The sequence below is a fragment of the Pelodiscus sinensis genome, chromosome 1 (assembly GCF_052426305.1).
Source record: "Pelodiscus sinensis isolate ZL-2025 chromosome 1, ASM5242630v1, whole genome shotgun sequence".
Lineage (NCBI taxonomy): Eukaryota > Metazoa > Chordata > Testudines > Trionychidae > Pelodiscus > Pelodiscus sinensis.
The window spans coordinates 184658934-184719881 of NC_143052.1; the positions used below are offsets into that span (position 1 = coordinate 184658934).

The 60948-nt window shown below is 42.1% G+C and overlaps 1 protein-coding gene across 1 annotated transcript; it reads right to left on the reverse strand.

Annotated features, from left to right (window-relative positions):
* Positions 1-32024: 32024 nt before the first annotated feature.
* On the reverse strand, positions 32025-40442 carry ADAMTS1 (ADAM metallopeptidase with thrombospondin type 1 motif 1). Its single transcript, XM_006128871.4, has 9 exons — positions 39416-40442; positions 38169-38515; positions 37333-37465; positions 36807-36974; positions 36198-36484; positions 35840-36026; positions 35539-35714; positions 34509-34684; positions 32025-34132 (listed from the first exon to the last, which is right to left on the reverse strand). The coding sequence occupies exons 1-9, from the start codon at positions 39981-39983 to the stop codon at positions 33391-33393; spliced, it is 2784 nt and encodes a 927-aa protein (XP_006128933.3). The 5' UTR covers positions 39984-40442; the 3' UTR covers positions 32025-33390.
* Positions 40443-60948: the final 20506 nt, after the last annotated feature.

A 60948-nucleotide genomic window follows, 5' to 3' on the forward strand; every position in this document is an offset into this window, starting at 1 on the left:
AACAAACATTATATTAGATCTTTTAGGTTTAGCATTTATGCAGAATGCAATATAAATGTTTGTGGGTAAAATGGTAAATATTATGCTTTGCACTCATCATGGGAGTCTCTAAAGTGCTGAACATATCTAAAAGTAGCAGTAGTGGTTATGGTAAACTAAGAATTTGTCTATTTATTCCTAGCTAGTGGATAATGGCCCATATAGAAATTATAATGAATGGGAGAGGAAACTAACAAGAGAATAGTACAGTCTAAGACCTTGATCTTGAAAGGGTGGATCCTTTTGCATAAGTAGGACCAAACCCAAATGGATTAAAAAGTGTAATACAATATTTCCCCTGCATGCGTGTTTATATATAACAACTATAAGGATTTCAAAATTATTCACATAAAAGACAATAGGAAGGCTGGGAAGTGGTGGCCAGATGAAGCTACTTCCATAGAAAATTACTCAAAAAATAGTTTTCTATTGCTTAATTTTACATCATTGCTTTCCCTTTGGTGATAGATAGAGAGAGAGAGTGCAAAACACCAAGAGTTGGTCACTTAAACTCTTAATCATGCCAAGTAATACCTTACTACAGGCTAAATCCTGTTCACTTTTTCATTAAGAGTTTCAGCAAAGGCAACTGGATTACTTACGTAAAACAAACAGGATTTGGCATTCCATCAGCAATTATACCAAAGTCAAAGAGTAAGGTGCTGTTCAAGATGCTTAATGGTATAATAATCTGTCCATAAACTAATTAATTATGTTAAATCTGTGGACTTCCATAGATGATCATATTACAAAACAATGTCCCAAGCAAAATTTCAGGATGGACAAATATCATATAAAATACCTTGACAACCAAGCACATTTACTGATTTATATTCTTTCAACTTCATCTGATATTGTTGGTGTCCTTTTTGTTCCACTCTATTCAAAAGAGTGCCTCCACAGGGTAAGTATGGTAATTATAGAAAATGGTGGGGAAAGAAGAGGAAGAATTTGTTCAGTTCATTCTTAGACAGGAATGTTTCAGGTCTAAAATGCTCCTCAGATTCTGACAAAAATATATCTATATATTTGAAATGTAAAATAGGATGAATTTTAATATTTCTAAAATAGTTCATGTTTCAGAGTTAGTACTCTGACAATAGACCGACAAGTATTCTAGCATTAATACATTTCTCTCCCCTCCTTCCTTCCTTGAAATGCTTTTTTACATTTTGCTCACAATTTGAAACATCTGTTAAATGACTTTTGTTTTCCTGATCCAGAGCAGACGGCATGCTTGGATAATCTACTTTTGTTTGGAAAATGTTCCTTTCTATAGACTTCCCCTCCTCACCCCCACATTTTTACTATTTTGTGTATTCTGAAAATAAAGTTAGTCTGAATGCAACATAACAGATTAGTCTATCAACAGAGCCAGGATGAATGAAACAATAAATTACATCAGATACACTCTTTATTACTGAAACAAAGTTAATGAGATGGGGTCCTTAAGAAGTATGTATGGGTCTCAAGACAGAGTGAATTTAGATATCAGTGCTACTGCTGTACAGACTCTTCTCTTAGCTTATTTGGGATTCATTGGCTCTTTTGTGAGCAGTTATGTAATTTGACAGGTGGCACGACATATTCTCTGGCTTTTATTATTCAGGAAATGTAGTTGCATGCCATTTACTTTTTAAATATGTGCCCTTGAGACTTTTGTCATCCTTTCCTCCCCCAATCCCTACCTTCTTCTAGGATGAAACAATGAGCAAAATTTGAAAGTTTTTAGTTAGAAGTAAAATTTTCCCTTTTCTTAAGGTCACCTACCATCCATAGTGTTTTGACAATAATGCCACCAGCCTTGCCGTGATCAAGACAGAGCATAATTAGAGGAAACATCCGACTTTTCTGATAGCTGTCACAAATTAAGTCCACTATGCTGAACTATTCTAGAACTATTACCCTCCTACTTTTGACAAGCTGAAACACCTTGGCCCTTAGTGATATTGCAAGAAGCAAATATTTCCAAATGAGCAATATATTTGCATATCTAGTAAAACACCTTATCATTCACATCTTTCCCATCAGTCTCACGAGCTTCCAAAATACAGTAATTTGTTTATATTTTCTTATGCTTTTTAGTTAATGTGGGACCTCAAATTTCAATTATGCTTCTAGCAGCTGAATGGGTGCAGTCACAGTGTCAAAACACTGTTTGGCTAAAAAGCAGTTGGAACCAAATCCTGCTCACTTTATTGAAACAGTTTTATTGGGACAAATTGATGCCTTTGATAACTCCCTTGGTTTCTGTGGAGTTATTTTGGAGATAAATTTGGCTGAAGGTCCCTGCATAAATAGGACACCTTTTGAAACTGATAGTTTAGTGCACCTCTAACTTGCAGGGGTGACCAGTAAGACTGCGTAATTTGAGTCATGGACATTTACCTCATGGAAAAAAATAAAGCTTTGCTCTTTATAAGTCCATGGATCAGTATTTCTGGGATCAATTCATGTCAAGAATATTTTAATCCATTATTTCTTCAAAACAGCACATGAATTAACTACATAAACCCAAAAGAAAGTGCAAAAGAGAAGAGAGTTTGATATGAATAGGGCAGCCAAAATAAGTACTCCACAGAAAAATGCTAATTATTCCTTATCTTGAAAATCATTTGGAAAACTTCCTGAAAATAAAGCACAAAGAGCTACAGACCCCCGCTCCATTGTTTGTTTGTTTTTGAAGGTAATGAGTAATAACCACAACAATTCTCACATTATATCTGAAAATACAAACATATGTTCAGAACTAAGCCTGGACATTAAAGGGAAGTGGTGAGGTTACTGAAAGGTAACAGGAAGAGGGCCAAAGAATTTCTTGCTCCATGGACAATCAGAAAGATCTGGTCCCTGTTATACTAAATAAATGGAATTTTTGCCAGCTAGCCAGATTTCTAGACAAACAATCATTATTCCCAACAAACTGGTAAAAAATACCATAGAAAACCAGAATTTGCTATGCTATGAAATGACCTGTTTAAGAATAAATTGTTTCCTGAGGCCTATCGAATCTGCAAGAGCTTAAGCTGCTCCAAAACTCTTCACATAGATTTTTTTTTAAGATGAAAAAATATAATTTTAAAATTATACTCTTGAACTGTAGTTCTCCCAAAATTGAGGGAAGCAGAACAACAGGGAGCTGGTGAACTGGAAGGTGAGTAGTGGGAGGCTGTTTAATCTTAAAAAAAAATACATCAGGAAAGCATGATACATTCACAATTCCTACTTCTGGGATCCAGCTTCTACTCTTTCGGGGGCAATGCTTCTGGACTATTGTTAGCAAAAGGAAGCATAAAATGTTGGATACAGGTAAGATGAGGATTTAAATGAGGTAATGTCCCCATGTCTGTGCATGTCATAATTGAGAATTACATAGCATCAGCACTCCCATATCTCAGATATCTGCTACTTCCCTAACCATTGATAAACTGCACATAAATTGTTCTCTGGTGAAGGCAAATCAGTGGGATTGTGAAATTTGGGACATAAGGTAGATTGTCTATTTGTAAATTGTCCCCCTTGCTGCAGACCATTATGTTTTATCTGCTTTGTTACCATCTAGAAATAATACTTACACTTAATTTTTAATAGCAATTTAAATGCTCACATTCTTGTACAGACATTAGTCTCCTCGTGAGACAAGCGGAAAACTGATTCTTGGAATCTGCTACACAAGAAAAACAAAAACAAAAATCTGGGCTCACAATATTGTAACAAACCCAGACAGCTGAGGGAAAATGGTGCTTTAAGTGAACTTGTATTTTCATGCACTTGTCCTCCACAAGCATTCCCCATTGCTCCATGCCCCCATAGTCTTTGGGCCCCACTGCTTCTCTGAGTGCTAATTTTTTTTAAAAGGTGCCAGCACAAATTAAGAACTCACTGGGTGGCTGGAGAACTGGCCCAGCACCCAGTTCTGAAGGCAAAGCTACTGCCAACAGTAGCGCAGAAACCAGGGTGGCATACTATATGGTGTATTGCCACCCTAACTTGTATGATGTTTCTATGGCTCATGGTGTCTGGCGCTCAGCCTATGGGTCAAGGCAGACTCCACGTTGTTGCTCAGGGATTCCATCTTGGCTCACCATTGATGCCATTTCAGATTTTGGAGGGAAGGGGGGAAACATTAACCATGATTCCAGGGGCAACTTAGATGGGGAAAGGAGCAGAACTCCCAGCCTTGCCACCTCAACCTTGTCCTGTTGCAATACCATTGACATGCGGGAAGATACCTTGACATCACATCCTCCCATGCAATGCACAGCAGACTGGAGGCAGACTTCTGAGCAGCTTGGCCAGGGGTGTCTTCATGGTGAGGGGGAAAGGGCAGGAGCAGTGGCAGCTACAGATGGCAGTGGAGTGAGGAGGGGCACTCCTGCTCTGGAGGAGTTCCCTGCGTAGTCATCCAGCTGCCCCTGCAGCTCAGCTATAGAGCTCCCAGCTGCACAGTGCCCTGAGCAGAGGCCTCCACTGTAAGTGCAGGATCTCAGGATGCCATAGGGTGCTGTCACGCTACTTGTCTTGAAGTGGTTTTCATCATATACAAGTTTACAGTTTGGGGCAGTGACTCAGAATCCCCACTAAGCAAATTATTCCAGCATCATTTCCCCCTACCCTTAAGGTCGACCCTGCACCTAGAACATCTCACCACAGCTAGGACAGAACTCAGAGCCTCCTGTTCTAGAGAAGCAGAGGTTTTAATATTTGTGCTAAAGAGAGATTTCCTCAGCAGTGTAGGGTGTAGGACAAAAAGTCGAGCAGTTCTGATACCATTCAGTAGTCGGTATACATACTAGCTCATTAATGACCATTTATTCCCATTTGTTTCACTACAATAACACATGAGGAATTTTGTCTTTTTCCAATAGCATTTAGACTGAAGCAACTACCAAGAGGTGAGCCAATTCAAACACCGTGGCAATAACATGCAAAGCAATGGAATTATTCAGAAGGAAATAATGTCCCAAGTAAGGACATGTTAAGGATTGAGTATTTCACTAATTGAATATTTGATGCATTTTTGCATCAACTATTTGATTAATTGATAGGGTGGTGCTGCCCCTTTGAAACGCCACCACAGCATTTCAAAAGGGCAGTTCTGCACTGCTGATCCTGGGCTTAGCACTGCACAAAGCCCGAGGTCAGCTGGGGACTCTAGCTGATCCCAGGCTCCCTGTGGTGCTGCCTCTTTGAAACGCTGCGGCGGCGTTTCAAAGGGGCAGCACTGCACAGCTGATCCCTGGCTCCCTGTGGTGCTGCCGCTTTGAAGTACCCCCGTCTTCCTCCCCTTGCTACCTCTATCTGATATCCTGTCAACTATCCGATAAGCATTTGCTTATCAGATAGTCGACTAGTCCTTAACATTCCTAGTCCCAAGCTGCTTAAACAAGTTTTGGTCATCAAAACATCTGCAATTGAAAGACCAAGCTAGGGCTCTTCGATTCAAATGTTATTTACTTTAGTACATGATTATGAAAACAGGCAATACACCAAAGGTAGACAGATAGACATACATCTAAATGTCTTTGAAAGCAAATGCCTCAGGAAAACTATTAGGTGTTGAATGAAATGAATTTATAACCAATGCTGAGATTTGTCGGAGTTCCACAAACCCTTATCTTCAAAGTCATCAAGCAAAGAAGATGGAAACATCTGGGCCATGTGTTAAACTGAAGCCAGAGGGTCTATCCCAGAAGACAAACTGTTGGGCAGCTGGAGAAACATGTAAAAAGGGACTGATGGAAAGAATCCCTAACAATACTTAGAGATGGAAAACTTCTGGACTTGACTCACCAGAGAACATTAAAAAATGGTCCAGGATAGACAGAGACGTCAGAGCTTTGTTCGTGCCCTAAGCAAAATCTAACAACATGGAAGGATTCAGAATAATAAGCTGTAACAATGCCTACATCTGCGTACAAGCCACACAGTATGTCCCAAAGAAGCAAAATACTGTGAAGTATGTACACAATTATCTAAAATCAAAACCAGTTACATGGTTAACTTATTGTTCTGCACGTTGCAGCTTTAGGACATACTTCAAATGGAGATGATTCATTTCCAGTTACGTGCTTTATCTTACTGAGTAAAATTTTAATAAATAAACATTGTGACCCTGGCCTTTCCTGATCCTTCCTACAGATTCTAAGTACTTTGATATACTGTGTGGAAACAAGTTTAATTGAAACTGAATGCACTGGCAAACTATTGAATATGATGTGATGAAGAAAATGGCTAGAATTTCTTTTAGGCATCAGCAAAGGGAAAATTACGTAACTATCCCCTTTGCAAACCTTTGTAACTGGAAATGTTGATACCTTTTAAGGAGACAATACCATGAACTGCAAGTCAAAAGATTTTATAAGACCCATTAAAGAGCTTTTCCATCTGTCTTCATTTGCGTGCAGTTTCCTTCAAATTTCATGAAATATAGCTAAATCTAAAAATACAGAGACAGAACTCCTTAAATCAAGCCAACACACAAATAATATTACCCAGGATCATAAGTCCGATATCTAGATTTCTATTTCATTTCATTATTCCTTTTCACACAGATTAATATATTTTCTCTATGAATTTTCATCCTATTATTCTAGATTAAAAAATTACAAATTGGAACATCTCTTTCCAACTAGTGACAAACGGTGTCATGCACACTCTATAACATTAAAATAGTTCAAAAGTTTCAGAGGAGTAGCCAAGTTAGTCTGTAACAGGAAAAACTTAAAAAACAACCAATAGCGAAGAAGCACCTTAAAGACTAACAAAACATGTAGATGGTATCATGAGCTTTTTTGGGCACAGCCCACTTCTTCAGATATTATCAGGATTCCGTTTGGCTTGTTTGATTCAGGTAATTCTGAACCAGACCCTTAACTGGTATAAATCATCAATGGACTCTTATACTAGATAAGGACGTGGCAGTGAATTTAGGGTGTGGCATTTTTCTTTGGAAAGGAACCTCCCAAGTATATTAGCTTTGTTTAACTTTTTACTGAGGGAGCAGAAGTAGGGAAGAAGCACTGAAGACACTAGTGAAGGGCTCTGTTCCTAACAGCTATTTTGCTTTGCTGAATTTCTTTGTTCTTATGCCTGGTAGTACCCCTTCTGCAACATGGACAAAATTAACCCTACATGCTGAGAATATTCAGTTCTCCTGCACTCCCTCTGAATTTCAAGAACCTCCTAATCAAATGAATTTTTTCAGGTGGTGTGCATACCTTTTATCTGCTCTCTACACATAGGCCCCTCTTTTCATGTCTCATTACATTTCTGTTAATCAGATTTTAAATGAGGTCTGACACGTGTCATAAGATTTGGGCCTATCTCACTATTACTCTGTACCTTCTACAAATCCTTTGTACTAATGTAAAGGTGATGTTAAGTACTACCTAATCAGAATGGTAACACTTTACATAAAAGACCCCTTCAACATACAGGTTGTAGTGAATTCAGCCCTTCGTCCTGATACTGTTACTGATGATGATTGATTTGTACTGTGGTATGATCTATGAGCTCCAGTCATGGACTCTGATCCCACTAGGTTAGTCACCGTAAAAACAACAACAAAGAGGATCTCTGCATCCATAATTTAAGGGTCAGCTATGAGATTCATGATTTAAAAAGTTCACTTCTCAACTAGTATCTGCTGAATAGCAATGAATCATGCTGTTATCATACTACCAGGCTACGTCTAGTCTGGCATAATTTTCCGCAAATGCTTTTAATGGAAAAGCGCGTCTAGATTGGCATGGACGCTTTTCCACAAAAGCACTTTTGCGCAAAAGCATCCATGGCCAATCTAGACGCGCTTTTGCGCAAAACAAATCTGAGCTGTCTACACTGGCCCTTTTGTGCAAAAGCTTTGCACAAAAGAACTTTTGCCCGAACAGGAGCAGCATAGTATTTCCTCAAGAAGCACTGATTTCAGACAGTAGAAAGTCAGTGTTTTTGCGGAAATTCAAGCGGACAGTGTAGACAGCTGGCAAGTTTTTCCGCAAAAGCATCTGCTTTTGTGGAAAAACTTGCCAGTCTAGACACAGCCCCAAGGTTTCTTATTTTCTGATCCAACACAGCATTTAATTTGTGATCCAGTGATGACATGCATTTTTATCACGATGGACAAAAGTGTTACACACAACAAGCTAATACACCAGTGATCCAGGAGAAATGATGGAACTGCAAACCATTGCAGTTTCTTGTTAGAGGCTTAAAGTGAAATCATAAATAAGTGCATATCACAGGAAGTGCTTACCAGGTAATTGGAACCATATAGGTGAACTTGCAAGAACTCTGACACATGATGAACCCTCAGCCTCTGGAGATTGAAAACAGAATGAAAAAAGGAGAACACATTTACAATCAGCAAAGTATTTTCCTTAAAGCTAATGTTTGTAACAAAAAAATAAAGTAATTAAATAGAAATTAAACAGAAAACTTTCCAATTTAGGGATAAATCCAGTCCTATAACTCTAAGGCTGTGTCTAGACTACATGCCTCTGTCGGCAGAGGCATGTAGATTAGACACATAGGCAAAGGCAAATGAAGCTGTGATTGAAATGATCGCGGCTTCATTTACATTTACATGGCTGCCGCGCTGAGCCGACAAACAGCTGATCAGCTGTTTGTCAGCTCGCGCACGAGTCTGGACATTCCCCCTGTCGACATCAAAGCCCTTTGTCAGCAGCCCCGTTATTCCTTGTGGAATGAGGTTTACCGGGGCTGCCGACAAAGGGCTTTGATGTCAACAGGGGGAACGTCCAGACTAGCGCGCGAGCCGACAAACAGCTGATCAGCTGTTTGTCGACTCAGCGCGGCAGCCATGTAAATGTAAATGAAGCCGCGATCATTTAAATCGCGGCTTCATTTGCCTTTGCTGAACAAACAAATCTACATGCCTCTGCCGACAGAGGCATGTAGTTTAGACGTACCCTCTATGTGTAGACTAATCTTCTCTGCCTCCCCATCAGGTATGTATTTAGATCTTTCCCTTAACACCTGTGCTGTGGGAGGGAAGTGTTAGTTGAGGTTAACTACTTGTTTACTAAGGGCTGCATTGTGCCTTGAAACCTGTTATGAAATACTTCATCCAGCAGAGGCTTTGCAACCCTTTCCCCGACATTCTACCCAAATATATCTTCCAATATGGAAGATGACTCCTTCTCCTGCTTCTTAAAACATTCTGAGATTTTTAATATATCATGCTAAGAAAGTAGAGTCCTTTGCACACAAAAATTGGAAGAAGACAATTAGGGGAAGGACTCAGAGAGAGAGGGAGAGAGAGAGAGAAAGTCTGATATGAAACTATAGGGTGAAGATGAAAATGACTACTGTTTCTCTGTCCCTGATCTATGATTCTGACGGACAATAAGAGAATACTTCTACATAAGAGTAACTATTTTCTACTCCTTATTAAAGCATGAATAACTTGCAATTAACAAGTAGATTCGTTTTCTTTAAACACTATTGCTAATCCCTGGAGTTTAATAATAATGGGATGGGTCCAAAATGTAGGAGGTTGGTTTAAAAATTGTGAGATTTCAAAATATTATTTATAAATGTTGGGCTCTTTGTATTTATCTTGTGCGTTTTAAGCTTCATACGGTGCTTTCACTTCACATTCCTCTTGTTTTTTCTCGTCAGAGAGCTTGAAATTGATTTAAAAAAAATACTGCTGAGATTTTCATTTTGAGTCCAGCAGTTAGGTCTTTAAAAACCACCATCATGAGAGGTAGCTATACTGCAAACATTATATAACACAGCAATGAAAGACTGCTGTAAACTTCAGTATTGTAGAGTAATGAGCATGACACTTCAGTATATTATAGTATGGAGAATCAGTCTGTGAAGACACCCCACACTGTTACACATAACGATAGCTAGACTACATTAACTAAGGCCCCAAAAGTGCAAACATTTATGCATATAGTTTAAATTACATCCACAGATTTCATTAGGACTTCTCCCAAACAAATAAAATGAAGTTCTTCACACAGTGCATAATCAACTTGTGGAACTCCTTGTCTGAGGAGGTTGTAAAGACTAGGACTATAACAGAGTTTAAAAGAGAACTAGATAAATTCATGGAGGTTAAGTCCATTAACGGCTGTTAGCCAGGATGGGTAAAGAATGGTGTCCCTAGCCTCTGTTTGTCAGAGGATGGAGATGGATGGCAGGACAGAGATTGCTGGTTCGGTTCACTCCCTCTGGGGCACCTGGCACTGGCCACTGTCGTCAGACAGGAGACTGGGCTGGATGGACCTTTGGTCTGACTCAGTATGACCGTACTTATGTTCTATGCATAAAGTTAAATGCATGCATAAGTCTTTTTAGTACTGACCTTATTACAAGTTATTTCATATGGAGAATAAAGGAGTTATTTGTTTGATTTTTAAGAATATAATGTGCGCTTCACTTTACTGGCTTGGCTAAATGCAGTTAAACCAAAAAAGGCAATTTTGGAAGAAACATAGAGGAAATAAAACAATGAGAGATAAGTTACTGTCAGCAAGAATGCCAAGATTCCTCAAGGAAGCAATGGGGGAGCTGTTAATTGGAAAATATGCACCTGCTTGGCTCCAGCTTGGTTATTTCGTTAATTTTTTCCCAAACCCATGACTAGGATCAAGGGGCTATTAAAGACTCCATTCTAGAGAGGAAGGGGAGGTGAGTGAACAACATTTAAAACTGACAGAAAGACACTGAGACAATGTGGCAGGGACTTATTATCTCACCCTGGCCAAGTGTAGGGGTGTCTGGGCTGAGTAGAATGTATCTAAATCTTGTAAGGAAAATAAAAGTTTAGACCAAGGCATGTGGCATTCTATTGTTTTATCTTTTTTTTTCTTTGAGCCTTTAGGTAAATAAATAAACAGAGTCCCTCCCCCCCCCCCCCAGTAATTCCATCATGTGGAACCCTACTGATCCCCATATTGCTCATCAGCAGGGTTAGAAACTATACTCAACACCTACGCCTCTGCCACCTGAGTGAACAGAATAAAAGATAATAATGGAATGTTATAATCTTCTGTGGCCCAGCCAGTGAAAGGGAAAAAGGAACACTCTTTCCCAGCATGTTCACTGTACATGCATACAGCCAAGAAATGGTGAGACTCAAGAATATTGGCTTGTGATATTTTAAGGGAAGTGTTCTCTAGTGGTCATAGACCTTTCTGTCTCTGTCCCCTTCAGCATGTCCCCATCCTTACCCTGTCTCTTTCTCCAGGCCCAGTCAGCCCCAATGGTCAGTCCCGGACTCATTGTCCAAATAACTTTCATCCCTAGTTCCTATAGCCTCTCCCTGTCTTTTAGCTTTGTTCTGAGTCCAAGTTCTTCCACCCCATCTTCCATTCCTAATCTCCTGGGTTTCTTCTCTTGGTCACAATCTCCTTGTCCAGCCTGTCTCTTTCCCCTGCTCAGGGTATCTCTTCCTAAAAAAGCTTCTTCCAAAAGAAGCCTGCAGTCTAGACGTAGCCTCACTCTTGGACTTCTCATCCAATCTCAGTCTTCCCATCCATCCCCAACTTCAGCGTTTCCTTGTTTAAACTATCCCAGTCTCCCACCTTGAGCTCTGAGTCAAGTTCCAGTCTTCACCCTGATCTGGGTCCCAGTCACATTCTGAGTTTCGCCCTGGGGCTCCTTGACCAATTCCAATCTATCTTGTTCACCAGGCTCCTTACCCGATCTCAGTTTTTTCCCTCCACCAAAGCTCCAAGTCTATTCCTTGTATTCCCTATATAGAATCATAGAATCATAGAATAATAGGACTGGAAGGGACCTCGAGAGGTCATCGAGTCCAGCCCCCCGCCCTCAAGGCAGGACCAAGCTCCGTCTACACCATCCCTGACAGATGTCTATCTAACCTGTTCTTAAATATCTCCAGAGAGGGAGATTCCACTAACTCCCTTGGCAATTTATTCCAATATTTGACCACCCTGACAGTTAGGAATTTTTTCCTAATGTCCAATCTAAACCTCCCCTGCTGCACTTTAAGCCCATTACTCCTTGTCCTGTCCTTAGAAACCAAGAGGAACAAATTTTCTCCTTCCTCCTTGTGACACCCTTTTAGATATTTGAAAATCGCTATCATGTCCCCCCTTAATCTTCTTTTTTCCAAACTAAACAAGCCCAGTTCATGAAGCCTGGCTTCATAGGTCATGTTCTCTAAACCTTTAATCATTCTTGTTGCTCTTCTCTGTACCCTTTCCAATTTCTCCACATCTTTCTTGAAATGTGGCGCCCAGAACTGGACACAGTACTCCAGCTGAGGCCTAACCAGTGCAGAGTAGAGCGGCAGAATGACTTCACGAGTTTTGCTTACAACACACCTGTTGATACAACCTAGAATCATATTTGCTTTTTTTGCAACAGCATCACACTCTTGACTCATATTCAACTTGTGGTCCACTATGACCCCTAGATCCCTTTCCGCCATGCTCCTTCCTAGACAGTCGCTTCCCATCTTGTTTGTATGGAACTGATTGTTCCTTCCTAAGTGGAGGACTTTGCATTTCTCTTTATTAAACCTCATCCTGTTTACCTCTGACCATTTCTCTAACTTGCTAAGGTCATTTTGAATTATGTCCCTATCCTCCAAAGAAGTTGCAACCCCACCCAGTTTGGTATCATCTGCAAACTTAATAAGCGTACTCTCTATCCCAATATCTACATCATTGATGAAGATATTGAACAGTACGGGTCCCAAAACAGACCCTTGAGGAACTCCACTTGTTATCCCTTTCCAGCAGGATTTAGCACCGTTAACAACAACTCTCTGACTACGGTTATCCAGCCAATTATGCACCAACCTTATCGTGGCCCTATCTAAGTTATATTTGCCTAGTTTATCAATAAGAATATCATGCGAGACCGTAACAAATGCCTTACTAAAGTCTAGGTATATGACATCCACCACTTCTCCCTTATCCACAAGGCTCATTATCCTATCAAAGAAAGCTATCAGATTAGTTTGGCATGACTTGTTCTTCACAAACCCATGCTGGCTATTCCCTATCACTTTTTTACCTTCCAAGTGTTTGCATATGATTTCCTTAATTACCTGCTCCATTATCTTCCCTGGGACAGACGTTAAACTGACCGGTCTGTAGTTTCCTGGGTTGTTCTTATTCCCCTTTTTATAGATGGGCACAATATTTGCCCTTTTCCATTCTTCTGGAATCTCCCCTGTCTGCCATGATTTTTCAAAGATCATAGCTAAAGGCTCAGATACCTCCTCTATCAGCTCCTTGAGTATCCTGGGATGCATTTCATCAAGACCTGGTGACTTGCTGACATCTAACTTTCCTAAGTGATTTTTAACTTGTTCTTTGTGTATCCTATCTTCTAAACTTACCCTCTCTCTGCTTGTATTCACTACGTTAGGCACACCTCCAGACTTCTCGGTGAAGACCGAAACAAAGAAGTCATTGAGCATCTCCGCCATTTCCAAGTTTCCTGCTACTGCTTCTACCTCCTCACTAAGCAGTGGGCCTAACCTGTCCTTGGTCTTCCTCTTGCTTTTAATGTATTTATAAAAGGTCTTCTTGTTTCCTTTTATGCCTGTAGCTAGTTTGATCTCATTTTGTGCCTTTGCCTTTCTAATCTTGCCCCTGCATTCCCGTGTTGCTTGCCTATATTCATCCTTTGTTATTTGTCCTAGATTCCATTTTTTATATGACTCCTTTTTTATTTTGAGATCATGCAAGATCTCCTTGTTAAGCCAAGCTGGTCTTTTTCCATATTTTCTATCTTTCCTACACAGTGGAATTGTTTGCTTTTGGGCCTTTAACAACGTCCCTTTGAAATACTTCCAACTCTCCACAGTTGTTTTTCCCTTCAGTCTTGCTTCCCATGGGACCTTACCTACAAGTTCTCTGAGCTTATCAAAATCTGCCTTCCTGAAATCCATTACCTCAATTGTGCTGGTCTCCCTTCTACCTTTCCTTAAGATCATGAACTCTATTATTTCATGATCACTGTCCCCTATACTGTCTTCCACTTTCAAGTTCTCAACTAGTTCCTCCCTATTTGTTAAAACCAAATCCAGAACAGCTTCTCCTCTGGTAGCTTTTTCAACCTTCTGAAACAGAAAGTTGTCTCCAATGCAGTCCAGAAACTTATGTCTGGATAGTTGAAGTCCCCCATCACCACCAAATCTTGGGCTTTGGATAGTTTTGTTAATTGTTTAAAAAAGGCCTCATCCACCTGGCTAGGTGGCCTGTAGTAGACTCCTAGCATGATATCACCCTCATTTTTTACCCCTTTTAGCTTAACCCAGAGACTCTCTACACAGCTATCTCCTACGTTCATCTCCACTTCAGTCCAAGTGTGTACATTTTTAATATACAAGGCAACCCCTCCTCCCTTTTTTCCCTGTCTGTCCTTCCTGAGCAAGCCGTACCCTTCCATACCAACATTCCAATCATGTGTCCCATCCCACCAGGTTTCTGTAATACCAATGATATCATAGTTGTATTTATTTGTTAGCAATTCCAGTTCTTCCTGCTTATTACCCATACTTCTCGCATTTGTATATAGGCATCTAAGATACTGATTTGATCTTGCCTCCCTGTTGTGCCCTGACCCTCCTTTCTCCTTGCCATTATAGGCCGTAGTCCCCCCCATTTCCAACCAATCTCCCAGTCCCACACATTCAGCACTTACCTGTGGGCTTTGCTCACCTGTCCCCGTTGAACCTAGTTTAAAGCCCTCCTCACAAGGTTAGCCAGTCTGTGTCCAAAAAAGGCCTTCCCGCTCCTGGAAAGGTGAACTCCATCTCTGCCAAGCAGTCCTTCCTGGAAGAGCACCCCGTGGTCAAGGAAGCCAAAGCCCTCCTGGCGACACCATCCTCGCAGCCAGGCATTCACCTCCAGGATGCACCTCTCTCTGCCCGGGCCCCTACCTTTGACAGGAAGGATCGAAGAGAATACCACCTGCACCCCAAACTCCCTCACCCGTACTCCCAAAGCCCTGTAGTCACGCTTGATCCGCTCAGTGTCACACCTGGCAGTATCATTTGTGCCCACATGGATGAGTAGCATGGGGTAGTAGTCAGAGGGCCAGATAATCCTCAACAATGCCTCCGTAACACCTCGGATACGGGCCCCTGGCAGACAGCATACCTCTCGAGATGAACTGTCAGGGCGACAGATGGGTGCCTCCGTTCCCCTCAGAAGAGAGTCTCCAACCACCACTACCCTACGTTTCTTCCTCGCAGTGGTGGCAGGAGATTGCTCAACCTTGGTGGTGCAAGGCCTGGTCTCCTCCACTGTGGGGGGTGACTCCTTGTCTCCTGCAGAAAGTAAAGTGTAACGGTTATGTAACAACACAGTGGGAGGGTTAGGAGCAGGGGTGGAACACTGCCTGCTGCCGGAAGTAACCAGCTGCCAGTGCTCACCCTGCACCACCGCCTTCTACATAAGTGGCTGGTCAACAGTCCCACATCCTAGGACAGTGACCTCAGTGGACTCCACAGGAATACTGTCCAGGAATTCCTTATGGCCTCGAATGCTCCTCAGCCTGGCCACCTCCTCCTATAGCTCTCCCACCTGCTTCCTGAGAGATTCCACCAGCAGGCACCTTTCACAACAGTTGTCTCCCCCAGCCTGGAGATCACTCAGTGGGAATTGCAAGCCACAAATACAGCAAGACCACACCAGGACCTGGGAAGAGGCATCCATGCTCAGGTTCTCTGTCTGGATACAGGCACAGGTGGAGGAGACAGGAGAAGTACTGGCACAAGCGCTTCGGGTCTTCATCAGGCACTCCCTCTGCTCAACTCCCTCTTCAACTCCCCTGTCTGCAGTCCCCTGTCCGCTTCGCGTGAGGCGCCTCACCACTCTGCATTACAGTCTGGGTGTGAGCATGGGGAACACTAACATCACATGAAAGACAGTCCCTCTGCCCTCATTTCCTGTGTTTGGCAACAGAGCAGCCAGGAGGAGGAATTGCAGAGAAAGCACTCCACTGTCTATCTACTACTCTCCCATTTTCCAAAAGTGTTTTCTTAACTTTATTTACAAGGAAACCAGTTACTTAAAGCATGGAATAAATATCCCTTGGGGGTATAACAAGAGACAAAATGGGTTGCTCATGTATAAGTGAGAGTCTTTTGTTCTCAGGAGGGAATGTAGAACATTTATCAAGGAGGGCAATAAGTGGTTTGCAGGCTGCATGTGGTTCACCAGGGGTAGCCTCTGGCTGGCAGCCAGACACTTTGTTTACCTGCACCTCTGCAGGTACAGCTGCTTGCTGCTCCTATTGACCACGGATCACCATTCCTAGTCAATGGGAGCTGTGAGGAGTGGTTCAATCTGGGACATCTCTTCCCATAGCTCCTATTGGCTTGGAACACTGAGCCATGGCCAACGGGAGCTGTGAGCAGCCATACCTGTGGAAGCACAGGTAAATAATGTGCTGAGAGCCCAGCAGCAGCTAACCCTGGTGAACTGAGTCTGGTCCATCGGCCACTTATTCCTCATCTTTGGTTTAGATGGTCCAAGACTCCAAGTAACCACACAGGTTTGGCATTTTTGTCCCCTGGCTAGTTGAAGCAGGTCTTGTATAACCTTGTTACCAATGAGCACAGAGAAATTGCTGAAATATACCCCCTCAGCATTAATACAGTATCATTTAATGATTACTACTGTATTCAGATAATTCTGAGTTCCTTCAGCTATGGCTAATTTTAGTGATCACAAGACCCATCTAAGCCCAGTCTTTTCTTCTGAAAGTAAACTTTTTGCATCAGTTTTCTGGATAGCATTCTACTAATCAGTATGTATTGGACATAGTAGATGCAGACAATCTCTTAGAAACAGCCTAGGAAACTTAAACGCTGTATGCCTGTTCATCTTCACATTCATAATAGTGGCTAAAGACAAGAAGACATTTAATTACCACAGAACAATGTAATTATCTCAGAAACTTTCACTGTTTCTGTGATATGTGGAAAATAGCTCTAGTCTACACTGTACTCAAGAATTGGCTGAGAGTTGCTTATGAGAGCTATTTTTCTGGAGAATATACCACTTGCCTTCATGTATGTGAATTTGTATAATATGCTGGCAAGAATTGATTTTCTGGATCTAGTGCCTGATCCCATTGTGAGTCCTTAGGAGCAATGCCATGAGTATAGGCTGCAAGACTAGTAGGGGAGACTTTAAAAATAAACATGAAATACTGGGACAAATCCTGACCCCTGTTCCAGGTACTTTCTGAAGCTCTCATAGGGGGAAAAAAAAAAGCTGAAAAATTGATATATCTGGCCTGTGGAAAACTTTCCTTACAGAAAAGACATAGAGCAATTGTATTGGCTCCTATACTATAGCCTTGCTCACCCCTTCAGGTGTAGGAGGATTTCCAGTGAATCTTTATGTCTCACCACTGATCAATGAATTCCAGAACAGCCCTCTGGGACCATGAGCAGCCAGGTGTAAGTAAGAAAAACCCTGAGACTTGTCTTCAGGAAAAAGGGGCATGAAGATGGTTCAATATGACCATTGCCCTCTGCCTCTCTTTAGTTGTACTAATGCAATTTGGCTGGACCAGGAAATCTGGAATATTTAGTCACTCAAAAAAGTTCCCCACCTCACCTACTGATTGTGCCATTACCAAAAGGGGTCTAATCAGGCATTCCTTGACTTCTCTTCACTAAGAATAGTGGATCCAGTCCAACTGCCCATACTTATGCGATAGCCCTATTGACTTCAGTAGCATTATTCATGGAGATAAAATTTGCAGGATTGTGCTTCCTGTAAAAAATAATGGAATTTGTATTTACCACTAACATATGTATCATTAACAAATCATTTTTCCATCCTATTTTCTCTTTTGCTGCCAATATATTAAAAGACCAAACTATGGTGGAAAATCACTTCACGAGGAAGAAATTCCTTAGAAATTTTCCATAATCTGGCAATTTTGTCTCTTTGAAGAAGTTGTGCATCTGTCGAGTAGAGGCAGTTTATTGCTAGGGAACAATGTCTGCACATAATGACTATAAGATGTTACTCACAAGCTTAAACAAATCTGCAGGAATAGTTGCTTCTGCATAGGAATGTTTTTCTTCACATTTGGGTTTCAGAGGATTTTAATTTAAAATAATTGAACGATAGCATAGAACAATGCATTGTCTTCAAAATATAATGCTGCCATCCTCTCACATTACAGTGCTACAAACTGTTGGGTCTTATTTGTCAGAGTTTCCATCGTAAATCCTGTTGAGGGGGGATTAATTACTTCAGCCAGCTGAAATGGTATGGAGGCAAAACTTTTTATTTTTTCTATCTTGTATATTTATTGGCTCTCATAAAAAACTGTCTAAATTAATTAACTTGCTTTCAATTGAGAGATCAGCAAACAACTGAAAAATTTCACATGCTGCCCATTGTTTTTAAAGTATTTTGAAAAAAACAAGATTTTTGCCTTATGTAGTCACAGAGAGTTAAAAGGAAATTTAACTCCTGCATGCCCTCTCCACATCTTGGCCCAAGCATTTGAGGGAGAGCAGAGGTTCTGTACCTTGTACCCCTTCCTCAGCACATCAACAAGTGGGTGGAGCAAGTGTTGTGTTCTCCCCTCAATATGAAACTGAAGAGGGGGAGGTGGATTGGTGTCCCACATACACAGACAGAGACAGTCACTAAATCAGGGCTTGCCACTAAGGGGTCATTCAAACATTTGAACAAAAAGCAATCTTGAGCTCACTAATCAGATACTGAGGTTATGTCTACACTACAAATTACTTCAGTGTAACCTATGTCACTCAGGAGTGTGAATAATTCACACTCTTAAGTGACCTAAATTATACCACCTAAGCACCAGTGTGGCGAGTACTATGTTAGAATCATAGAAACCTAGGGCTGGAAGAGACCTCAGGAGGTCATCGCGTCCAACCCTCTGCCCAAAGCAGGACCAATCCCACCTAAATCAACCCAGCTAGGGCTTTGTCAAGCCAAGACTTAAACATTTTTAGGGATGGAGATTCCACCACCTCCCTAGGTAACCCATTCCAGGGCTTCACCTCCCTCTAGTGAAATGGCTTTTCCTAATATCCAACCTAGACCTCCCCTACTGTTAATTAAGACCATTGCTGCTTGTTCTGATATCCATCACTATTGAGAAAGCCTCTCTCCATCCTCTTTGGAACCTCCCTTCAGGAAGTTGAAGGCTGCTATCAAATCCTCTCCCCCCCATACTCTTCTTTTCTGTCGACCAAATAAGCCCATATCCGTCAGCCTCTCCCTGTAGGTCATGCACTCCAGCCCCCTAATCATTTTGGTTGCCCTCTTCTGGATCCTCACCAATGTGTCCATTCTTTCTATAGTAGGGGGCCCAGAACTGGACGGAATACTCCAGATGTGGCCTCACCAGTGCCAAATAAAGGGGAATAATCACTTCTCTAGATCTGCTGGCAATGCTCCTCCTAATGCAACCTAATATGCCATTAGGGTTCTTGGCTACAAAGGCACACTGTTGACTCATATCCAGCTTCTCATCCACTGCAATCCCCAGGTCCTTTTCTGCAGAACTGCTGCTTAGCCACTCTGTCCCCAGCCTGTTTCAGTGCTTGGGATTCTTCCATCCCAAGTGCAGGACTCTGTACTTGTCCTTCTTAAACCTCATCAGATTTCTTTTGGCCCAATCCTCCATTGTGTCGAGGTCACTCTGGACCCTATTCCGACCCTCCAATATATCTACCTCTCCCCCTAGCTTAGTGTCATCCGCAAACATGCTGAGGATGCAATCCATCCCCTCATCCAGGTCATTAATAAAGATGTTGAACAAAACCATCCCTAAAACTGATCCTTGGGGCACTCCACTTGAAACTGACCTTCAACCAGACATTGAGCTGTCGATCACTACCCGTAGGGCCCGATAATCTAGCAAGTTTTCTATCCACCTTATAGTCCATTTATCCAATCCATACTTCCTTGACTTGCTGGCAAGAATACTGTGGGAGACCATATAAAAAGCTTTGCTAAAGTCATGGTATATCACATCCACTGACTTCCCCATGTCCACAGAGCCAGTTACCTCATCGTAGAAGCTAATCAGCTTGGTCAGACGTGACTTGCCTTTGGTGAATCCATGTTGACTATTCCTGATCACTTTCCCCTCTTCCAACTGCCTCAAAATGGATTCTTTGAGGATCCCCTCCATGATTTTTCTGGGGACTGAGGTGAGACTGACTGGTCTATAGTTTCCTGGATTGTCCTTCTTCCCTTTTTTAAAGATAGGCACTACATTTGCCTTTTTCCAATCATCTGAGACCTCTTCTAATCTCCACGAATTTTCAAAGATAATGGCCAAAGGCTCTTCAATGACATTTGCCAACTCCCTCAGTACCCTCAGATGCATTAAATCCGGACCCATGGATTTGTGTATGTCTAGCTTTTCTAAATAGTTCTTAACCTATTATTTGTCCACTGAGGGCCTGCCCACCTTCTTCCCATATTGCATTGCCTAGTGAAATAGTCTGGGAGCTGACCTCGTCTGTGAAGACAGAGGCAAAAAAAGCATTGAGTGCTTCTGCTTTTCCCACATCATGTGCCACTGGGTTACCGCCCTCATCCAATAAGAGCCCAACACCCTCACTATTCACCCTCTTATTGCTAACATGCCTGTAGACACCGTTCTTGTTATCCTTCACATCCCTTGCTAGCTGCAATTCTAACTGAGCTTTCGCCTTCCTGATAACTCTCCCTGCATTCTCCCTGCATTCCCCCTGCATTCTCGAGCAATATATTTATACTCCTCCCTAGTCATCTGTCCAAGTTTCCACTTCTTATAAGATTCCTTTTTGTGTTTAAGTTCACCAAGGATTTCCCTGGTAAGCCACCCTGGTCGCCTAACATATTTGCTTTTCTTACTGTGCATCAGGATTGTTTGTTCCTGTGCCTTCAATAAGGCTTCTTTAAAATGGGTTTCTCTCAATGACATAGCTACTGCCTCTAATGGAGGCAGGAATTACTTAAGCCAATGGGAGCGCTCTCTCCTGTTAGCTTAAAGCATTTTCACCAGAAGCACTACAGTGGTGCAGCTGCATAAGTTCAGCTCTGCTGCTGTAGCTGCTGTAAGTAGACATAGCCTTGGGACGGGTAGAATGAAAGCAGGAAGGGAATCACGAGGCCACAAAACAAATAGGGAGCCACTGAAGTACAAAGCCAGGCAAGGACAAAGGTGCCCTGACAGTTTTAATGGCAGATATCTAGGTAGGCAGGAAGAAAGAGGGGCAAAAAAGTTATTAGTTAGCCTAATAGGTTAGCCTACCAACAGGTAACTCTGAAGATTAAATGTTCCTCCTCTACTGCAAAAGCAATCAAATCCAATCACTATCTTTTAGGGTTGAAAAACATCTCTAGTCCCAGAATCTTTTTCCTGACTGCCACATGAAATGGAACAAACATCTCAGAATCCACTTTCCTGGCATTGGAAAATCCTGGAATCTTCTCAGTATCTGGTATCCATGACGATGTTTCCAGCATTCTGCAGTGGGACAAATCTTAATAGCCTCAGAAGAAAGAGATACTTTGAATCTCTGCATTTGAAACCTGGACAATTGATTCCAGGTCTTTCCATGAGAGGAGACTGCACCAGGACAATCTGCAAAACTAGGAAGAGCTATGTTCCTTCCCTACAAAGAAGTTAGTTGAAAACCCCAAGGCAGGGACTGAGCATGGAAACATTTAGGAAATTGCACATTAATTTCACTCTCAAAGGTAGAATTCCTTTGGAATTCCCTCTCATCCTCCACAATCACTCCATTCAGCTATGACACCCTCAGAGACAAAGAACGAGCTTCTTTCTCCTCCTTCTTGGTCCCATTAGTGTATCCCACACATCACAGGCCTAGGTCCATTGTACTTGGAGTACACAGTGTACTCCAACCACTTACTCTGAGTCCCCGGGCCAGAGGTGAAAGTAAGTAGGTGCACCTTGGTGCGCAGCTCCAGCAAGAGCTGGCAGAGCTGCAGCAAAAGCCAGTCAGGAGCTATTTAAAGAACTGGCAGGGACCCAGGCTGCAACAGGACAGCACCTGTGAGAAATTTTAAGTTACTTTCACTTCTGCACCAGGCATTATAATCTATCCTCCATACAGAGTTATATTCAGTTACCCACTTACAGTTGATCTAGTGGTACAGATTGGACAGTCATCAGAGGGTGAAACCTGCTGTGTGGTTTCAAAAAAGTGGCTAGTTCCCAGGAGAGTTCTCTGCCAACAAATATCCCCCGCTTCATTAAAATAAAAATGGCCGCCGCGTTGTGCCGGCTCAGCTGACTGTCGGCACAATGCGGCAGTCAAGACGTGGATTGGTTGACAAGGAAAACTGTTGCTGACCGATCCCTTATGCCTCGTGAAACGAGGTTTACAGGATCAGTTGGCAACGGCTTTCCTTGCCGACCGATCCCCATCTTGACTGCCGGTTCGTGCTGATAAACAGCTGAGCTGGCACAATGCGGTGGCCATTTTTATTCAAATGAAGTGGGGAATATTTAAATTCCTGCTTCAATGACTATGTCGGTATGTCTAATTTACATGCCTCTAGCGACAGAGGCATGTAGTCTAGATATACCCTTAGGCTATGTCTAGACTGGCATGATTTTCCACAAATGCTTTTAACGGAAAAGTTTTCCGTTAAAAGCATTTGCGGAAAAGAGCGTCTAGATTGGCATGGACGCTTTTCTGCAAAAGCACTTTTTGCGGAAAAGCATCCATGCCAATCTAGATGCGCTTTTCTGCAAAAAAGCCCCGATCGCCATTTTCATGATCGGAGCTTTTTTGCGCTAAAACAAATCTGAGCTGTCTACACTGTTCCTTTTGCGGAAAAGCTTTGCACAAAAGGACTTTTGCCCGAACGGGAGCAGCATAGTATTTTTGCAAGAAGCACTGATTTCAGACAGTAGGAAGTCAGTGTTTTTGCGGAAATTCAAGCGGCCAGTGTAGACAGCTGGCAAGTTTTTCCGCAAAAGCAGCTGCTTTTGTGGAAAAACTTGCCAGTCTAGACACAGCCTTAGTGATTCCAATAAGAGTAATTATTTTATTCTGAGGGCAAGTTCAATGCTACTTTCACTGCTTGAATACAGGTTGAAACTCCATAATCCAGACTTTCCTAAATCCAGCAATAGCCCTGCTCCCTCATCGTTGAGGTGACCCTGCGGGGCAAGGGGCATTGCCAGAGTAGGGGGCTGAGATAGCGGCATCCCGAGTGGCAGCAGAGAAACCTAGTCGAGCGCAGATCCCCGTGCCAAAGCAGAGCTGCCAGGCAGAGTGCAGAGTGCCCAGGCAACATCAGGGCCACCTGAGAGAGCCCCTGGTGGCAGCAGGGCCTTCGGGTGGAGCGTTGAGGCCCAGGCAGTAGCAGGAGCTGTGGTGGGGAGTGCAGATCCCCCCTCCCATCACAGAGCCCCAGGGCAAAAGCAGAGCCCCGGGTGGCAGCAGAGGTGTGTGGGGGGAGGAAAGTGGAGTCCCCCTGTGGGTGGAGAGCAGAACCCCAGCTGGCAGCAGCAGAGCAGGAAGGAGAAAAGGTGGAACCCCTTGTGCACTGACCTCCCCTGGTCCAAAAAGTTCCCTGCTTTGGGACTAGTCAGGTCCCAAGGGTGCTGGGCCATTGAGATTCAAATTATCAAATCAATTATCAAATTATTATTCTAAATATGGGATTTGATTGGATTAGGCTTGGATTTTCTGAGAGTCAAGACATACTCCCTGAGCCCTTAGTGTCTCCATCTGACAGCTTTTGTGGCCAGAATATAACTCTCTTTAGGTTGGAATATTTTTCTAATCCAATATCTGTTTCAGGAGGAGAGGAATTTTTTTCCAGTCCAGCTGTGAGATAGAGAGGGTTAGCAGATTGGCAGCAGATGCAGACAAATCTCAAAAAAAGCCACTGGAATTTCCGTAAATCAATTTCTTGATGGGACCCAAGAATATTCTGGCTTCCTCTATGCTCATTCCTCCCAGCCAAATTTCTAGATATACCTACAGCTCCCACTCTTTCTGCTACAGTATTTCATTGGCAAATTCCTTCAGGAGCCTCAAAACCCCTATTCTCCCTTTGGTTCAATGTAGCTAGAATGCTTACATTTTCTTTATAATCCCTTATTTATATTGCCTCAGCCTTGTCTTTCCCAATCTGCTGCTCTCCCCCACCCTACAAAATCCAAATTTCCTCAGTAAGGGAGAAGTTAATATCATTTTATTACCAAACAAATGTCAATTGGATTGTGTAAATAAAGGAAATAAACCAATATTTGGAAGAAAATAAGCATTGCTTTTATAATCTCCCAGTCGTTGCCTGCCAAATGTTCTAAAGCACAGCTTTCCAATTGCTCGCCAGATGGAGTTTAGGACTTTCTCTAAATTTGTGCCACTATCTGCATTTCTGCCTCCACTACACACTCTTGATCTTCATTTTTAGCAGCTGAGGGTTCATCACAGCACACAGGATAAGGTCACTTATTTGTTCTCAGGGACTCATTGGAGTCATCGTGGATAGCTCCTTGAAAACATCTGCTTGATATGCTCTCAAAAAAGCTAGCCAAATGTTAGAAACCATTAGAAAATTGATAGATAGTCAGACAGAAAACATGATAATGCCACTATGTATATCCAGGGTATGCCCACACTTTGAATACTGCATGCAGTTTTGGTTGCCCCAACTCAAAAAAGATAAAAGCTTTGTTATCCAGCACTCAGGGGCCATGTCAACACTCGTGACTTTTTGTGCGAGAAATATGCAAATGAGGAGAAGCATGGAATATTGCCAAGCCTCATTTGCATACCTAATGAGCTGCCATTTTTGCAGAAGAGGTTCTTGTGCCAGAAGGAGCTGTCTACACTGCCCCTTCTTAGACAAGAAAAATCCTCTTGTGCAGTGCCATTATTCCTGAAAATAATCAGTGTAGCGGCATTGCACGAGGGGTTGTCTTGTGCAAGAAGAGGCAGCATAGACAGCTCCTTCTGGCGCAAGAGCCTCTTCTGCAAAAATGGTGGCTCATTAGGTATGCAAATGAGGCTTAGCAATATTCAACACTTAGCCTCCTTTGCATATTTATCGCGCAAGAAGCCGCGAGTGTAAACATAGCCAGGGAGAAGTGCAGTTGCTGGTTAACTGAATGTGCTGGATAACAAAGCAGCCCTTGCTGGCTCCGCTTCCGGACAAGAGGAAGCCTTGTGCTCAGGAGCAAAACATGCAGCCCATGCAGCACTCTGTTAAATTCAAACTTTGTTAACTGGCTGGGGGCAATGCCAATCAACAGAGTTTTCTGGTTATCAGAGTACCAAATAACAAAGCTTTTACTGTATTAGAATTGGAAAAAGTACAATAGGCAATAAATATGTTCAGGTGTATGGAATGGCTCTCATATGAGGAAAGATTAAATGGCATCATCCTGTTCAGTTTAGAAAAGAGATGACTGAGGGAGAGTGTGACAGAGGCCTGTAAAATCATGCCTAGTGTGGAGAAAGTGAATAAGGCTGTGTTGTTTTCCTTTTCTCATTATACAAAAAACCAAGGTCTCCCAATAAAATTAACAGGCATCAAGTTCAAAACAAACATAACGAAGGATTTCTCCAAACACAGAAAGCACACTATCAACCTGTCGAGCTCATTGCCAGTGGATGATGTGAAGGCTCAAAGTATAACTTGCGGGAGGGCGGTTGTAAAAAAAGAAGTATATCAGTTCATGGAGGATAGCTTCATCAATGGCTATTAGTCAAGATGGTTAGGGATGCAGTCCCATGCTCTGGACATTCCAAACCTCTGTCTGTCAGTAGCTGGAACTGGATGACAGGATTAGAACACTCAGTAAATTGCCCTGTTCAGTTCATTCACTCTGAAACATCTGGCACTGGTCTTTGTTGGAAGGCAGGATACTGGATTAAATGGACCATTGGTCTGATACAATATGGTCATTCTTATACTCTTAAAATCATATACCAAATATTATAACTCATGTAGTTGATGCATATGTGTGTCACATTTGTTTACAGTGGCATTTAGTACATTTCTTTGTGAACCCGACTCCCTGGGAGTAACACAGCTTAATTCCCATGCACATCACTGACACCGTATATTATGGAATCATAGAATCATAGGGTTGGAAGAGACCTCAGGAGACATAATATACGTGTTAGGCAATAAAATCATTATTTTATAGTATGGTGTCCGGAAATGTATTTACTATTCCAAGAGTTATACTAGATTGCCTAGCATTAATTCAAGTTAAGAGTTCATGCCATACATCTCTGATGTGGAGTCTTACCTGTGTCTATGCAAAGCTGGACTCATGAGAATCTCTCTGGGGAGTCACCCCATCTTTTGAATAAGGGCTAGTTTAAGATACGATTCCTATGATTACACAGGCAAAAGAACCATATGAAGTAGCCTTTATATATTTGTGATTGGGAGCTGTTGGTTTGAAACAGTATGTAATCACAAGAGACGATAAAACATGTAACTACATGCATTACAAGTAGCAATAGTTAACGTAAGGGGGATGGACCTATTTCTTTTTGGCAACTTATTGATGGCAGGGTTAGCACACAGATGGTATCTAGGATTCATTAATGTGCGTGCTCTAGGGATAGCAAAGATACTCTCTCAGAACAACAGTTTACAATAACTAAACCTTTCTGGAAGACTCAGTGGACATTACAGTTTCTTGCAATGGCCACACAACTCAAAGTGCAATTTGACTCCACGTTTCCTGAGTCTGGGGCTGAAGTCTTAGGCCCTGATTCAGCAAAGGAGAATGCTGTGCTTCAGCGCTGTGGTGAATCAAGGTCTTTAACCATAAGCTCAGCATTCCCTTAGTAAAATAGCTGTAGAAAAATCTAAAGTTTTGGTGGTTTGGTTTGGAAAAGCACTCATAAATGTTATTGCTTAAATAATCAAAACTGGGCTCTCTCTCTATATGTCATAGGAATAACTGCTTTTGTGGCAGTTCAGCACCTGCCTTTCTAGGAAGAGTTTCGAAGCATATAAAGTTTAAATGCAAAAGTATATAGGAGACCCTTGTGATTTGCAGAATTGCTATTCACAATCTCTCCCGTTCCTCAGCCCTGTCCCTTCCTGCCACCGCCCTGCCCTGTTTCCCTATTGCACCCCACCCCCCCCAGAGTGGGGGGGGACTGTGGCATTGGGGGGGAGGGCTGTTGCGGGGAGGCAGCAGCAGTTAGGGCCCTCCTTCCACACTCACTGTCATGTGTGGGAGCTGTGGGGAGCTCCCTCTGGGGCCAAGAGCCCACAGTGAGCTCCCCACAGCTCCTGGCCCTGCAGTGAACCACCCATGACTTCCGGCCTCCTCAGTCAGCTTCCCGTAGCTTCTGGCCACTGCAGAGAGGGGCCCTGAACACAATGATGGGAGCTGCAGGGAGTTCACAGTGGTGCCAGGAGCCATGGGGAACTCACTGCGGCAACGAGGAGCCACGGGAGCTCACCATAGTGGCTGGGAGCCACAGGGAAATGGAGCACTCTCTCCACTTCCTCCACCCCCCACTAGTTGTGGATTTCGCCATTCACAGAGGTTTTAGGAATACATCCACTGCAAACGGCAAGGGTTATTGCAGTGTACTTTTTCAAGCCTCATACTGTTTGATGGTGCTTGTTTTGAATTGGAGGTTTGGGGAACAGAATCTCATTTCAGACATTACAATATATTCTGTTATAAAGCACCTATTATGCAAATGTTTGAACCAAAAAACCCAGTTTCTGAACCCTAATAAAACATAGAGGGTTGCACATGGATGGTTTTCACAAGTAGCCCTGGAGCGTGGGAATGGGAACAGGGCAGCATGCCTACCATGCAGCTTCTTTCATCTATCATTAACACATTTGAAACAATGTTCTATTAGACCCTGATCCTCTAGCTTTAGGAACAAATTAGGCCCTTTCTAATTCTGCTTTTAGTAATGCAATAATCATTTAAATCAAAATTTCAGCTCCAAATTCCCTAGCCTTGGCAGTGACATGGACATCTATCCCTATTTCAGGTCCATTTCCCAGATGGGGGAGCCTTAATTGGATTACAGATATCACAATGGACATTCTAATTAGCTGGAGAAGGGCCTTTATATATACACAGTACTACTTGTATGCTCAATTGCTCCCTAACTTACAGGCCCATATTTGAAAATAGGGCTGAGTCTAGTAAGCTTACAAGATTGAAGGCCTGACTCAAAGCTCACTGACCTTCTCCCAGAAGACTACCAAAGTCTTTGGATCACAGACCCTTTATAACTGCAAACCCCATACTGGGAAAAGTTCAGTACTCTCACTTATCCTCTGCACTATCACCAGAAACAGTGCTGTTGCTCCTGCCAGTAACTGGGAGATAGTTCAGTGCTCTACACTATCCTGTGCACTAAGGGATGATTAAGACAAATAGATTTAATTCATTTCAGCACTTCCATGTAGCAATGCTGCATAAAGTATTTTATGACTCGTGCTTCATCTTGTATGATTGCACATCTGTACATTTTCTGGCAGAAGATCCAAGCTGGTAGTATTGCTGAGACAGGCAAGATTAGCTCGGTTAAAATCTGGATAGATTTTGCCAATTGCCAAAGGGTTAAAGTGAAAGAGAAAAGGGGGATTTGCAAAATAAATATTCTTGTAACTACATCTCTCCTTCATTCATACCCAATTTCTAAAGGACTAAAAGCACATTTTTTGATATGGAACTAAACCTCAAATTAAAAGGAATGATGGCAGTGGTGATGGAGAGAATAAAAAAAGAACAGGAAACAGAAGGAAATGCTGGATGTGAAAAGGAAAGAGTGCCTACTCATCATCTGCCTTCTTGGAGAAGCTGCCAATACCTATGTGCCCAATGAACAATGCCAGGTATGAAGCTTGAGGGAAAGGCCATGAAGGTTATAATATTTATGGTGATTAACTCTGAAGCTGTCAGGTGAGGAAACTAGTAAAACCATCCATCATCTGAAGTTTGCAAAAGGCCTGATCTGAAGCCCACTGAAGACAATAGGATACTTTGCTTTGAGATACATGGCAGCTTTGGATCAGGTACTAGAAATGTGCTTTAGATACCTTTTAGCATTATTTCCTATGCTAAAATAGGGGCTTTAAATAAACACCCTGATATTCAACCTCTCCACTTCTATACCTAATTTTGTATTAAATAAGTCAGTAATTATGATTAGAGGCTCTTACTATATATAAAAAAAGCACATTCACAAGGAATACTATGCAGTCAAGTCCGTTGCTATAAATTGGAAGAGTCACTACACAGGATATATTTAATTGCTCTGCAATCTCACTTGCCACACAGATAAATCATGTCCAGCTTATTTTGCTTGTTTGCTTATTTTCCCTTGCTGTGTAGCAGGGCATCCTTTTGTGGATCTAGCCTTTTTTTTTTAAAACTGTTTTTATACTGTAGTATTGGGTACATGGCTCTTTCATTAACCAAATCTCATATTTTCTTTAAAAAAGTAATTTTACAAGACATATTCCAGGGTTTTAGTACAACTGATTAATAGTTCATAAACTGATAAAAGAAAAACATTGCTACTGTTTTCTAACTAGAAAACTATAATTTAAAAATGTAATTCTGGTCAGCTGGGTTACAAATTTTGGTAATGACCTGACCTCTCCATGGATGTGTTTGTGTTTATTGTGCCATTAGCACCAATATAAGAAATAGCCTATTATATCATGACATGTTATTTCATTAGTTTTATTACTGCAAAAAATTGCCATTTGTATATTTAATTTTAGTATAGGACAAATATGCTTAGAATCCCACCCCATCACCTCCTTATTTACATCTTAGCTAAAGATAATGACCATTCTAGTCACTAGACCACTCACATAATATGGGCATAAGCACTTTAGAAATAGAGAAATAAAAGGTATGATGAAACCTTTTGCAAGAATAGGAATCTGCTACATTTAATTTCTTGAGCTCCCTTCAGCATGAATGAGAGAGTGTATATAAAATATAATTTCTCTCTCTAAAAATGACTTTTAAACCTTTTATTGGGACTGGGGAGAGGAAAAGGAAAGGATGTCAGCACCATGGAATGCTTTTAATTGCAAAGCTATGCTTGTGAGAAACAGTTTCCTTTACTTTTGTTAGCACCATGCTGCACATTTGTTCTTGGTTGATGCACGTAGTATTAAGTAAGGCACTGACTACCAACCAGAGTTCTTGGGCCCAAAGCCAAGTCCTTAGCAACAGCACATTTCTGGAATTTTATTACTGTAACTTACTAGGTTCACAAGTTGACAGTATGAACTGTACAAGTATAACTAAGCACTTCAGCTAAGTGCACTTGGTATTAGGAAATTTCATAGGGAGAAGAGGTGCAGTGTAAAATTAAAACATGGCTAAAAAGACAAACGGTCATATATTTGATTTCTTACCTATCAACTGTGATTTTTAAAGTTATGATTTAATAAAAATAAGATCCACTAAAACAATATTTAGTCCTACAATTCTCATGGAAAGACCATGGAATTGAAACCACAAATACAGTTAGAAATAAACACTATAAAATATTAAGGATATCTACGTGTAGTCAACTATTCGATTAACTGATAAAGCCTAGGGTTATCAGTTAATTTTCTCAACTACACATTTTCCTCACCCCTCTTGTTGCCTCTGGAGCAGAGGCAGCAAGGGGTGGGGGGAGCAGGAGCTGGTGCTTGGGGGAGCTGGCTTAAAAGCTGGTTCCCCCCAGTACTGACTCTGCAGAGCAGCCTCTGTCCATGGGGAGCTTGGAACCCAAACAGAGAGGGGCTGCTGCCACTCCAGGATGTAGAGTAGCTGGTCTGTGCAGGGAGCTGGTTTTTAAACTGGCTTCCCTTGTGGACCAGCTCCCCCTGCCACCCTATGCTGCTGTCTCTCATACAGTAGCAGCAGTGCAGGGTGGCAGGGGACACCCTGAAAGTAGAGCCACAAGTGCATTGGCTGCCAGTCACACCCATGGGGACTATCAAATAGCCGTGTAACTGCAAGGATTTCATGCAGTTACACGACTACTCAATTATCCGATATCTAACATCCCTATAAAATATTTTAAGAACAGTCACATTTAGTGCAAATTCAGATCCTATGACTAGCATAGTAAGGAACATGTCCAATGTCACACAAGGGTGAAATCCTGGTATTACTAACTTTAAGAGGGACAGAATATCACCCGTGGAGTAACAGAGAATTACTGCTTCACATCACAGAAAGCTAAATATTTGTCAGGGCACCGATTTCAAAAGGACATGGTGCCAAATTTTATTTTCTCTTAACAGATGTATCTTCAACTAGATTTAAGAGAGCAGGAAGAGGCCTGTAATTTTCACACTGAGCATACTCCTGCTCCGTTAAAAGATAAAGACAAAAATTGCCAATGACTTCAGTAAATAGTTTTTCTCTTGAGCTCAGTGGATTACTGAGTCAAAGGAGCAAAATTCAGTTTCTGGATCTTTAAACTCTGATTTGTATTTCAATATTATTGAGCATGTGACAAAAAAAATGTTGGAGCAGTTATGTATCTCTCATTAAAAGAGTGTCTCTGACTAAAAAAGTCTGTTTAGCATACCTCAAGAAGTTTGCTTAAGGGAACCTCTGACTTTCATTAATCATCATTAACTTAAATGCATCTTTTCCAATAATGCATTTTAAAGTACTGTAGATAAAATTTCTGTTGAAATTTTGTTTGTTACAAACACAAACTAGCAGAAAAAGCTCTGTCCCATCTGTAAGCCCAATTAAAAGTCAGTAATAACTCATATTCCATGTTTTTCTCTTAAAAAAGAATTAATTGTGGTGCCCCTTGTTGGTATTTAAAGAACAAGACACAAGATTACTCTTTTACCATTGCAGATGACATTATGGGAAAAGTTTTCAAAAGTACCTATTAAACTTAGGCGTCTGCATGCCTTGGTCATTTTTGAAAGTGTTGCTGTAGATTTCAAGTACTTTCATTGGAGTAAAAATAAAGTAGAAATAAAAAACCCACTCAATTTCAAAAATTCATAGTGTTCATTTATTAGCTCTAGTAACATATACCATATAAATACTCTATCCTTGTTATAGATGTCCTTTTAAAAAAGCGATAACTTAGAAGATCACAGGAAGTATAAAAATAAATAGGTTCATTATGCACATTTATTACAAACTATACCCCTTCCCAGAAGGAAAAGAAATATAAAATACTTATAAAGTACATATAATCTATAGTAATATATTTTAATATATACATATGGAAAGCCATATTCTCTCATAGTCTATGGACTGGCACAAACTTTTAATTATACAACTCCTAGTGTACTGCTGTGGATGGACCTGCTATCCTTCAGCTTTGTCTTTCCCACCTTAAAAAAAGTGATTTGAGCACTATAAAAATATTAGAAGTGAGATATTAGAGATTCCCATTCATAATGGGAATTTCTTTTTCCTTTGATCTGTCTCTAGCATAACACAAATAAGTAAGCTAGTATTGACTGGAACATGGTAAAAGTTAAAATTGAGACAGCGTTCAAATCTTCACTGCCATAACTTTGGTTGACAGTATGGTGGAACCAAAGAAACCAGTGGTTTGGTTAGGAGGCACCAAACACCTGCCACCTGCTCTATGGAGATTGCCACTTATTCCAACTTTGTAAGTTATGCATGTCAGAATAACTACATTGGCATGGATGAGAGAAATGGATAGAAACATTGGGGAGATACAAAAATGCTTAAAAAAAGAACATTCTAGTTGTCTGCAGGTTAAGTTAAGTTAGAATGATTGTTCTTGATATTGTTAACTCCTCACTTGTGGAGAATATGGCTTTATTTTTAAATAAAACTAATCTCTGAAACAATAGCAGCCATGAGCAATGTAGTTGACACTCCTTTTCCAATCCTGTTTTATGTTTTTTGTGAGGTAGGTAAGCCTTGACCAATTATTTTAAGCTTAGACAAAAGCTATCTTCTCCCTTGTACCTCCCCCTCCCAAGCCATCCACATAAAAAACCTGGGGACTTGAACAGTACCGCAACACAAATCTAAAGTGGGAGAGGGATCTAAAATGCTTGCTTAAACTCAATTTGGCCCCTGCTTATGTTGTCTTTAACTTGTAACTGACTTAAACAGGAAATTATAATGCCTTAGGGCTTTATGTACTGAAGATGAAAAAGTTAGTCTAACAAACCAATGTCACTATCAAATCTGCACTTTGCAGGATATTTTTATGATGCAACACTACCCTAAAATGTGTACTGTCTCCTCTCAATGAGTCCTCACCATGATTTTAATATGCAAGACATACATACTACCGCTAGCTCTCTTGTTTTCAGTGCACAGTTTGAAAAAAAAAAAACTTCAGCTTTTCCAACTGGATATTGTTTAAGTGCACTTTGTAACATTACAAAAGTCTATTAAATGTTTAGGTTTCTTTGAAGGGTCGCAGCTTTCTTGTGGCAACATACTGCCATCGTGAGACATACATTTTAATAATCTCTTCTTGAATCCTTTCCCACATGTCTTAGAACATGGTGACCAGTCTCCCAGTTGCCACTGTGGGCAGGGCATGTCTGCACACGGTCGGAGATCGTTTGGTTTGAGTTCTTTTGCACAGTCTGTGGCAGACTGCCCATTAAGGTCTCTGCATTCAACAGATCTTCTTTGCCAGCCAGACCCACATGATTTTGAACATTCTCCCCATTCTTCAATAACCCATTCAGATAAGATTGTCTCCTTGATGGCATTAAAAGATTCTTTTTTTTTGCTGGAAGCTCTCTCAGACACAGACTGTAGTGGTTTCTTCACAAAATAGGTATATTTGATTTTAGGTTGAGGTGAGTCACCCACAGTAAGAACCTGGATAGTTAAAGGTTCCTTCAGTGGGCTAAAGCTGCGAATTCTTTCCAAAGCTGCAGATGAGCCACTGTATCGCAAAACAGTGCCTTTATGAGTAATATCTTGTTCCAATGTCGATAGGGTGTAGTCACCATTAAGGATATATGTGCCATCAGCAGCTTTAATAGCAAGAAAACTGCCATCATGACGTGAACCCCTGTTATTTCGTTGCTTAACTTCAAGGTTGGTTGCTCCAGTGGGAATGGTGATAACATCATGATAACCAGGTCTACAGGGAACAAAATGCAAATATTGAATCCTTAGTCTTCCACTGATTAAGGCTTCAATTCAGCAAAACACTAAATTTAAAGCTTTATCTTATGCACATACACAAGTCGGATTAATTTCAATAGGACACAAGCATGTGCATAAATGCTTTGTTGAATTACATTCTAAATTACCGCTACTATACAGGAGGCCCTTGTATAATGCACCTAATTTAATTGAGATTTTACTTCAAACTTATAACTAATGAACTGATTGTAAAAGACAACTTTCAATTCTAAGAGTAAACGGAGCATACACTTGTCTTTAAACAGAAAGGTTGTTTTGCAAAATATTAACTATTGCACATTAAAAAAGAGTAACAGTATTTATAAACTCACTTTGCACTAACGAGTGTGCCTGACACTTTCTTACAGGTAGATCCATTGCCTCCACAGATACCACATTTGTCAAATTTCTTGTTGGAGCCTATCATACGATCACAGCCAGCCTTTACACATTGTCCCTGAACACAGACAGAAGTGGAATCTGGGCTACATGAGGTGCCATCTACAACCTTTAAAAAAAATGTAATAGTGCCTTTGATTAGAATATGGACATTTTATTTGCAAACACTGGTAATAAAAGTAAAACATGGAAGTATTATGTCTCCTACCCCTTCATTTTCTGAAGATGGCTTAACACTTATTTAAAGTATGCAGTGCAACTTCATTTCACTTGCCATGATAAGATGAAAAATTGATTTAGTGTCAGTGTGTATCAAAGGAAGAACTTTAAATTGTTTAAGCTCATAAAAGGCAGGACAATTCTTCCTAAGATCAGTTGGGGACAGTCTTGGGCTATGAAGAATAAGGACTGATAGCCCTGTAGCCCTTTCAACAGTATCCTACCAGGCACACAGTTGTAGAAGCTAGTCTTGAAAATATATTTATTCCTTATCTGAATCTTGCTAAGCTATTAGTTTCCAATATGCTATGATAATTAGATCCCCTGTCTAAACATGTATTTACCAAGAAAGTATTTCCTTTTCGTCATTTTAAGATGTCAGCCTTTTAGGAATTATGCAAGATGAAGAGCTGATATTTAACCTGAGTCTGAAGGACTTATGAAACATTTAATAAAAAGTATAGAAACCCAATATTCTGTAGAAATCCCAGTGTCATAAAATTTGAGGAGTGTATGTGGGTTTAAAAACCTGTGACTAAGTTTAAAAGAAACATGTCTGCATACTTAAAACTAGTTAGTATTGATGGGATTACATTACAGGAAGGGAAAATCTGTTCCTAGAGGTTTTAAAAAGCTTATGAATAAATATTTTAGTTTGCACATCCTTTGACACCGCTTAAAAATAAATCAGAAAAGGTAAGAATTCTTGCTTAAAATTCAATGTACACCACATTTAAAACACACCTTTGGCTGCAGAACAAAGAAATATCCAGTGCCTTTTGCTCGGCAGACAAGCTTGCATCTGTCCTTTGGAGAGACTCCAGCAAACTTGGGTGTCCATTCTACTGCTGGTCCACTTCCAAAAGGAGATTTGGAAATGTCATTGTGTGTTTCACATTGCTCTTCTCTGAAAGTTTTGCCTATACAGAGGGGAGAAAAAGTAGGTAGACATTAGACCTTCATCTTTAATTGTCTTTTCCCCTCCCTATCATCTCTCCTGCCCTGTGCATACCTTCCTCCATGTCAAAGATCAGCTCCAACTTACCGTTATTATCTGGACAGTCCTCAATATTACATGATCGGTATTGCACCCGTTTGCCTTCACAGTACTTTCCTCCATTCTTTGGGACTGGGTTATCACACTCTCTAAGGGAGTACTGCACTCCACCGCCACATGTCCTTGAGCAGTCTCCCCAGTGTCCCCATGATCCCCAGCCTCCATGGACAGGGGTCTAAAATGACAGAGATCAAATATATTTAATGACCACACCAAAACGTTAAATAAATTTTGCACAAGATTCCTTCTATGTTTTATTAGCTATCACCCTCAATTTATTCCCTATTAGAAAACAAAACTATGTATCTCACTGAAATGTTATTGAATTTTCTAGATTAATACTTACATCATAATGCTTCTTCTCAGTCTTGTTTACACACTTGCCATTCACACACCATTTTCCCTCTCCACAAGTGGTGCCATCTGCCCAAGGAAAATGTTTAGTTTGGCAAACAAGCAATCCTCCAGAGGTGCCTGTACACCACAAAGTTGTACATGTGCTAGCTGGGTCCGGACAATGTTTGGACTCATCTCCAAATGTAAACTGGCACTGTCTATTGGCATCATACAGAGTTCCGGGGAGATCAGAGGGAAGCTGTATAGGTTTGTGGGGCTTGTCCAGTAAACACTCACCTAGAGGGAAAAATAGTAATCAATTAGCTAGTTTGAATGAGGAAAAAAGTTATTTTACCTGTTCAGTTGCACTTAGCTTTTTTGTTCAAATAATTGTTCAGCCTTCATTATACCAACAACTGGGTGAACCAGTTAAAGGCTTCCTTAAATGTGAGAGCAAAGTGAGAGCATAACCGTGTACTGGAGTTCTCTAACAGAAAGTGTTGTAAGAAGGGGACTGTTTCATTTTTAATGTTTTTTTAAACTAGGAAGCAATGATGGAGTTTAAGGGGTATCTAAATGTAAGTGTATAAACTCAAATAGAAAGCTTAATAAAACTTACCATGACCATTATCCAAAAATGTTGTAATCATGTAGGCACTGCATGGAGACCAAGGTTGGCTTCGATCCAGATTGGAAAGCATAGACGCCATCATATGGGAATCCTGGCTTACACCATTAATATCAGCACACTGCTTTGCATCATCATGGGGCATGTTAAACACATGACCTAAGAAAAAAGTATTTTTAGGATGTTTGTTAGCCTTGAACTAAAACACTATTTTAGATACTTGAGGAATTATATGAATATTTCCAAAATTTTAAAAAGAGGCCACCTTATTTTTGCCTAAGAAAGAGGGTGTTTCTGCAATTTCAGTCAAATCTACAGTTCTGGCATACAGCTATCTTGCCAATTCTACAGTTTGCCATATCCCACTGTCTCCTCCTGACTGACTTTATAAGACATTTAGGGCATTCAACACCTCAGAGAATGGACCCAAAATTTGGACTATTATGTAACAGGACATTTCCTTTATGTTATCAGGCTACTTTAAATGAATTCAAAACTTATGTCAAAGTTGAATTACCTAGTTCATGGGCTGTAGTAAACGCAGCTTGCAATCCATCATCTTCTATGATAGAGCAACTGCGGTTTGGATCACAAATTGTTCCCACATCAGCCATCCCAAGAGTATCACATGTCTTGGCACCACAAAGATCCTTTAAAAAAGAAGGCAGTTTCATTTAACTGGGTCAAAGACTTAACTTTGGCAAGTCGCATTTAATCTTGGCAGTTTGCCTTTACTTATGGAAAGAGCATAATGATTCATAATTTCAGGAGCAATTATGACAAAATTCTCCTTTGGAACATGCAAAAGGCTTGTATTTATAAATAATCTATAATTTCTATGCTAAATCTTGCTAAAGCGAGGATTGACACTCTGACAATCAATCTTCTGAGGTTTGATTTAGTGTGTCTAGTAAAGACCCGCTAAATTGAATGCTGAGGGTGCGCCCGTCAGCACTGGCACTCTTCGTTGTTGCAAGGAGTAAGGGAAGTCAACGGCATTTCGCCTGTCGATCTTCTGCTTCTGCTGCGGAGACAGCACCAAGCTTGGCTCAAGGTACGTTGACTCCAGCTATGTTATTTATGTAGCTGGAGTTGTGTACCTTAAGGCAACCTTTAAGGCAACCTTTTCCCCACAGTGCAGACCTGGCCTAAGTAGTACGTATATTCAGACTACAATATTCTGCACACAAAGTACATCTAAAATAACAGAATATCATAAAAAGGTGGCTAATTACTATCCTGCCTGTTTTGAGTCAATAACGTTAGACAACTGAATCAAAATGTAATTTTTCTGAAGACAGCAGTTAAAAATGTTAGTAAGAAGACCAAAACTTTCCCTCTCTTTTCTCTTACCTGTCTGGTAAAGAGGATTGCTGTGTCATAGTGCTCTGCCTGGCGGTCACTGGGTGGATTGTGCTGCTTTTGCCAACTGCAGAAGTTCCGTAAGGTAAGGGCAGCATTAGAAGAAACATCAGGTCCTTTCTGCTCATCATAGATGACCAGAATTTTTACCAATACCAGACTAATAGAGTTTCGGATACTGGGATGCTTGTATAATTTGGCTGCCACAGACAACAAAGTTAGGAGATAGTGTTTCAATCCACTGCCATGGAACTCTGCCATGGACTGGTCGGCTACAAGCATGGTTTCCACATAGCGAGGGCTGGACACAAATCTTTTTTTCCGCGTGCTTCCAGTTTCTATATCAAAAAAGAAAAAAGAAAAAAAGAAAAAAATTGCATATTAATAACCTGTTCAGAAATGTATTGCTGTAAATTATTATATGAAGAAACTTGGACAAAATACAGTAACCAACAAAATTTGCATCTAAGGCAGAGAAATATTTTACATTATTTTATTACTAAAGGCAGAATGACCTTAAAATGGAACACCAAGCTTGTGACTGCACACCTGCATTTTGCCCACTAAGACACTTGTGCTAATGCAGTGAATCCTTAAGAGCAACCTTGGCCAAGGGTGTATGATGAGTGAGTCCTTGCAAATGAAAGAGCCACTCAGAAGTCTGAATGAAATCATTGAGCTCCACTTGGAAAGCAGAGTGCAGGGCTCCGGGCTACTGACAGGCAACCTGATTGCTATTGGGCCCATGCAACTGTACCACCTCTTATCCTAGTAGGACACTGTGTCCTTGTCTGACTTTCACCTCCACTCCGCTCCCCTCCCTCTTCCCACGTGCTGCTCCAGTCAGATGATTAAACTCTTCCATTCATAGGCTCCTTCTGGGCAGTCATACAAGGAAACTTCCCCTCTCTGTGCTACTATACTTGTGTCCAGGAACATGGCTGGGATTTTTCACTGTCTACACTTCTGTCCTTTTCTAGTGCAACCTGCTGCCTTCAGTGCAGCTAGAGATTACTGAGAGAAATATTGACGATGTGGGAAAGGAGTACAAAACATTTTCCATCCCCGCCTGCAGGACGTGCTCTGAAATAGAGGGTGACATTTTCAAAGGCGCCAAAAGGAAGGCTCTTTTGAAAACCCCTCCTCAGGGTCTCCCTGCACCAGGCTCTTGAGGAGGTGCCCGAGGCTTCTAAAGAAGTTAAGTGGGAGAGAAGGCGCAGGGAGTCAAGTCCCAGTACCTGTCTGGCTCACGTGCGCTTGCTGCCCCTCTGCGGCCAGGGGGAAGCTCTGGTCGGTCACCCCGCACTTGGAGCCGCTGCTCTGCGGCCGCCGGCGCAGGAGGTGGAGCTGCGGCTGGGAGGCGTTGGCCGGCTGGATGAAGTACTCTTCCCCCCGCACGTAGAAAGCCCCTCGGAGCCCCTGGCAGAGGCTGAGGGCGGCGGCGGAGGCCGGGTCCTGGTTGACGGTGCCGGAGTAGAAGCAGCGCGCCAGGTCGGCTGCGGGTTGATTCCCCAGCGAGGCCCCCTGCTCCGACGCCTCCTCCTCCTGGGGGCGGCTGCCTAAGTACTGCAGCCTGAAGTCCGGAGCCAGGAAGCTGCTGTCCGGCTCCAGCTCCAAGCTCAGCCGCCTCCCGAAGGCGTCCAGGCGATAGAGCCTCTTGGCTGCCGGCTCGGCCGCGGAGTCCAGCCGCACGGGCACGACCAGCTCCTGCTCCTCCCGCCGCGCCGGGCTGCCGCCGGCGCCCCGCGGGCAGAGGCAGAGCAGCGCCCCCAGCAGCAGGGAGGCGAGCGGAGCGGCTGTCCCCATGCTGAGCGCCGGTGCTCGGGCGGGCGGGGAGGCGCAGGGGGAGCTCAGGGAGCAGCTGGCTCGGGGGCGAGGCGCGGGCGGGCACAGGCGGAGTGCAATGGCTCGGGGGGCCGCAGCAGGCTCGGAGTCACTACACAGGAGGCGCTGCCTTTGCCATGGCCAGGGCGCCGCCGCTGCAGGGAAGGGAAGATGCTACCGGCGCCGGCTTGGCTCCCCCCTGTCCTTGCGCTGCCGAGCAGGCGGGAAAGTTGGTGGCAGGAGAGGCTCCAGCTGCCGGGCTCGGCGCGTCTCTTCTGTGGCTCAGGGCACGGCTGGCGGCAGGTCCGCTCGGGAGGGAGAGAAAGGAGGCGCCGTTCTTTGCAAACTCGCTGGGCTCCGAGCGCCTCCGCGGTGCGGCGTGAGTGCAGGAGCCGGGGCCGCCCGGGCCGCCCTTTATGGGATTTGCCCTGGCAGCCCCCACCCCCAGCCCCCCACAACTCCCCCCGCCAGGCACCGCCCCTAGGTCAGGGCTGCTGGAGCGCTGAGCTCATTGCCTGCGTAACCGCGGCTGCTGGCGCCCGGCCATAGGCAGCCCTCAGCGCTCCCCCGGCAGGCGGGCCGGCCCGCAGCTGCTCTGCACGCGGGGCTCCACGCGCCTCCCGCCTCCGGGGCCGCGCTGCCCTTTGCGCCGTGCTCGGGCCGCTCCATGCAGAGCGGGGCCAGCCGAGCTGCCACGGTCGCCGCCTCCCCGCCCCCCAGGCTGGCCTCTGCGCGCTGCCAGCAGCTCCGGTTCTCCACGTCGGACGGAGCCGCTTGGGGTCGCTCAGGGCTGCCTGAGCGGGGAGGTGCAAACAGGTAGCGCAGGGCTCACCAGCAACAAGTCTCTTCGTCTCCCTCCAAATTCCCCCTGCGCCGCCTTTGTCTCTCCAGGGAAGCCCTGCTCCCCCCCCCCCTTGGGGCCCCAGTCCCGTTGTCTCCGACCACTGCTTAACATGCAAGGAGCACATGAGAGGGGAGCGTTGCTTTTGTCACGTCCCCGGGAAAGATGCGGAAGGAAAGGCGGCAAGGCCAGGTCCCTCCCTCCCTCCCCTGCTCAGAGCCCGGTGTCCGAAAGGGAAGCCCTCACCACGGCGGACTTTGGGCAGGTGAACGCTCGAGTTCTGCTCTCACAGCCAGACCCAGGCTCCAAGTGACAAGTGCTCGAGGCAGTTACATTTTCAAGGCCAATGATCCAGCAGACAGTGGTGTTACTGAGGGTTCAGTTGATAGCATTTCTGAAGTTTTCAGACCGGTTGAATAATGTCCTCATTAATTGGATCATTTTGAACCGATCCAGCCACGTTTCACTGTCTGATATTACAACTATAGCTTACTTAGTGCAAAGACATTTTATATTTCTTTCCTGTTGCTCATTTTTAGATTTCATAGTGATCCTGCTTATTATGTAAATACAGGTGAAAGGCAAAACAATTCTTCAGGTGAAGTTATGTCTAAGAACAGGACTTACTGGTTACAAAAAAGTGTCCATCCAGGTTCCTGCTTTTTTACAGTCCTCAGAACGATTACCATCTGTTGTTCACCTGTAGTTCTGGGAAATCGCTCCTTTTAAATCGCTTAAAGAGAGACATTTATGTAGATCCAGTCAATAATATTCTTTAAAACTTTAACCATAGTGGTATAGGTAATCTACTTAATTTTAATATATTTTAAATAATTTTTAGACGATTGACTTAATATTCTATTTTTCTTCCCATGAAGGCCTTTCTCTGGAAATGAGGGTAAAGAACCAATAAACAAATGTCTGAGTATTAACAGAAATACTATACTTATTGATCCAGCACTTCTGGATTTAGAGAATTCCTCAGTGTCACTTGAATGTAAAGGTAGAATTCAGACATCAAAACAATTGTTCTCTATGATGTGGCCTTTGTGGTACAGTGAACACTTGTGCCATTTTATTTACCTAAGACACTCCATTTTGAATGGCAACCCTTCACTGCAACAAAATAGGTCAGTCTCGACCCTCATTTTCCTTCATGTTTTAAGCAACATTACATAAACTTGTATATGTATTTATACATATCATATATTGATATTATAAAATACTTATTTCCAATGAAGTTTGATAAGCTAGAGAGTCTTTAAGAAATATATTTGGCAGAGAAATGTAACATCTTGTAAGACAAAATGTTTCTGACTTTCTGTTCACTTATACTATTGTATATCTGGAGTAATTGCCTATAAGTCAAAGTCTGGAGTTACTCTAAAATGGTTGTGAGTTTTGAGTCAGATCTGCTGTGTCAAAATGTAAGTCACAATTATTTCTAAGGGATTTTGATTGCTATACTTCAGCACCATTCCCTCAAACATATCAAGCATTTTGGTTTCGAAAGACAGAGAAAGTTGTCAAAATACATTATGGATTGAAATTCTAGTATACAGTGGGAGTTTGAAGGTCTATATTTTTGTTGATACTCAACTTCAGTCTAGTTATAACTATAGTCTAGCTGTGCTCATAAAGGCTATGACCTTACTGTAGAAATCTGGTAATATGTACCAACTAGTAATTGCACTTAATTTACATGCTTTTCATATAAAATATTTGATAAATATGCTGTAAATATGCATTTTATTAAGAATTAACCTTACAGCATACCACTGCTCAACAAGGAGATCCCTCTATTGTGCAATTCAATTTCATATTTCTGCATTGTCTCATTAGTTTCAAGTCTTTGATATGAAGAATTACTGACCACCTTAAATAATCTTTCTTTATGAAAGGACTCTCTTTTTCCACCAGATGGCACTCTGCTACTAGAAACACTTCTGAGTGTATTTCAGTTTGTCTGTTGGATTTTCAAACTATGTTCTGGTGAAAATGTTCACTTTTTATTAGTGTTCTTAAAACTTTCATTATTTGGACAAGTAGTAGAAAGTGTCCCCGCCTTTCATATAACCTCCAAAAACCAGTTTTAACGAATAGCATTAATTCAGTAACAGTTTCTTTTTCCTCGTTGCAATGTGTGCTTCTTCAAATGTAAAATTCTGTATATAATTTATGATGTACTATGTGAATATAGCAATCAAGAGCTAATTGGTTAATCAAACTAGTAAACATCAAAACATGCGAAAAGTTGAATGTTGTACAAGTTACTTCTTAATGTACAAAAATAATTATCACTCTGTAAATATTGCTATCCATGAGGCTCCCCAGTGCTACAATGTTTACATATGTGCTTAACTTTATACATATTAGTAGTCCCACTCAATTCAATCAGATCACCCATGACATAAAAGTGTGTGCATATGGTGGGACAGGACCCAACTCAGTCACATTTTCTCTAAATCAAAAGGCAGGTTGTGTGATAGCTCCATACGGGTAGTTTCACAAAATTGAAATAAATTTGCTGTATTTGGTGATAGTTGGTCAGAAATTATCAAACATTTTCATCATGATATATGATTTCTGTTGTTTAAGAAAACTCACAGAAAAAGCAACTTGCCTTAATTGGGAAAAAGTGAAATCCAAACCACCAGATGGCGCCAACAGATCATATTTTAGTCTGTTCAAAGAACAGTAGTCTACATTAACCATGAAAAGTATTCAGAGGGGTAGCGGTGTCAGTCTGTAACTGGAAAAACTTAAAAAACAACAAATAGTCTTGCAGCACCTTAGAGACTACCAACAAATGTAGATGGTATCATGAGCTTTTGTTGGCACAACCCACTTCTTCAGATGAATGGTGTTTAAGATGTCCAATTTTCAAATAATTAGCAGTGAGAGGGGATGGAGGGGAAAAGGAAGAAAAAGGGGAAAGAAATTGTCAGAGTATCTATCGTAATTAAAGATGATAAGAATACTTAGTACCCACTTTAAGTACTCTGTTTTTTTATGTCATTAGGATGTGGAATGTAGCTGGCCATCCAGTCAACGTCTTTGTTTAGACTTCTGTTGTAGGAATCAAACTTGTAAATGAAATTAAGCTTCCCTGTCGCGCTGGCTTTTGAAATTGGTTTAAAACAATATGGTCATTTTGAGATCTATTAACGAGTGCCCAGGCTTCATTTAGCATGGACACTCTAATTGACTATTACTTTCTCTTTTTTTTTCTTTTTTTACCTCTTGTTCCCCCCCACACCATCCCCCCTCTGAGCTATTTATTTGAAAACTGAAAATCATAATAATATTCAGGTTACTCCCAGTCCCAAAGGACCAGTCAGTTACCTCAGGTCAGTTGTACTCAGCTCCAAAACCAAAGACAACTCTTGAAGACTGTCTTGTAATAAACTCACTAAATGCTTATTACTTAGAAAAAAAGAGATGAGAGTTATTTACAAGATTAAAGTAGGTAACATTCACTGGCTGTGGTGAGTGTGTGGGGAAGACTGCAGCAGCTGGGAGCTTTTTGTGTGGGTCAGGGGAACTCACCATGGCAGCCAGGAGCCATGGGGAGCTCACCACGGTGGCTGGGAGCCATGGGGAAATAGACTACTCACTCCACTTTCCGCCACCCTCACTATTCACAGATTTTGCCGTGCACGATGGTGTCAGGAATGCATCCACTGCAAATAGCGAGGATTTACTATAACATAATATCTAGCCTTATATATATAGTGCTTTTCATCAGTTGATCTCAATGCACTTCACAAATTAAGTCACTGTTTCTTCCTTTTGTCTTTTACCAACCGACCTGAACCAAACATGCTGCCTCCACATGATTCCCAGTTGCTTGGGATTTAGGAAATAGGATAACTTTTCACTTGTCTGCCAGATAAGTCTAAAGCATTATATTATTTAATGGGTTGCCAGAATGTGACTGTTATACTTGACCTTTTTATTTTTTCAATTTGCACCTCTTTAGACAATTACTGCTATTGTTACTTCAAGGCATGGTATTACACCACTTAATACTTGGATGATGGGTTCGTAGGTGTCGTGTTATATGACAAACAACTTTATTCCACTAATTTTTTTAAGTAGTATTTAGACTGTTTTAGTGTTCTACTGCAGAATTGAGTAAATTTTTATGAATTTACAGTACTAAACAATGCTATATCCAATATGGGGAAAATATTTCCTTGTTACATCCCTGACTGAGTCCAACTAGGAAATGGTAACCAGTCAAATCAGTCAATCATTTTTGGAGCCAATCTTTGGATTTCACATCCCTTCAAACCAGCTAGGTCTGGGAAGCGTTCAGTGACTGCTTCTAAATCTGGGCCTTTAAGGTGTACTCTTGGGTGCAGACCTCTATTCTGACAACATTCCTTGGGATAACATTCCTTTGGCACCCTAAAGACTAACAGATTTATTTGGGCATAAAATTTTGTGGGTCAAAAACATTTAATCAGATGCATTGAATCTGCATCTGATGAAGTGGTTTTTATCCATGGAAGCTTATGCTGAAATAAATTGGTTAGTCTTGCCACAGACTAACATGGCTATATTCCTTTGAGACTCCCTTGAGATGTGAGACTCTGCACTCCAACTGCTCTATACTCTGAAACATTTTGACATTCCAAGCCTCTAGTCCAGTGGTCCCCAACCTTTTTAGGTTGTCGGGCGCCAGGGGGCGTGGCCGTTTGCCCGCCGGGCGCCCGGGGGCGGGGCCCCCCCTGCCGCGCGCCCGGGGGGCAGCCCCCCCCAGCCGCACGCCCGGGGGTAGGGCCCCCTCCAAGGGCTGCGCGCCCGGGGCCGGCGCTCCCCCCCCCGCCGCCGAGTGCCGCGCGCCCGGGGCCGGCGCTCCCCCCCCCGCCAAGTGCCGCGCGCCTGGGGCCGGCGCTCCCCCCCCCCCCCGCCGAGGGCCGCGTGCCCGGGGCCGGCGCTCCCCCCCGCCGAGTGCTGCGCGCCCGGCGCTCCCCCCGCCAAGCGCGCTCCCCCCGCAAGCGCCCGTGCGCCATGTGCCCGGGGCCAGGCCATCCCCGAGCACCTGGCGGGCGCATTGAAACGCCCCCGCGGGCGCCATGGCGCCCGCGGGCACTGTGTTGGGGACCACGGCTCTAGACGCTTATACCTGTCCTCCAAGATCCATCTCAGGAAAGTAAGGAATGCAGGGTTTGCAAAGAATTTTCTAAATTCTCAGTAACCTTTACTCTCAAAGCATACACTAGGCAGGGGCAAGAGCCGGAGAGGGATGGATAGGAGCAAAGGCAATAGGGAGCTGTTGGGGAGGTGAGGAGCAGACGAGTCTGTAACCTCAGAGAGCACTTCCTTACAGAACCTAGAATTAAACCAGAAAATCCTAGGTCTCAATTTTACTTCTCTGTCTGGCAACAAGATGTGAATCACTGGCAAAACGTGTGTTTCCATTTAAGGTGGGATAGCCACCTAGAAGGTAACAGCCTTCTACTGCTACTAATTACACAATTAGCTCATGCGGTAGCAAAAAGTGCTGTGGATCTAAACATCACAACTGCTGATGATCCATGTACGGTTTCACATTATGGGATTTTTTTTGTTTTTTTAATAGCTCCTGTTATTACCCACAGGCATGTCAACAACATGTAATGATCAAAAGCAATTGATGGGTCTAACAGTATCAGCTTGGACAAAGGATTTTCTTCCCTTGCCAGGAGATTATCTTCTCCTTAGTCTCTTTGAAATGTAGATTAACTGAGATCAAAGATCTCTTAAGGCATCTAGACATTGAGTGTTGTCTAACCATACTCTTCAATAATCCTAAACCAAGAATGGAGCATTAGATACAAAGTGGTATTTGGCCAAATTGTCAGCATTAAGTCATAGTTTTTCAAAGCCAAGAACAAACAAGAGCGTAATCAATAGCAAGGGAAATTTAACTTGGATATTATGAAAAATATTCTAACTATAATGATAGTTAAGCCCTGGAATAAGCTTCCAAAGGAGGTCACATAGTCCCCATCGTTAGAAGCTTTTAAAGACTTGTTGGACAAATACCTGACAGGGATGGTCTACGTTTATTTGCTCCTGCCATAGAGCTGGGGACTGGACTGAATAACTTCTTGAAGTCCTTTTCAGCACTACATTTCTATGATTGTATGAAAAGTTTCTGGAAGGAAAGCTGACAGCTTGCCTTTTCTAAAGGCACTTTGACAGCCTTCTCCCTACTGGCCTTTGCCAGCCGCAAATGAAATTTGGAACAATCTCAACTCAGGCATGTGACTGGGGCAGTGTAGATTAAGCAGTCTATTTTTCATGAAATAAATTAGCTCATCTGGACTTTGCAGTTACTACCATGGGGCAAAGAAACTTTTTATTAACTCCCGTGCTAGGGTTATGTCAGATATGGCATAGGACTTCTGTCAGTCTTTCTCCAGTCTTCCTTTCATTTTAATGTCACAGGTCATCCAAAAAACTGTGTGAACTGTGAGACTGAAGATAAGGAAGGGAAAACCAAGGGATCATTAACAGGATGGCTTGTCACGTGGAGAGTATTCTTTCAGAAATTCTTTGGAAAATTCTTTGTCTCCATTAAACTCCTTTGATAGGCCATCAAAAACAAGCCACTCATCCCAACTATGACCAGCTACATGAGTTGGGCCCAGAGCTGCGTGGGATAATCTCATTATTGGTGGGACAATCATAACATGCTGAACCCAACCAGGGTATGTCTACACTACCCTCCTAGTTCGAACTAGGAGGGAAATGTAGGCATACCGCACTTTCAAATGAAGCCCGGGATTTGAATTTCCCGGGCTTCATTTGCATAAACTGGGCGCCGCCATTTTTAAATCCCTGCTCGTTCGAACCCCGTGCCGCGTGGCTACACGCGGCACGAACTAGGTAGTTCGGACTAGGTTTCCTAGTCCGAACTACCGTTACTCCTCGTGGAATGAGTGTATGTCACATTATAATTGGTATGTGCAATGAAGTACATTTAAGAGTGTTGCTTTAACTCTGTCTCTAAATAGTTTGACATTTGAACTCTTAATGCAGACTGTTACTATATACATTATAGGTAAAGTTTATTACATAATTTGTAGTAGTCCAAGTTACATGCAATTTTCTAAAGTATTTCTAGGATGCATATGCTTGTGGTACCTAGGTGCCATATTTGTAAAATATATTTGCTCAAATGTGCTAAGCAACACATGGAAATATAATGTAGTTTCCATATAGAACACTCATTCATTGTGGGAAAATTACCCCCACTGCCATAGTAGATTTTTCTTGTTTTGTATTACAACAATATAAAATGGCTACATTTTCTTTTTGAAAATATATTTATACCAACATACTTCCCATTAAAGTTTGCCAGCATTTTAATATATAATCAAGCAAAAAAAAAAACCCAACCATGAATGACACTAATTTTAAGTAATTACAGTAATTTGATCCTCCAGAGGAGTGGAGGAGTGGTGCTTTGGCTCACGTAAACTTGTACAAATATTTTGAAAAAACTCCATTATCTACTGGAAAAAAAATGTATCAACTGCAGATTCTAAAGCTGATGAATTAAGATGTAAAATACAATAGATGCTCAGTGCATGAAATGTACAGGAATCATAAAGAAAACTTAGTTCTAAGATCATATGAAGCAGTTAGATGAAACTAGAGATGAAGTAAAACTGATGGAGGTACCAGCGGTAGAAAACTATCATTTTAGTCAAGAACTTTGTATTATTATTGAAAGTCACAAGAGACTCATAATTTGGGTTTTGCTTTCTATTGGTTTGTCTTTATTAGGATAAAAAGGTATGTTGTTAGGACACTTGAGCTAGCAACTTCTAAACATTATTGTGTCTACATTGGCATCCCTTTCCGGAAAAGGGATGCTAATGAGACACTTCGGAATTGCAAATCCGCGGGGGATTTAAATATCCCCCGTGGCATTTGCATTTACATGGCTGCCGCTTTTTTCCGGCTTGGAGCTTTGCCGGAGAAAAGCGCCAGTCTAGATGCGGATCTTTCAAAAAAATAAAGCCTTTTCTGAATGATCCCTTATTCCTCTTAAAATAAGGAATAAGGGATCTTTCAGAAAAGGCTTTATTTTCCAAAAGATCCTCGTCTAGACTGGCCCTTTTTTCCTGCAAAGCTCCGAGCTGGAAAAAAGCGGCAGCCATGTTTATGCAAATGAAGCGGGGGGGATTTAAATCCCCGCTTCATTTGCAATTGCGATGTGTCTGATTTGCATCCCTTTTACGGAAAAGGGATGCAGTCTAGACACAGCCAACATTCTGAAAGACTAGTATGGACAAGGCAATTAATACATTTAACAATAGCTAGCTGCCTGGATTGAAAATTATGGGGCAGTTTAGCATTTATATTTACCTTGCATGTACACCAAAACCCCAGCTATTATTGGTCACATACCATAATAACATCTCACTTATCAAAAAATGTGAATTCAGATATTACTGTATCACACAGAGAGCAAAACTATTTGCCTGGGGATAAGTACACAATACAGACTTAAATGACTATTGAGGGAGACAACTGATTTTATATATATATATATATATATATATATCCGTATCTGGTAATAGAAATATTCCTATTCAAGACTTTTCCTCATACCACCCAAATTGCTGATGAACAGCTGATTTAAATCCAAATTACCATGGTCAAAGCAACTGCTAGTGTCAAATATATTTAAACCACTCTAGAAATCAGAGATCAAATAAAGGGAAGCAGGCAAAACAAAAAGTTGCATTATGCTATGCTTGCTGAAGTGTTTCAGAAGTTAAATATAACAATAGCTTTGGTTACAAAGTCCCTTAGTAACTGGAGACCAGACTGAAGTACATTCATATGTACCCTTGACTTGCCTGACATGCTGATACTTTCATCACACTGTAATTTTTGCTTGTAACACATACACTTGGCATGGGGAATTTCACACATGCAGAATTTACTTAAATATTTCTAGAAATGTTACAGTTTTCATGATGCTGAATGAAAATTCATTATCCATTTTACTTACTGCTCTATTATTTGAGAGTTTCACAGTTATTGATTTTTAACTTTTGAATTAAATGAAGTATTTTCCTCCTTTGAATTAAATGAAGTATTTACAGAGGGGGGACCGAACCATAGGGTGAGTCACCACACTAAAGTTTCAGAGGAATGCTATGGCTGAGCTGGGTTTGAACCCCAGTCTCTTGAATGGTATGTAAGGGACCTACTTGCTAAACCATCTTTGATACCAAATGTACAGCCTGAAAAGCCAGAGAAATAAAAAGTGCTTCCAAACACTAATGATTTTACAGCTATGGGGCTTGAATCAATAGATTTGGTTCATAGCTGCGGGGTTGTTTGCACTTCTCCCTTTCTGGTCTTTCTGAGTGTACTCCCTTGGATGTTAGGCCTTGTGACCTTACATCTTTTGTGGTGGAATTTCACAACTTTCTCTCTTAGGCTGGTATCTGCCTATAACACCCAATCATGCCAACTACTTATTCCCATGCAGGTCTGACTGCAGATTAGTCTATCTTCTCTTGGTGAAATGATGACTAGTGTCATACAATGAAGAATAGTCTTCTTAAAATATGTAGGTTTATTTAGCAAATGGAACATACCTATGATGATTGCTCTATTGTTTGGCAATGGGATCTATTCAGCCTCAATGATCCCACTCAGAGGTCTTGTATCTGTGAAGGAATGTGCTGAACTTTCCACCACTTGACATTCCACCACCATCTGAACAAACCTCTATCTAAAACACATTTTGGGGTACAGGTCCATATTTGTCACTGAACAACCCTACACTCATCACAGTAAAATTGCACTACTGTAGTCACAGTCTCCCATACACTCATTAAAGTAGAACTCCACATCCAGTGTGAGATTTCCAAAAGAAGCCTCCAAAGTTAAAATGCCAATTTCCATCCTCACCCAGCAACTTTTCCTGATGTTTCTGGTTCTTTTTATGTGTGTTAGTGGCTTGTCTTGACTTCCTATTTTTGTGAAATGTGTTTTCTTAATGCTATGCAATGAAAAGAATAAAATATGTCTGATGCTATCCAGTGAGAGTATGAGGTTATTCCTTGTTATAATTCAGATATTGAAAGAAATAGGAAGTTAGTTTAAGAGGGGACATAATCATTAATAAAACTTAGTTATATGCTTATAGTTTTCCATTGTAGCTAAAGTAACAGAAATTGGTCTATATGTGCACCATGTAAAATTTATGCATCATGTTTGCTACAGAAGTAAGAACGGCATCTAGCTCCTATCCTATCTGCCAACAGTGTCCAATACGCGATGTCCTAGAGGGAGGGAACAGAACAGGTAATCTTCATGTGATCCCTCCCCTGTCACCCATTTCCAGATGAAAGTGCCTCAGGTCAACTGATAATGGGTCCTATTGTGTTAGGTGCTGTATAAAGCAGAACATTAGATTAGCTCTGCCCCGAAGAGCTTAGGATAGGCCTACATTTCATTCATCTTCTGAGAGAGGAATGCAAATGCAGACACCCGAAACTGCAAATGAAACGGGGATTTAAATATCCCGCGCTTCATTTGTATAATCGCATTATGGCACTATTTTGAAATAGTGCTATTTCAAGAGAAAAACGCGGTTATTTTGAGATAAAACCCTTCCTTCAAAATAACCCTTACTCTCCAAAAAATGAGTAAGGGTTATTTTGAGGGAGGGGTTTTATCTCAAAATAACCCCGTTTTTTCTCTCTCAAAATAGTGCTATTTCGAAATAGCGCCATAACGCGATTATGCAAATGAAGCGTGGGATATTTAAATCCCCATTTCATTTGCAATTTCAGGTTTCTGCATTTGCATTCCTCTCTCTCAAGAGGAATGAAGTATAGACATACCCTTCGAGTCTAAATAAGGGTACAGGATGTTGGCGTTTCTAATCCCCACAGAGGAGGTGTTGGGAGCACTGGGGAATTGTGGGAAGTGCTGGCTGCTTAGCCTTGTGAGCAGAGCCTGAGAGGTGCTGACTGGCTTACACTGGCCATGTTTGGGTCCGGTGCATGGCTTAAGGATTAATCTTTGTATTCATGCCCATCAGTGTAAAAGAAGCTATGTGCATATATATGCAACCACACTTAAGTTGCGGCTCTCAGCATGTGCTGTGAGTACCATTGTGGCCTCTCGGGCTTCAAAAGTTGAGCAGCCCTTTTACCATTTGTAACCTGTGTTCTATGACATATTGCTACAGAGATAGATTGTTTGGTGGTTAGAGCACAGTAGGATGTATAGATTTTGAATAAGAAAATCCCTGTTGGCTCAATAATAATCTTTTTCTATGTCATAATTACAAAAGAACTCTATAATATTTTCAAGTCATAATCTGCCATTAGAATCTTTTCTTCAAGCTATTCAGTTGAAAATAACAAACTTAGAACAGACATAAACCTCTTAGAAAGTAAAGGGGGTTTTATTAATTAAAATCCTGTGGAACTTTGGTGAGAAAGGGATAATTGGTACAGAGAGAATTGTGCTATAGCTATGCATTTTTTTCTTCACACAGCTGTTGGATAATAAGCCTCAAGAATGTCAGGCTTTTCTCATCAAAACAAAGAGTTTTCAATGTGTCTGCACTACTTTTGCAAGGCCAAAAGGTTTGATAGTCCCTAGAGCCCTTAGTGTTTTCACTAATCTCAGCAATACCTTCAAGTGATTGTAATGGAGATCAGATGCTAGCTTCCTTTTTTTTGCGAAACTGGATCTGTGATCCAACAAGAGCAGTACTGGATAGCCTAGCTTGGAATACCCTTCTCTATATTCTTTTGTGCAGAATGGATAGAAATAACATTTAAACAATTAACTTTCTCAGTGATATATACTTCACGAGAGAGCTCCTTAAAAGGAAGTTTCAATAAACAGCAAATTCAAGGATTTGAATCAGGATCTTAGTTTAGATGCTTTAAACCAGGAAGTCATCAACTCATCCTCTGACCTGAGGAAATCTTTAAAAAATGTTATAGAAAATCATAACGCAAACTCAGACGTTCAATTATCTGAACACTTATTCAGTATTTTCCATATGCCAAGTATTGTTCCAGAGACTAGGGCACTAGCCAAGGGCTTGAGAGCTCTCATTCAGCTCTGGTCTACACTAGGGAGTTATTTTGAAATAAGTCCCCTTATTTTGAAATAACAAGCAGAATGTCCACACTACCAAGTCCATTATTTTAAAACCAGGAGCTGGTTATTTTGAAATAATAACTCCTGCTTTCCACGAGGAATAATGCTTATTTTAAAATAGTTATTTCTAAATAGCAGTAGTCTGAACACTCCACTGCTGCTCTTTCGAATTAACTATTCCCCAGAGTCATTCAAAGTAATTACTCCCCACTGCTTACTGGGCTCTTAAATTGAGGAAATGCATCCCTGCCGCTGTCGGTCTTCCACAGTTTGAATTAGTGGGTCTAGTGAAGGAATGCTCATTTTGAACTGAGAGGGGCACTCTGGTCGATGCTGGTAGTCCTGCTTCCATGACTAGAAAGGGAAGTCAAAGGGAGAGTGTACTCCCTTTGAATTCCTGCAGTGTGGACAGCTCCAAAAGTTGAGTTAAGGTACTTCGACTTCAGTTACGCAATTAACGTAGCAGAAGTTGTTTATCTTAGATCAACCTTATCCTGTAATATAGACATACCCTATGGGAGCCTGCCTCCAACTAATTTTGAGGTTTCCGTGTAGTGCTGACACGCTATTTTGAAATAGCTATTTTGTGAGTTATTATTTTGAAATAAGTTATGTTGAAATAATTTCCTAGTGTAGACATGATCTCAAATTCCCTGCTTTGCCACAGTATTACATGTGTGATCTTGGGTAAGTCTCTATGCCAGTACACTGTGAGTGGAACTAATAACACTTCCCTTCTCCACTGGAGAGTTGTGAGGATAACTAACTAAAGTCTTGGAGGAGCTCAGATACTATGGTAACAGGCCATACAAGTAGATAAGTTACCCAGGCAGAAACATGATGTCTTATTCTGCTTTAGGGCCAGACTGTGAAGTATTTACACTCATTGGTGAGCACTAATGTGATTAGTTCAATTGGATAAAGTAAAACTACTTGCAGGAATAAGTGCTTAACAGGATGAATAAATTCTCTATAATCTGGCCCTCAGATTTGTAAGAGATGTGGATATTTATCTCTAGAATACATATTTATTTTGCTCAATAATGGTAGAATGTCAGAATAGCTTGTTTGACTGACATTTGAATGACACACACACAGTATGGTACTGTATATGTAGTTCAGCTGCCACTGAAGGCATCAAAAAATCTCTTTATTCCTACACCAACTGTTCAGGTTGATTCCTTTTTAATCTCAAAGGCTGGCATGCAGGAGCCATCATTAACTCTTTTCCTTCGAATAGTGTCCTTCTGGTTCTCTCTATATACGTAGGGTGCATCTATACAGCACAGTTATTTTGTAATAACTGATATTATTTCAAAATAACAATGTAAGTGTTTACACAGCAATCCGTTATTTCAAAATACATTTGAAATAACAGATGGCTTATTCCAACTTCTGTAAACCTTATTCCATGAGGAATAATGCCTATTTCGGAATAGCAGTAGTGTAGATGCTTCACTGCTGCTATTTCCAAATAGCTTTTCCCCGGAGCCATTCAAAATAATTACTCCCCAGTGCCTTCTGGGGCTCTAAAATGAGGTACCATGTCCCCATTAGGGAAGCCCGACTCAGACTAATTTCAAGGCTTCCTTGTAGTGTAGATGTGCCTATTTCGAAATAAGCTATTTTGGAGTATTTCTTCCGGAATAGCTTATTTCGAAATAAGTGTGCAGTGTAGATATACCTTTATATTGCTCCCAAATGAATGGCTAACAATCATTAATTAATGTATCCTCAAGCCCCTTGGGAGGACACGAAGAACTATCTTCATTTTATATATAAGAAGCAGAGGCACAGAGAGATTCTGTGATTTGCTCAAGATCGTTCAGAAAGTCTGTGGCAGACCTGAGAACTACACTAGATTTACTTAGTCCAGCATCTATAACACAGACCCATCCTTCTCTCACCTTCCTTCCTCCCTATCGTCTCATTAAATTGGTAAGGTGTATTGAAATGGCATGGCTCATTTCCCTTTATTTTGGGGTAAACCTCACAAGCACTGTAGGAGTAAATTTTCCAGTGCTTAGTTAGTAGCAGGGAAGTCTATATGTAATCACTCAATTGCAGACAGTAGCAAATGGTAGCTAGAGAACAACAGAGACAGTTTATATATATAAGGTATTTTGTCACATTAATAAATGGGGTTAAAATGTTCACAAATCACAAGTCAGGGTTTTAGAAAATAATACATTTTTGGATTTTTTTAAATTTTCCTTCTGGCTTTTGAGTTTCTGGGGTTCACATTTTAAAAATACCTTCACAACCACTTGGGCTAGGCTAAGATAGACACAATGTAAACTGAGATTATGGTACATTCACTTCACTCTAAGATCTAGGGCTTTCAGAAGAAAAAAATCCAGTATCACAAGTCTTGTGACCTTTAAAAGAGTGAGAGTTGGAACACTGTAGTGGAAGGCTATGTGGTATTTCCCCCCCCTTTCCTTTCACTGTTCTACAGTGCCACAATAGAACTTGATGGATCCTTCTGTGAATCTCACCTTTATTCTTTCTATGCCATATATGAAATGTACAAACCAATCTATACCTACCTCACAGAGATGTTGCAAGTTTTAAAACATTATGACATCTTTGGATGGGAGATAGCACAATGTGCAAATTATTGTTATCATCAGTCGTTTTCAGTTATGACACTTCATCCCCTTGATTGATTCACTATTTACACCAATCTCTGCCACCCTCTTCTTCACTGTCTCTAACCTCTTCCAGCCATTCCCTTCTTTTGTCGTTTCATCTAGCTAATTCTTCCCACCCACCACCATAGCCACACTGAAAGGATTGAAACCACAAACAAAACCACAGAACTAACTTTAAGTTTGCTGCCACTGCACTGAACCCTTGCCTGTGCATTATATACCATTTCCCTATTTTGTATCAGTCTTGCTTATTCAAATTGTAAGCTGCTCTGGGCAGGGACTGTCTCTTAGTCTTTGTACAGTACCTAAAACAATGGGGCTTCATACTATGTTAGTTCCTAACCATTACTTCAGTTAATCTTTTTTATCATGTTCACTTATAATACCCTTGAAATGCATTGCCTCTTTGAAACATCGCATGCAGCCCGGAGCCAGCTGGGGAATCCTCAAGCTGCACGCAGCATTTCAAAGAGGCAGTGCCACATGGAGCCCGGGATCAACTGGGGACTCCAGAGCCTGATATCGTGTTCCCTGCGGCATTTCAAAGTAGAAGTGCTGCACAGAGCCCAGGATCAGCATGGGCGTTCCCAGCTGACTCCGGGCTCCTTGCAGCGCTGCCGCTTTGAAACGCTGCGGGGAGCATAGGGCCAGTGGGGGATTGCCCTGCTGGCCCATGCTCCCTGCAGCGCTTTACTTTTGAAGTGTAGCAGTAGCTCTCGGGCTGTTGCTACACTTCAAAGGCAGAGGTGCCCATATCCACTAATCGATGGCATAGAAAGCTAATTGCATCAACTATTTGATTAGCCAATTAATTGAAATTTAATATCCCTATCCAATACACATTTTAGGCATGCAGTTGGAGAAATTATTTTTATACTGTGTACACAACTGGCACCTGCAGATTCACATAACTCCCACTCATCACAACCAGCTCAGCTTGAAAAAATTCTGTCCATTTCAGACCAAATGTGTAAACTCCAACCAAAAAATAAATAAAAAAACCCCCCTGCCTTTTTAAACCGTCAGTAGCATCATTGAATTCCTCATCCTGGTCATGATACTGCAAAAAGTTACACCTGTTCTTGACTATATTCCTGTGAATAGGCCCACTGATTTCAGTAAGATAATGTGCATAATGTTAGTAAAAGTTCACAACTTTTGTTTGCTGTTGCATGTTCTTTAAACTGTCGCAGTTCCACATCTTACATTTCTTCTCCCAAGAGCTGTAACATCTCAATACAATACTTTTTCAGACCATTTGAAACTACTGTGCTAGTGAAAGGCACATTTGTATTCATGAAGTTATTTTATTCATTGTTATATTCATGAGGTACTTTGGGGGTAGTCATATTACATGATTTAATAAATCAGATTGCTAGCCAAAGTTCATAAATTAAAAATTGTAGGGATATGTATGTGAAAAGAAATATGCAAAGCCCTTCAAACATGCCACGCATCCTAAAGGGGCAAATTATAAGCAAGTGAGCAAGAGAGTTTGAAGTAAGTTTCTATTTACTATATATAACTGCAATTCTAAATATTTCCAACTTAATGCACCCACTGCCTAGCCATGCCTTCTCTTTATATGGATATTTAAATATTTCTGAAGGCTCAAGTTAAAATATAAAGGCATAATCAGTGCATCTAGAGATATATTTATTATGGACATATAAATAGCACCCCAGTTACACACAGAATAATTTGTGTTTGCAACAGATTCACCCCACTTTCCACTTCTCTGAATATAAACAAGACAGATTTGCATTGCAGGACAATACACAAACTTGCTTAGTGGTAATGCTCCGCATGTATAGCGATGCGAGACATCTCAGTTTTATGTCTTAGCCTGCCCCTTTATCCCTACCGTCTGCAAGCAGTGCAGCTGAGGCAACACAAAACCCTAAAGGAGATAGGAGTGCCTCAGGTCTTTTAACTCTTATGTAGTTCTTTTCTACAACCACATTCAGTGGCCAATTAACGGACAGGTCCATGGGCCTGTACCCAGGGACCATGGCTAATGTGGGGGCCCTTGCAGAAGTGCTGGAACTTGCGTTAAAGTGATGGAGACACTTCCACCTGTACTGTGGCCCCACGCAACTGCTCCTCCTCTTATCCTCAAAGTGGAAAGTCCCCATCCGCTGATCAGAACAGAAGCTGGAATCTGTCTGGTCCCAAGAGCAAACCCTGGCCTATGTTCCTGCCCCTAGTGCATGCCATCAAGGGCAGGTGGAAGATCCAGGGTTCCCTACAGTAGCTCAGACCCCCTGGGTATGTCTACACTACAGCACTAATTCGAACTAACTTAATTTGACTTAGTTAATTTGAACTAAGCTAATTTGAATTAGTGCATCTGGACCTAAAAACTAGTTCGAATTAGCATTTTGCTAATTCGAACTAGTGTGTCCACATTGAGTGGACCCTGAACCGAGGTTAAGGATGGCCGGAAGCAGTGCCGGCAGGGCATCAGATTAGGACTTAGAGCGTGGAGATGCTGTCTCAGGCTAGCCGAGGGCTGTGCTTAAAGGGACCCAACCCCCACCCCGGACAGACAGTTCTCAGGGGTTCCCCGCTTGCAAAGCAGTCCTGGCTTGGAGTGCCCTGAGTGCCCACACTTGGCACATCATAGCACTCGGCCATCAGCCCGGCTGCACTTGCCGCAGGCTGCCATCCGGGGGGGGGGGTCAATCGGGGGGCTTCAGGAGAGTTTCCACCCCGAGGAGCCCGCAGAGCCACCCCAGTCCTCCCCATCGGGGGCTTGTACCCCATTCCTCCCTCACCTCCTTCCACTTACCCCTCCCTAGCCCCCCTTCCTGATGTAGAAAATAAAGGACAAAAATAGAAACTTTCTTTATTGAACAAAACTCGGGGAGACTGGGAAAAGGAGGTGGGAGAGGGGAAGAGAGAGGGTGGGAGAGGGGAGGGCAACTAAAATGATTAGGGGTTTGGAACAGGTCCCATATGAAGAGAGGCTAAAGAAACTGGGACTTTCTAGCTTAGAAAAGAGGAGACGGAGGGGGGATATGATAGAGGTCTATAAAAGCATGAGTGGTGTGGAGAGGGTGCATAAAGAAAAGTTCTTCATTAGTTCCCATAATAGAAGGACTAGAGGACACCAAATGAAATGAATGGGTAGCAGGCTTCAAACTAATAACAGAAAGTTCTTCTTCACAAAGCCAATAGTCAACCTGTGGAACTCCTTGCTGCAGGAGGCTGTGAAGGCTAGAACTATAACAGGGTATGTCTACACTACCCCACTAGTTCGAACTAACGGGGTAATGTAGGCATACCGCACTTGCAAATGAAGCCCGGGATTTGAATTTCCCGGGCTTCATTTGCATAAGGCGGCCGGCGCCATTTTTAAATGCCGGCTTGTTCGAACCCCGTGCCGCGCGGCTACACGCGGCACGGGCTAGATAGTTCGAACTAGCAAGCCATTCCGAACTATCTGTACGCCTCGTGGAACGTACAGTAGACATACCCACAGAGTTTAAAGAGAAGTTAGATAAATTCATGGAGGTTGGGTCCATGGAGTGGTATTAGCCAGGGGGTAGAAATGGTGTCCCTGGCCTCTGTTTGTGGAAGGCTGGAGATGGATGGCACGAGACAAATGGCTTAGTCATTGTCTTCGGTCCATCCCCTCCAGGATAGCTAGTGTTGGCCGCTGTCGGCAGACAGGCTACTGGGCTAGATGGACCTTTGGTCTGACCCAGTACAGCCGTTCTAAGCTCAGGACTCAGGGTCGGGGGTCTCACTGGACCACCTTGATTTTCATGCAACCCTGCTCCTGGATGGCCAGGCTGGCAGCTCTCCTGCCCTAGACGGCCACTTTCCTGTGCCTAGTGTGGAGGTTGTGGATGAGGTCCATGATCTCCGCACTAGACCAGGCGGGCCCCCACCTCTTGCGGCCCCGGGCAGGCTCTTGGGAGCCGCCAGCCTGGTCCCGGGAAGAGGCAGAGGGCTGGGTGGCAGCGGGTGGCTGGTTCATGCCATGCCAGGTGCAGGGTCTGCTGGCTGGGTGCTGGCAGGCTTGCACCTGGCATGGGCACCGTATCCAGACCGTGCCCCTTTAAGGGCTCCGGGGCCGGGAGGGGGGCAGAAGAGTTTCCCTGGTGGTGCCCAGAGTGGCCACCAGGGAAAGCTGGGGAGGGCTAGCCTCCCACTAGTTCGAATTAAGTGGCTATATAGCCCTTAATTCGAACTACTTAATTCAAACTAGGCGTTAGTCCTTGTACAATGAGGTTTACCTAGTTCGATTTAAGCGCTCCGCTAGTTCGAATTAAGTTTGAACTAGCGGTTTGTATGTGTAGCGCCAATCAAAGTTAATTCGAACTAACGTCCGTTAGTTCGAATTAACTTTGTAGTGTAGACATACCCTCAGAGTGCCTCTTACCATGACTTTACTCCAGCTTCTGGCCTGGTCAGAGGGAGGGTCTCAGGGGAAGAGGAGGACCAGGGAAAGGGCCTGATAGTGAGGGGAGTGTGTGTATGTGTGTGTGGGGAGGCCCAAATGTTTCTTGTGCTCCTGGGCCCCAATAAATCTTAAGCCACCTCTGACTACATAGCTGGCGTATAAAGGGAATCCCACATAATAGTTCTTCTGAGCCAGAAGATTAGTATGCTGTCCCAGGTGTGTTCCGTAAGGAGAAAGAAAATGGAACAGGGTCCAGTGTGATGCTGCAAGGAGATGCTGCAAAAGAGGAGGGGCAAACATGACATTAATCTACCTTTACCGATTCCAGTGTCTGCTGTTTGAGATGCCAGTATGGGTTATAGTATAAATCACCTGGCTGCCTATGAGCTATTTTGCCACAGAGCATTGGCAGATCTCATGCCCCTATGCAGGAGGATGCAACACAGTCATTAATCCTAGCTCTCTGCTAGGAGAATTCTCCTAGGAGCTTCTGTACCTACTCACTGTACACTTCTGGAGCAGCCTCAAGACTAGGGACTAGTCCTATGATCACAAATGTATTGACATACCCATCTGTGAGATGCAGCTAACTACACCAAATGGCACACAGCACACAATTTAAGGAAGGAGAAGTTTGCCCAAGGACATAATACCAATGCTCAGCACTGTACAAAACACAAATGAAGACAGTCTCTACCTCCGAGATTTTCTGAGATCCTGATTCTGCAAACACTCAAGCATGTGGTGTAAATCTACTACATATTTGAGAGGGTTTGTCTGTCCATCTGTCTGTCTACTCAAGAGCTCCTCCTAAAAAGTAAGAGCGAGGACCACCAAGTTCAGCGTGAAGCTTCCTCTTATCATAACTTAAAGCAAGGCAAGGTTGTGCCA

Coding starts and splice junctions, on each gene's coding strand:
- ADAMTS1 (XM_006128871.4), bottom strand. CDS start 39,983: ATGGGGACAGCCGCTCCGCTCGCCTCCCTGCTGCTGGGGGCGCTGCTC. Junction 36,975..37,332: donor TACTACAGCCCATGAACTAG/GTAATTCAACTT, acceptor CTTTTTTCTTAG/GTCATGTGTTTAACATGCCC. Junction 35,715..35,839: donor GGACTGTCCAGATAATAACG/GTAAGTTGGAGC, acceptor CCCTCTGTATAG/GCAAAACTTTCAGAGAAGAG.